At 38.0% G+C, this 67,073-nt stretch overlaps 3 protein-coding genes across 5 annotated transcripts; 2 read left to right on the top strand and 1 right to left on the bottom strand.

The window, feature by feature from the left end:
* The first annotated feature begins 11,797 nt into the window (after positions 1–11,797).
* LOC149925500 (uncharacterized) lies at positions 11,798–24,791 on the top strand. Its single transcript, XM_090161241.1, has 4 exons — positions 11,798–12,097; positions 21,887–22,182; positions 23,164–23,319; positions 23,399–24,791. Exons 1-4 carry the CDS (start codon positions 11,884–11,886, stop codon positions 23,708–23,710), a joined length of 978 nt encoding a protein of 325 aa, XP_090017367.1. The 5' UTR covers positions 11,798–11,883; the 3' UTR covers positions 23,711–24,791.
* Positions 24,792–27,531: 2,740 nt separating this feature from the next.
* LOC149925499 (sugar transporter SWEET1-like) lies at positions 27,532–29,514 on the top strand. Of its 3 annotated transcripts, none has more exons than XM_090161073.1 (7): positions 27,532–27,738; positions 27,868–27,945; positions 28,131–28,254; positions 28,315–28,476; positions 28,549–28,668; positions 28,746–28,829; positions 28,894–29,243. In XM_090161073.1, exons 1-7 carry the CDS (start codon positions 27,671–27,673, stop codon positions 28,915–28,917), a joined length of 660 nt encoding a protein of 219 aa, XP_090017199.1. In that variant the 5' UTR covers positions 27,532–27,670; the 3' UTR covers positions 28,918–29,243. The 3 variants fall into 3 exon arrangements, with proteins under 3 accessions (XP_090017199.1, XP_090017200.1, XP_090017198.1); XM_090161074.1 differs by lacking the exon at positions 28,894–29,243 and adding an exon at positions 29,287–29,514 and having other exon boundaries at positions 27,536–27,738; positions 28,131–28,259; positions 28,320–28,476; XM_090161072.1 differs by having other exon boundaries at positions 27,537–27,738; positions 28,131–28,259; positions 28,320–28,476; positions 28,894–29,240.
* A 32-nt stretch (positions 29,515–29,546) lies between these two features.
* Positions 29,547–30,846, bottom strand: LOC149925498 (mitochondrial protein C2orf69). The gene is made up of 3 exons (XM_090161071.1): positions 30,654–30,846; positions 30,398–30,585; positions 29,547–30,337 (listed from the first exon to the last, which is right to left on the bottom strand). The coding sequence occupies exons 2-3, from the start codon at positions 30,533–30,535 to the stop codon at positions 29,630–29,632; spliced, it is 846 nt and encodes a 281-aa protein (XP_090017197.1). The 5' UTR covers positions 30,536–30,585; positions 30,654–30,846; the 3' UTR covers positions 29,547–29,629.
* Between the last annotated feature and the right edge of the window lie 36,227 nt (positions 30,847–67,073).

The raw sequence follows: 67,073 nt of genomic DNA, 5'->3' as shown, positions 1-67,073 counted from the left end.
TGGGCAAGGAGTTGGTAGTCGCTTTGGAAGAAGTTCGTGGACATGATCGGATGATATTGTCGAGCGACTTATCTTATTCCAGATAGTGCAACATTTCGATATGGCCATATTGTACCTTTTCTTGTAGTTGACGTCATTTAACGCTTTCTCGGCATCCGTTGTCGCGACCAAATTTAAAGAGTGCGCGAAGCACTTGTAGTGTTTGGGTAGGCTGGAGTCTTGAATGCTATCCCATTCCAATGAAACATCTGGAAAGATCTGTACGTCTACTTTTTCTTGATAATGGTCATAAAGGAACCAAAGCTCGTCGTTGGGAATATCGTCAGGAACGCTGAAAACCCGAAACGCTTTTCCGAAATTCGACGCATTATCCGTCACGGTTCCTACTAATTTTGGAACACTCAACCCGAAGTTGGAGTAAACGACAAATAACATCGAAGCGATTTCGACGAAAGTGTGCTTGAATTTCATTCTTTGACAGGCGAGTCTATGTAGTGTCCCGTAATTCCCATGAATGATTTATGGTTCGAGCTCCAAATATCATAGGTTGTGCAAACGTAATTGACTTCAGAAAGTTGAACTCTCAAATCATATTCCATCGATTGTCGTTTCTCGGAGAGTCTTCCCTTGAAACAGGTACCATAAGGTAGTTCTATACCACCTGATAAAAGTTTAACCATTCGTCGGAATGAAGGCTTTTCCACTGTATACACTGGCCGCATTTCGGATATAATGTAATCCATCACGACCTCGTCCACCTATTGAAAACAGATTTCCGATATCAAAGACATGCCGTAATTGGGCTTATTTACAAATTACGTTACCCAAAAAACGACACTTTAGACATATTCACCCCTCCTCAAAGAGCTCCCTTCCTAAACTTCATTTATATTCAGACAACTAAACTTACTATTAGAAATTTATACTTTACTTTATTTTTAATTACGTTCGGACGTAAAATCAAGTAACATTCAACCTCTCTCCTAGTAACATTTAGTAACCCTAGCTGCTAGGGCTACTAAAATGTTACTAGGAGAGAGGCTCAAAGATGAGTTTGAAGTCACTTCTTTACGTCCCTTGACTTCAAACTCATTTGTGGCGGGAAATCGCGGATGAATATATTGGTTAAAACCAAGTATGCTGATCAGTGGCGTAACTAAGGACCAGCAGAGCCCGCAACCGCGGGGTCGGGCGGCGCATGACAAACTAGGGGTCCTTTCGTTTTAAGGAGGGGTCCATCGAAGAAGGCCAGGGGGGGTGAATCAGAACAATTGAAAACGCTGTGAGGTTCGAGGGGGGGGGGGTGCAAATCATGTTAACCTGGAAAGAAATGTTTTTATAAACGGCCCTTTGATATCCTGCGGGGGGGGGGCAAAATTGGTCGTTACGCCACTGATCCTGATTTCAAATTCACTTCTCTTTATTTACTTCTGATATGACCAACTTCATAACATTTTACACACAACATTTAACTTTAAGCATTTATTGTCGTCGCAAGATGGGTACTAAACAAATATCGCGAGTACCTAAAGTCAGTAATTAGTTTTCTATATTTCGCACTTAAGCTCTATAAGGTGTTAACAATCTGCTATATTGTTATTCTGTCTTGGCTATTAAATTTAGAGAAATTCTAACAATAGTTTACCCACGGAAAAAATACAGTATATTTAACCATTATCTAGGCTATAAAAGCGAACAGTCTTTTTTTGTTGATATTTACACGCGGTCTGCAGCTGCCAGAAAAATAGCACACAACATGACGACGCTTATAAAAGCGGGCTATGTACGTTAATTTTCTTTACTGAAATGTATTATAAAAATTCAACTTCCGTGTACTACACGTCTGAAAACAGTATAACAAACAAACTTTTACTATAGAGTAATATCACCCCGTAGCTTTGGCCGTGGTCGCCATTTTTAGAGCGTTTTTTTCTCTATGGGAAAAAGCATTGGTGACGTCGCGCTGATATTAATATTGTAAATGCTACGTTAACCGATTAATTTGGCCTAACGGTATGTTAACGCGCTAGTTTCCCTCGAGAGCAGAACCGAACTGACAAGGGAACTGCTAAGAGAGATTGGTTGATTAAGCGCCATGGACAAACATATTATGGGCACTTACTGTCCTGAAATAAGGCGCAAAACCGCTTGTTGAGGCTAGGGCGCAGGGCGCAATCGCCCTGTCGTCGTTTAGATAAACCGAAGGGAAAATAAGTTGTCCTCAGGGTAGAGTCCAGCGCCGACACGCCGTCGCTGTTCTGAAAGCCGTTTTGACGCCAATGGACGCCGCCGGCCATTTACGGCAATGTATTTAGAATAGAGACGCAGCGCTGACGCCATATCGATACTTAAGCATTAGCTTATCGACGCAGACTAATTACTTCGGCGTCGGGGTCACCTCAGGGTCACTAAACCTTATAAAATCCACGAATGGTTACCAAGATTCTACATAAAAAAGGCTGAATGCTTACCTCATCTTTAGTAGGAGGATAGTTTAAAACACGCTTGGAACTTGCAGCTTTATCAGTAGAGTCTGCACCCCTCTTTTTAGCAGCTGTTTTTCTTGGAGTTCTCCTATAACCATTGGGTGTTTTCTCTAGAATTATAAATTAACGCCTTGAGTCTGACTTTGAGAGAACTTCGGGCATGTGTGGCGCGTGTAATAAAGCTACAATTACAACTTACTCTAACATGCTTGAGCGGGTTACCAGTAGACGTTCTATTCGTTTTCAAAACCTTATCACCAGGGCACTTCAAACATCGTACACTTATCGACGTACTAGTCTCTGCTACCGGAAGAAAAAACTCTCCGTCCAGGAGATACGGCACTGATTTAGTCTCGCTTTCCGTTGTTACAACGATTTTATTATATCTCCAGCATTAGCTGTCGCCTCTTCAACATAACTGTCGTCGTCAGACATTATAGATCAAACTGCAGCAGCCGAGCTGCGAACGAAAACTATACTTGAAATCAATTCAACGCGATTACGCAGTAAAGTTTTAAAAATAAACTTTGTACCTTTAAAATATCTATATAATATTTTACAAAACGAACCGAGTAAAAAAAAAGATATAGGCAAAAGACTTTCGCAGAGTCAGTTACAAAAAAGAAAGTTAGATACTACATTAAAATAATCTAGAAAAAAATAGTTTACAGAGGGAATAGTTACCGTTACATTTGAAATTTTACTCGGTTTTTTTTAATATATAATTTTTTTTAATCAGGTAGTACTCGTATTTAAAAAATGGATCTATTATCTAAAAATAAATACCTAAAAACGTATCTAGATACATCGGTATTTAGATATTTGTACCTATCGCTTAACACTGTCTAAAAATGTCTAAAAAGCTTTATAGAGTTTTATGGTTTTATAGAATGCCTATGGTGCACTAATACCCACAGTGCCATGGGTGGACTCTCTTGACCTAAATCAAGGCCCAGTATTCCTCTTTCCCCTACACCACCTTTTAATACTGTAAGTAGTATTACGGTGCATGGGTATACAAATCCACAAGTGCCTGTTTTCTATGTTTCGAAAAAAATCTACGACGGTGCCCCCCCCCCCCCCCAAATATTTGTCTGGAGCCGCCCCTGAATTAAAACGTAATAACTTAATTACTTTTAACTTAAATTTTAAGTTATTTTAGTCACTAAACAAGAGGCTGTTCTACACTTAAATATTAATTTTATAAGTTAAAATACAAAATTAAAAGAGTTCAGCTTGAAATAGCGTGAAAGTAGACAATGGACACTGTAGTCCTCCCCCTTAAGCTTTTATACCGCTCTGAAGAGGGAGTATTGAACACCTGGCTAGCTCATTTGAATCAACGTTAAATTAAAATTATAGTTTTAATTAATACTCGCCGCTATTGCTTCCTTGTACTCGTGAATATGAACCTCCTCATAAATTTTCAACATTATACTTTACCGTTATCATAAGCAATTACAAAACCATAAGTAACATAATAGCAATAAGTATGATACTTCCTAATGCTAATTTTCTAACCGAACCTTTTTCGGCACTGATACTCTCTTCAAGCTATGATTTGGACTCGCGACTTACCGTTTTGGATGACTACGTTTTGATTCAAATTGAAGCCTAATATCGGAGAGCACGTTCTGGAGTCGCGATGGGCTTTGGCTTTGTTTCGAAGCCCGTGTGCGAATCATGCGTGATAGAAAACATGAGCTCGTAGCGCCGAGAAAAACGTTTTTAATTTTTATCATTTTAGCCTAATATTCCCCCTATCTATTGGAAACCAGATATTTCGGCTTAGCGGAAATCTCGCATATTTTAGACACTAAAGGGCTCTGTGCTGAGAAAACCTCTTGATTACGCAATAACTATGAAAACCAGTTTGGTTGTAAATCTCGTTAATTGTCATACTCATTGTTATTATGTTACCTATGATAAAACCCTTAAGTCATGTCACCGGGTCATTTCGTAATCGGATTAAAACCTCTGCTAGGTTAGTCGAAACCCCGCTCAGTGCCGAATTAACTCATGGCAGGGCCCCTAGACTGTGATCCGCTTTGGGCAGTAAGCTGTCGTAAGCTTGGAGCATCCAATGTAGTCTCGTATTTGGACCAAACTCCAAAGGGTTATTGTATCTTGGAGCTTCTTGGAGCACGATTCTTCAGCGAAAGCATCTTCCACGCATTCTACGAAGTCCATGACGAAGCTACAAAAAGCTAAATTTGTATTCTCATGAGACTATAGTTGCTGTAACTTCGTTGAATTGACCAACAAATGACACGCTCTTCGATTTTGTCACAGTAGTTATCGCGAAACCAGGGTTTATAGGATTGAATGGTTCACCAGCTTCATCATCGAACAATAGGTAGAGTTTAGAGTAGCTACTAGAAGGCACTGACATAGGTAACCATAAAAATATTTAAAAAAACGCGGGATCGATCTACTTTGGATTATAAACCAAAGAAGATCGGTTATGGTTTCTATCGGACATCTTGTCAACGTAGATCGAAGTGTATTGGGTATGATGCTAAGAACATCATCTGGACCAACTGTGCTAGCCAGATCGCTCCTAACACACTTGTTTCCAATAGATGCACTAATTGGAAAATCACTTACAGGCCGATCGAGTAACGCTCATATAGGGAAATTGCCAAAGCCTGCGCTAGATAGAGTGAAAATAGATGCAATTATTGGTATGTATTTAATCCTTTTTTGCGTGCGAAATTCTATTAGTTATTTATTGGCTGATATTTAAATAAGGTAATATTCTTTTGGGGTGGAATTTTTTTTAATTTTATTTGTGGTTACGTGGGTTTGGTTTTTGTGTAAACGTTAGGTTAGCAACTTGGGTGTTGAAAACTTGCTCGGACACCGACTAAACTTACTGTACACTTCTTATTCTGAGATTCTCTAAAAATAACGTGTTTTTTTAGGATACACTATGATAAGATACCCCTCAGCAACGAGAAGAGGAGTAATGGAAACATTATCCAATAAAATTAAGGAGTGTAATGCTAGACACATCTCATCATTCAACAAGGGCTAAATATGTTGGCATTATCATTTATTGATTAAATTTGTAGACCAGCATTGTAAATTTTGGTGGTTGTTTCGTGGTCATTAAAACCTAATGAAATAATTTTAGAAATGGTTATTTTAATTATATCATAAGACTATCATGATTATATTTATAAGTAAATTAAGTATAATTTTTACATAAATCTTCGGTTTACGCAGTCAGCCAACTACCAGTGAGAGACAGTAAACCGAAGATTTATGTAGTCGGCCTTCAACTTCTTAATAGAAACTTTATAGAAAATGTATTTTAAGTGCTACTATGTTTCTAAAGAAAACATTAGAATGTTTATAGAAACCACTAATATAAAACTAAAAAACAACTCCACTTTAAAATAAAGTATTCTTAAAATGCTTATAAAAACACTCAAAATGTTTATAGAAAATATTTCAAATGTGTTTCAGAATTATTCTATATGATCTTTAAAGTCATATGGAAGTTTCTACAGAAATTCTAGAAAAATTATCCATTTTCCAAAAACATTCAATAGCAACCTTCTATAAATATTTTATAGAAATTGCTTAAGACTACTCTATGAAATTTTTATAGATCAATTCTATAAAATACCTCATAGAAATATTTTGTAAGGGTAGTAGCATTTGGGCATTTTGTATTTCAGACGACAGTAAACTAAACGTAATTGGTTATAAATTGCGTTAAACTACGCGAAAAGGTAGAAAGGCCCACAATAGAAAGGGGGCAAAAAGCTGAGCCCTAACAAATTTAATGTTTATGATAAACTGACGTAATTCTCGGACCAATAGGTCTTCGAGAATAAAATTAAAACGCAAAACTCGGAACAAATGGATCTTCGATATCCAATTAAAATGGAATTAAAATAGCCAGAATTTCCAGCAGTAGACCGGTTTCGCCCTATTTTGAGCTCATCAGTACCGCGCAGGGAATCTAGCTTATGACTAGCTTAACCGAAAAGATATGGTAATTCTAAACGTTTAAAAATTCAAAACGCGTTGCGGAGCAACGGAAAGCCAACGCGTTTTGATCAAGCGCGAGCGGGAGGGCGTAGCTTTAGTTATAATTCTGAACACACGATGGCGATGATCTTACTAACCACCGGTCTTGCGGGAAAGCATACCCTTATTGTACATAGGGCAAATTGCGTGAAGCTGGCGAACCATTCTATTCTATAAACCCTGGCGAAACCTTGAATTAAATTGAAAATTCGGTATTTAACTAAGCCAACGGAATGGTTTTGAATTAAGGAGCGTAATATCAAAATAAAACCACATGACCCGTGAAAAAGAGAGTAAAATTTAAAGAGATAGTGTTAGCTTGGACATAAGATAGATTTTCATGTCCAGAATTCTAAAATTTAAATGTTATGGCACTTAAAACAAATATTTACTTTTAATAACTTCGCCGCAATTTTACCCATTGATGACTATTGTTGTCGAGAGAAAGAAATTCTACATTGGGTGGTTTCTTTTCGCTTGTTCGGACTCGGGTAAGACGAGTCATTTTACTCCGATTCTGTGGTGGTGAATAGTTTGAGTCAGAGTAAAAACGTTTTTCCAAAATGGCTGCCGGTGGCCTTTTCAGCAGATAAATTCTGGCTAGCAGACGACAAAATACGATTTTCTCCTTTACACCTCCTTTTCAGAAGGATTAAAAAGAGTAGCCCTAATACTCCGGAACAAGAGAATGGTTTATGGGCCGGAGTAATTATCGTCCCCGGGGATGTTAATTATTCGTCAAACGTTTTGATCAAGTAATTTATATTTCTGTATTATCCGATTAATTTTTTGAGAAATTTGTAAAATTAATCGGAAAAACGACGTTTTTTTCGATAAAAAGCTCAAATTTTACGAAAAATACATGTTTTTTAATCATTTTCCGAAATATTAACCGGTAAATTTCTTTGTTTGCATTTTTTTCCGAAAAAAATCAATTTAAAAATGGATAATGATTAACCGTTACCGACCTCTAAACCGGCGGATACAACGTTTTAGGTTAAAAATAGCATACTTTTAGTCCGGCAACAGGCGAAAAAAAACCACCTGTAATCGTTTGTCTTGAAAATAAGGTATTGATTTCTGTTTATTGGAAATTAAATTCCTTATACGTAAAACAATTATATAATTTTATTAATGGTAGAATTTCGATAACGATGTCGTATTAGCCTTCTCCATAAGGGTTAAAATGATTTTTGAAAATCCCAAAGTTAGGCTTAAGATATTAGGCTCGTGAAATTGTTTACCTACTATTTTCTTTCTGAGCTCGCTCTAAAGCAACCACTCTAAACATCTATACCCAAATGACGTCAATAAAAGGCACCCAAGAAATGCAGGGAAGCCTACCCTTCCATTTTTAATCTTCCCTTTCCTATAGTGAATATTTTTTTTCAAGTAAAATCGTCATTACCATTATTATTATCATTACCTATTGATATATATCATTCCAAAAACTAATACACCAAGAAAATTCTAACACTATCTCTTTAATATCTTACGATGAACGATACAAAATAAAAATAAAGACTATACGAAAGAGGCAGCTCCATAAGCTTATAGGATAGTACATATTAATTAGTTATGGAGTTGCATTTGGAACTAATTTTAACAGAGTACTAAAAATACAAATAGTGAAATGGCCAAGGTAAAAACCCAATTTGTAATGAAATGGCGCGAAGCAAACAAATGACAAGCATTAGAATCGAGTGAAAAGGGGTCGAATAGGACCATAGCTTCGTTTTAAGGGCTGCCTCAGAATTGGAGAATCCGCAGGATTCCTTCAAACCCTTCGGTAGACCTCCTGACAAAATATTTATCAACGACAGTTCGTCTTGAGTCCGAGGGCATTTCAGCAAATCCATAGTACCGACTATACACTGAACGTAGTCGCTGGTGTATCTTTGGAAATAAGTGAAATTAGTTCTTGTAAAAGAAAGTTGTCCGCCGGTTTTCGCCGAAACGAATCCCCAACTACATCGAAACAACATTTCCTTCGCTAAGCTTCGGTCGCAGGACGGGGAACGAGGAATTCGGCTCAGAACGAGAGGGACCAAAGCCGAGTTGGACGGGTGAAGGTGCTCTAAAGTCCAGTTGGAGCGCCGTCGAAGCCACGGATTGGAACGCTTATTTCCGACAGGGAACTCGCACTTGCCATCATTCCAGTTTTGTGGCTTCGTTCTCAGCGCGTTGGTGACGCCTTTGTAAAGAAGCGTATAGTTAATTATCGTTGACATGTTGAAATTAAATTAAAAAGTATGATCGTTACCAAATGGAACTACGAGGACTAAGAGATGGAGGAACAAATTCATTTTTAGGATTAGCAGAGGTCGATCAACGCAACTTGAACTGGGATAAGTAACCGGGAAATGGAGCGCTTCCTTTGGAAAATCTTATATTTATCGATATTAGGCTTAACAATCACGCGCTAAAATATTTTCACGCGCGTAACCTTATGCCCATAGAAATGCAGTGTTATTTATTAGTAACGGGAGAAGGATCTGGTGGAAGGGAAATAGGATGATCTTCGTCGGGAGAAGGATCTTGTGGATGGGAAATAGAATGACCTTCGTCGGAAGTAGGATCTGGTGGATGGGAAACAGGATGACCTTCGTCGGGAGAAGGATCTGGTGGAAGGGAAATAGGATGACCTTCGTCGGGATAAGGATCTGGTGGATGGGAAATAGGATGACCCTCGTCGGGAGTAGGATCTTGTGGATGGGAAATAGGATGACCTTCGTCGGAAGTAGGATCTGGTGGATGGGAAATAGGATGACCTTCGTCGGTAGTATGATCTTGTGGATGGGTAATAGGATGACCTTCGTCGGGAGTATGATCTGGTTGATAGGAAATAGGATGACCTTCGTCGGGAGTATGATCTTATGGATTTGAAATAGGATGACCTTCGTCGGAAGTAGGATCTGGTGGATGGGAAATAGGATGACCTTCGTCGGAAGTAGGATCTGGTGGATGGGGAATAGGATGACCTTCGTCGGAAGTATGATCTGGTGGATGGGAAATAGGATGACCTTCGTCGGGAGTATGATCTGGTGGATGGGAAATTTTATGACCTTCGTCGGGAGTATGCTCTGGTGGATGGGAAATAGGATGACCTTCGTCGGGAGCAGGGTCTGGTGGATAGGAAATAGGATGACCTTCGTTAGGAGTAGTTGTTAGTGAATGTTCAAGCATTTGGTTGAACCGTTGAACATTCGAGGCTTGCCAGGGGCGGCAAACATTTGGTTGAACAACAACAGCAGCGCGTACGTAAGTTCGATTGGTCATATGGATTTGATGGGTAAGAATTTTTTTGGTATTGTTTGGCTAATACACGCCCACTCCTTATTTTTCTCTCAACAGATGGCGAGGCTGTTTTCTTTAGCTCTTTATTTTTATGACTCCATCGATTTTCGCGCACTCGGTTATCGGTGAAGGGCAGCGCTAGGCACATCTACCTCCACAGCGTCGACAACTGGAGCCGACTTCGAGAAGAATAGAGAGACAAGAAAGGTCCCCGGTAAATCAAATTATCTACAGGAGAGATTTTCTCAAAGACGTCCTAGACACAACCATTACCTCGAGGTTCGACGAAAGGCGAGCACAATAGAGCGACTCGTTATTCGCTCAGCCGCCAGGTGACGCGAGTTTATAGTATGATGGGATTGGAGAAAATCTAGGTAGAAAGCTTATGACTGTGTACGCATTCGCGTTTTGTTTGAATTCTAATTGTTTGACGATAGCTTCCTAAACTTTAAAATTATTCACCGAAGTTTAAATTCTGAAATCAATATTTCATTAACGGGAAATAACCTTCGAACTGTTATATTAAAACAAGTAGACCACGGGCGTTATTTTATTCAGCTTTTGTTAAATAGAACATCCACGTCACATTATTTAATGTTTGGTACCGATCAGAGCAAATGTCGATGTTATTTACGGGTAAAAGCGCAGTCACTTTGGATAGTCGAAACTTAAATAAAAATCCATACGAATGGCGTAGTACATTGTTATAATTTAAAATTGAAGTTTTGTCAAGAATGATTTCATATGTACCTGAATATAGCAACTAACGTAGCAACGGTTTCAATTTAATTTACTTCGGATTACGATATCTTCATTATTTTCCAGGGTCTATGAAAATCTCGAATTGATTACTAATCCTAGTTTAACGTCGTGTTTTGTTAATTTGGGTTAGGTTAGGTTTATATTATTGTTAATGTTAGTTTAGATTAGGTTTAGGTTAATGTTAGTTTATATTAGGTTTAGGTTAATGTTAGTTTAGATTAGGTTTAGGTTAATGTTAGTTTAGATTAGGTTCAGGTTAATTTTAGTTCAGATTTGGTTTAGGTTAATATTAGGTTACTATTAAGTGAAGCTTATGTTAGACTTAATTTTGGTTAGGTTAGGTTTAAGTTAAAGGCAGGTTTATATTAGTGTTGGGTTATTTTTAAGTTAATATTAGGTTTAGGTTCATGTTAGATTAGGTTTAAGTTAAGGTTATGTTAGGCTCAGGTTAGGTTAGGTTTAAGTTAAGGTTATGTTAGGCTCAGGTTAGGTTAGGTTTAAGTTAAGGTTATGTTAGGCTCAGGTTAGGTTATGTTTAAGCTAAAGGTAAGTTAGGTTAGTGGTAGGGTATTTTTAGGTTAGATTAGGTTTAGGTTAACGTTAGGCTAGGTTTAAGTTAAGGTTACGTTAGGCTTAGGTTAAGTTAGGTTTAAGTTAAGGTTACGTTAGGCTTAGGTTAAGTTAGGTTTAAGTTAAGGTTACGTTAGGCTTAGGTTAAGTTAGGTTTAAGTTCAACGTCGTTTAGTATAGTTTTGGGTTAATGTAAGGCTGCGCTAGTAAAAAGTTAAAACTAGGTTTAACTTAAGGTTAGGTTAGGTCATTTTAGGCTTAGGTTAAGGTTAGGTGTGTTTTAAGGTACGGTTACGTTCGGTTAGGTTAGGTTTTATGAATTATAAAATATTTTGTTTGGAAGTTTATTTTGGGTTACTAGACGATGTTTGACTAATGATAATTGGGGACTGTGCTACGTTTAGTTGCCTTTTAAATTTTAATGTTTGTTTACACAAATTTATAAAGTAAAATTGTGCCGCGACATCCTGAATTTCGTTACATTATTTTAGTAAGCGTTTCACGCGCCTTTTTGGATAAATTTCCATTTAAAAGCAAACTCCTCTGGATGACGCGCTCTATTGCGGCGGCGACCTGGTGGCGAGTTCGAGAAGGTCTCGATCTCTCTTCATCGTCGCTCGCTTCGGAGTCGAGAGAGCGCTCAGAGATCCTTCGTCCGGCCGCAAAGAGGTAAGAGCCGATCCCGGCGACTTCTCATAAATCTGGTCGAGATTTCGATTCTCCGACCATGGCTACCAGTAAGATGGGCGTGCCGGGGTACAGCGTAGACATTGACCCGAACGCTGAACCCCTGGACTACGTCGTCCGGCGGATGGAGGGCAAAGAGATACCTAAAGCGCTGGCTGTCTGGAAAGAAACTGGACTCGTCGAAGGGACGCATTCCATGGAGACTTGGTACGGCGTTGATCCTCACGGATTCTACGTTGCCGTTGATAGGAAAGGTAAATCTCCTTACAATCATCCCCCATTTTTAAAGAGAAGTTTGATTAACTCAATTTGCAAATTTGGTTTTGGAATTCTAAAAGAACCACTTTAATTTTACTAGATGGAGATTTATTTTAATTTAGGCTTTTTTACGTTTTATACCTGTTGCTTTTCGTATTTGACGTTATACGCGAATATTCTAAAATAAATATATTTAAATTCGCTAAGAGCTTAAGTTATTCAACTTTTGTAAAAGTTTGCAAAAATATTTTTTGGAAAGATTTTATATTTAGGGTTTCTAGAAATGATCATCTAGCGAATAAATGATAAATGCTGTTTATTTATTCCTCGAAGAGAGAAACCTAGTTTCACTCATACCGGCCCCCGCCTCCCGTATTCGCGGTATCGCCGTAACCTAGGCAACCACCCGAAGTTCATCCTCGATTGTTGTATCGTTCTTTTACTCCTTCGCTCCCGGGAGCGGCGCTAACAAGCTAGCAAGTACGAGACCTATCCATACATGGCGAAGAGAAAGAGAGAGTGAGCAACGGACACTTGATTTTGGGTTGACATTGGCTCTCCTCCTTTCCCATTGGACCTGGGGCGTGATTCTACTCTTATCGTTAGCTACTTAACGAAAATAATTTTTCGTTAGCTAATATAATTTCAATGGAGCCAACGAAAATTTTCTTTCGTTAACTCCTAACGATAAGAGTAGAATCACGCCCCAGGAAGGCCGTTGAATATTTGCCCGCTTTAGTAACTCAAGAAGAGGATGAACATCGGGAGAAAAACCAGTTAATAACTGAGTCCAGCAACGTTCAACCTTGAGTCCGGTTTTTTACTGTAGGGTTTTCTGAGTTTCCGGTTTTTTACTGTACGGGTTTTCGAGTTCCCGGTTTCTTACTATACGGTTTTTGGCATTTCCCTATTCTTAATTAACGTTTTTTTTTCGCATTTCCGTTTTCTTACTAGACGGTTTTTCGAGTTTCGGTTTCTTACTATGCGGTTTTTGGCATTTCCGTTTTCTTAACAGACGGTTTTTCGAGTTCCCGGTTTCTTACTATACGCTTTTTGGCGTTTCCCTTTTCTTACTACATGGTTTTTTAAGTTTCCGGTTTCTTACTATACGGCTTTTCAAGTTTCCACTTTCTTACTATACGGGTTTGGCGTTTCCCTTTTCTTACCATACGGTTTCTCGCGATTCTGGTTTCTCACTATACGTTATTTCAAGTTTCCGCTTTCTTACTACACGGTTTTTCGCGTTTCCGTTTTCTTACTATACGGTTTTTGGCATTTACTTTTTCTTACTAGACGGTTTTTTGAGTTTCCGGTTTCTTACTATACGGTTTTTCAAGTTTCCAGTTTCTTACTATACGGGTTTGGCATTTGCCTTTTCTTACCATACGGTTTCTCACGTTTCTGGTTTCTTACTATACGTTATTTCACGTTTCCGGTTTCTTACTACACGGTTTTTCGCGTTTCCGTTTTTTTACTATGCGGTTTTTAACGTTTCTAGTTTCTTACTATACGGTTTGTCGCGTTTCCGTTTTCTTACTATGCGGTTTTTCACGTTTCCGTTTTCTTACTATGCGATTTTCCCATTTCCGGTTTCTTACCATACGATTTTCGGGTTTCTGGTTTCTTACAATACGATTTTTGGGATTTGTGGTTTCTTACTATACGATTTTTCAAGTTTCTGGTTTCTTACCATACGATTTTCGGGTTTCTGGTTTCTTACAATACGATTTTTGGGATTTGTGGTTTCTTACTATACGATTTTTCAAGTTTCCGGTTTCTTACTTTACGGTTTTTCGTGTTTCTGGTTTCTTACTATACTGTAACGAAATAATGTTGTTCAGATCATGTATATTTAAATGTTGAGATAATATGGTGTATTATATTTCGTATTAGTAATAAAGAGTTGATACGCGGGGCCGCTAGGGTGATATCCGCTGGGGAATCCCGCGAAAGCAGGGGGCTCTGCCGGTGTTTCCCAAGGAGTGGCAATCCCGGCGTTGACGTCATAGGGGCCCTATAAATAGGGTTGACCGTCGACATTCGTGGAGAGTTCGGACGAGCTCCTTACTGGACCCACTCTATTCGAAAACCTAGTTATAGGGCATGTTGTCTGGCCTAGGCGAGTAGATAGAGAAGTGGAAGGGTGAGGGACTCTTCCCGAATAAGTCAACGTCGGCCCGAGTATCGACACATTAAAGAGAAGATCCAAGTCGTCATTTCTTAACGTTGCACGTGGTGGAGGCGCCGGGCACGAGACATCGAACCTCCCGCTGAAAGAAACGAGAAGGACCGCTGCTCGCCCATGAGTCCCGCATATCCGGAGCTGATCCTGATCGACGTACCTAAAAATAAGAGCCTACCGTCATCTGCAGCATTTGCTCCATTGTCAGATCCACGCCTACGACAACAACCCTCGACCGATAGAAGTCGGAAAAGAAGAATTAGACGTTTAAAGAGGAAAGCTAGTCAACCCAGCATCCCGAATTCCGCCGGCAGCCGTAGTGCGGAAATCGCCAAGGGAATCACGACCCTCGAGCGAAAACATCACAAGATCTCGAGAAAATTACGGAAGAAGAAGGTAGAGATTGAAGCTAAACTACAAGTATCATCGTCCGAGAGTAGTATCGTCGCACTGACCGAAAAGAGGCAAGCCGTAGAAAAAAAAAATTCCAACGAAAAACGCCTAGTGTTTTATTATAAACAACAACAGCACGCGATATATCACAAGCCGCCTGGTTGGAGGGCACCCCGAATACCGGCAAGGCAACGTTCCAGTCACGACACGCTACCCATAGATCCTGTCATTGAAAGCGGTTTCTCAAAGGTCTTTTCCCTTTTCGAGTAAAAACCTGGACGAAAAAGAAGCAAGGCTCCTTCGAAGCGCCGGACCCATCGACACTCCCCCTGGTTTAGACGGGAAAAGAAAGAAGACCGAAGGGAAAACGACTATGGCCGAAGCAGCACTAAAAGCCATTCAGGATGCACTGACCAACCTTCAGCGTCCTTCTTCAACTTTAGGCCCACCCGTCTTTCGCGGAGGACTGGACGAAGATGTAGGGGAGTGGCTCACGTGGTACGAACATGTAAGCAAGCTCAACGGCTGGTCCGACGAAAAGAAAGTACAACATTTATGCGTAACTTTAGACGGGGATGCCAAACGTTGGTATGGATTACAGCTGCCCAATGCCCTTAATCGGACGTGGACTCAATGGAAGGACCTAGTCTTTAAAGCGTTCTCCAATCAAAGTTACCACGAGCTCTCTCACATTCGATTAAATCAAAGAATACAGCTACCTGAAGAAGGCTATGAGAAATATTATTACGACACTCTACAGCTCTGCTCCCGCGTCGATCCTGCTATGACCGAACAGGATAAACTCCGTCACCTGATGAAAGAACTGCGGCCCGACATTATTGAAAAGATGATGCTGATGAATCCTACTTCGACAACGATTTTTTGGAGAAGCTCCAACGTCTGAGTCGCGCTTCGCTCATGGCCGTCCAGCCGTCAAGCCAATACAACCCCTTCACAGCCTTCATTGGAAGTACGGCCATCACGCACGTAACGACGGCTTTCGGAAATCACATTCAAAGGCCAGAAATACCGCAACCATCGCTCACCATGCGCACATTAGAGACGGACCAGTCATTTTTGTCTTCAGCTGCCAAAGCAACGTCCGCTGTTCCACCTAAGGGATTGACTGAGGTCTTAGCAAGTATGGCATTAACCCTAAGCAGGATCGAGTCGTCCCTTCACCAAGGGAGTCCCTTTCCTTCCAGACGCGGCAGAAACGACCACGGACAACCAATCTGCTATGGCTGCAATAGAACAGGTCACATACGCCGCAATTGCCCTTCGAACAAATCTGACACCCGGAGATATCAAGGTAGCCGTTATCCAGAAGCACGGACTCCATCACCAGGTACCCCGACAAACTATCGACATCCGGAGGAGCATTACGTAGACTCGAGAGCTTCACGATTCCAGCCGGCTAACAATGAGTTTCGAGAACGCCCTGACAACCACCTAGTGAACCCAGCTGAGGGCACCCGACAAGACGTGTACCGTCACCGATCTCAGTCACCAGCCCGACCGCAGCGTTCGGGAAACCCTTTTTCGAGGGCTTAGAAGGTCGGCCTGGGGAAGAAATTAGACCAGCATTTCAAGCCACGTACCTGTCCTACCCTGACCTCGTATCTGTTCCTGCCGTTGTAAAAAAGAAAAACAAAAATGTAAATTTTATCATAGACTCTGGATCCACAATAAACGTTGTATCTGAAAATTTTGCATCATTGTACGACTTTAAGCCAACGCCTACAGAAGCCACAATAGTAAAAACGATCAATGGGGGACTCGTACACTCTTCTGGAGTTTTAGAGTTTGACGCCAACATTTTGGGGAAAGATTATAAAATCAGGGCGCACTTTATCCGGGGATTCCCTTACGAAGTTCTCTGCGGGATCCCTTTTTGTAAAGGAAGAGTCGCTATGGATTTTATAAACCAACGGTTAAGAATAGGAGACGACGAAATCCCTATGAACATCGACAAGCCCCAGCGGGGTGACTCGGGTGGAAAAAGAAAGACCTACTTGACCGAAAACGTAACCGTCCCGGCGAGAAGCGAGATGTTACTCCCAGTTGGAATTCAGCGAGATGGTGTAAATTATATCGAACCTATAAGCACATTGAAGCAACCGTTAAAAATAGCGAGATGCCTTATTAACGTTGAAAATAACGTAGGGTTCTTAAGGGTAGCGAATACGACTACTAAACCGCTTCTGCTACACAAAAACACGAAAATCGCCCACGCACTACCTATTGGAGACGTACAGATAGTAGTTACGCTCCCGCTTCCAGAATTCAGTGCCCTTTGGACAACCTCGACATCAATGAAGAACTAGCACCTACCGAAAGGGAGTCGCTTAATCGGCTTATAACTGAGTTCTCAAATATCTTCGCCGAGTGCCAATAGTTAAGCACCGAATAGGTACCGGAGAACACCTCCCGATTCACCAACACCCTTACCGTCACTCCGAGTTCGAACGACGGATCATACGAGAGCAGATCGAGGAGATGCTGGACCAAGGGATTATCAGCGAATCCGAGTCCCCATGGTCTTCACCGGTGGTCCTGGTACGAAAAAAGGATTCTGGTTGGCGTTTCTGCGTTGATTTTAGGAAAGTGAACTCTCTAACGAAGAAGGACGTACATCCACTTCCGAGAATCGACGATATTCTGGGCACTTTAAGGGGCTCAAAATACTTTACCACCTTAGATCTCACCTCGGGATATTGGCAGGTCGAACTCGAAGAAGAGGATAAAGAAAAAACCGCGTTTATTAGCGCTTCGGGGCTTTACCAGTTCAACGTACTCCCGTTCGGCTTATGTAACGCGGGAGCCACATTTCAGAGGATGATCAACAAAGTTCTCGCGGGAACTTTATGGAAAACGTGTTTAGCTTACTTGGACGATATTATTATCTTTTCGAAGACTTTTCCAGAGCACCTAACACACGTCCGCCAAATATTCGAACTCTTAAAAACAGCTAATCTCCGATTGAAACCAAGCAAGTGTCATTTCGCAAAGACATCTATAAACTACTTAGGACACATCGTAGACGGAGAAAGTGTCAGACCCGATCCCGAGAAAACTGCCCTGGTTGAGAATTTTCCATTACCGAGGAACAAACGTGAAGTACAGAGTTTCCTAGGACTCTGTAATTACTACAGAAAATTTGTTAAGAATTTCGCCCGGATCTCCAAGCCCTTGACAGAGTTGACAAAGAAGGACTCCCCGTTTGTGTGGGGCGCGACTACGCAATCCGCTTTCGAACAACTAAAAGGAAATCTGATAACTACTCCCATTTTGCGGCATTTCGACCCTAGTCTGCCAATAGAGATTCACACAGACGCCTGCGATTATGGTATCGCTGGGGTTCTTTCGCAACGTCACGACGGTGTCGAACATCCCGTGGCTTACGTCGGGCGCCATCTTAACGTTCACGAAAGGAACTACTCCGTCGCTGAAAAAGAATGCCTGGCGGTGGTTTACGCTTGTCAACAATTCCGACCGTATATATTCGGAACCTCATTCAAAGTTTTTACCGACCAAGTCAGCCTCACGTGGTTGGTCAACGTAAAGCACACTCACGGAAGACTTATCCGATGCTCCCTCCTTTTACAAGAATTCAACCCGACGATCGAATACAGACCAGGGAGAGCGAATGGAAACGCTGATGCTCTTTCTAGGCTACCAGTTGACGACACCCGTCGGCAAAGTTACGAAGAAAAGGAAGTTTTCGACGACATCCCCGAATACACGCGGAAAACCCCATCCCCGGAAAGTGCAGTCACAAAACAGCTTCTTGGGAAGGAATATTCTAAACGGCAAATTGAAGAAAAAGTAGTGTTCCTGGCTTTTAACGGTGACCCGGAACCACTATCGGTCAAAGAAGGGATCGACGTTTTTGAATTGCAGAGAAAAGATCCATTTTGTGAACAAATCAGGAAACATTTGGAAAACCCCGAAGAAAAAGTCACCCGCCAAGTTAAACGAACGGCGCGCGCATTCGTTTTACGCGAAGGAAACCTTTATAGACAGATCCGGGGAGCCACAGACTTCCACTCGGCTCTCGTCATACCTAAGTCACTCCGAAGAGAGGTGATGTATTCTTGCCACGACGACCCAACGGCGGGACACCTCGGATTAAGCAGGACTTGGGAAAAAGTCAGATCAAGATTTTTCTGGCCCAAAATGTTTGCTTCCGTAACCAACTACGTATTATCCTGCACAGACTGCCAATCGAGGAAACCGCCAGTAGGCCACGGGAAGGGTACACTGCAGCCTATTCCGCCGGCGCAAGCACCTTTTGAACGAGTAGGGATTGATTTTCTCGGACCCTTCAAAGAATCTAACGAAGGCAATAAATACGTTCTAGTATTAACCGACTACCATACCAAATGGGTGGAATGTGTCGCCACGAAAGACGCGACGGCCCGGTCCGCGGCAAAAGCCTTCATCGAACAAGTTGTATCGCGACACGGAGCACCCCGAGTGGTAGTAAGCGACAGAGGAACTCACTTTCTAGCGGAACTCGTAGAATCGATGCTGAAATTACTGACGACGGAACACGTCCGAACCACGGCGTACCATCCACAGACGAACGGACTATGTGAGCGTTTTAACAAAACACTCGCGGATATGCTAAGTCAATACGTATCTACGAACCAAAGGGATTGGGATGTGATACTGCCATACGTCTGCTTCGCGTATAACTCATCTAAGCACGACACTACCGGGTATTCGCCCTTTTTCTTACTTCATGGGAGCGAGGCCGTATTACCTATCGACGTTACGCTTGACCTACCTAACGGTATCGGACAAAATTATCGACAAAATCTAGAACTGGTAAAACAAATCGTTCTGGAGAGGGAAAGAAATTCACAGCCAAAAAACAAAGAGCGATACGACCAAAACCGAAGAGATCACGTTTTCCTTCCTGGGACTTTCGTTTATGTAAAGACGCCCACAAGGAAGACCGCAAAAACGGAAAAACTATTACACCAGTACCACGGACCTTTTAGGGTCATCGAAAAGCTCTCAGACGTCAACTACCGAATCGAATCCCGCGGCAGACGGAGACAAGACACGGTACATAGCTCCCGAATGAAACCATATATCGAGAGGAATGAGGAACTTTTCGACGACGACCCGGAGAACGACGACGACCCGGAGAACGACGACGACCCGGAGAACGACGTCATCAACGACATTACAGAGGGGAACTACAGCTTCAAGGGAGACGACATCGTGAAGCCTTCCGCTCCTCGGGAGCCGAATTTCGAATTGCGTGGCAAGCGTCCAACCACGATAAAGAACACGACAAACGTCAAAGAAAACGGTAACGAACTTTCGAAACGCGTTCGGTTCGCGGAGAAGGACTCTATTAGAATAATTCCGACAGCTGGCGCAAGCGATTCGACTAACGTTAGAAAGAGTGAACGTGTGCGACGTCAACGCGTTATAGACGGTGCGGTGATTTACTAACGCAAAGGTGATTATTTCTCGCGTATGAATTCGCGATTATTGTACAAAAAGACAATCGGGACGATTGACCATTTGTTGGGGAGCTGTGTAACGAAATAATGTTGTTCAGATCATGTATATTTAAATGTTGAGATAATATGGTATATTATATTTCGTATTAGTAATACAGAGTTGCAAATATTGTGGAACTGTCCTGTACATTTAAAATTTTAAAGAAATGAATAAAAACCACTATTGCAATAGTGGTTTTTATTCATTTCTTTAAAAATAAAGAGTTGATACGCGGGGCCGCTAGGGTGATATCCGGTGGGTAATCCCGCGAAAGCAGGGGGCTCCGCCGGTGTTTCCCAAGGAGTGGCAATCCCGGCGTTGACGTCATAGGGGCCCTATAAATAGGGTTGACCGTCGACATTCGTGGAGAGTTCGGACGAGCTCCTTACTGGACCCACTCTATTCGAAAACCTAGTGATAGGGCATGTTGTCTGGCCTAGGCGAGTAGATAGAGAAGTGGAAAGGTGAGGGACTCTTCCCGAATAAGTCCACGTCGGCCCGAGTATCGACACATTAAAGAGAAAATCCAAGTCGTCATTTCTTAACGTTGCAATACGGTTTTTGCCATTTCCTTTTTCTTACGTAACGGTTTTTTCACATTTCCTTTTTCTTACTTATCGGTTTTTGGCGATTCCGGTTCTTTATTGTAGGGTTTTTCGCATTTCAACTTTCTTACTGTACGGTTTTTCGCGATTCTGGTTTCGACGTACCATTGCTGAACAAGGTCTTAGGCCGGTGCCATTTCGGAAAATTGGCAAAGGCCTTAGAAAAGTGTTCAGCAAGATTCTACGTCACGTTGAGCAACGGTCTAGACTAGAACCTTGGTGTAACGCAATCCCAATTGCAAAGGCTTAAGCGAGCTATATGTATTAAAAGTACTTTTTTCTTGAACTGAGAGCAAATTTAAAAAAATAGCACTAAAGAAATAGCATTCAGTAATGATTTCCAGTTTGTTTTAAACGCTATTTCTTGTATATTTGAAGACATTTACCTTGCAAAATACGTTTATTCCCAAAACTCCGACCTTAAATTCCTCAATACGTTCTACGCTCTTGAGAACACAGCCAACTGGCGCAGTCACTAGATGTCAGGGCAATCTCGTGAGAGTCAGTTTGCTCCATTGAAGTTTCCTATCTATATACGAAGTTATTTTACCTATGGTCTAGACGAAAATATTTTTCCAGAAAACTGTTTCTTCTCCTTTGAGTATTACTGAACGCATCCAATCGCCGTAATCACAATTTCAAAAAATGTAAAATATGGTTTCTTACTTTCTTTACGCTGTCTTGGGATTTCGTAGTCATTTAACTCCGATTATGTTGTGTCGAATAGTAGTGGTAAAAACAAACCCCACAAAATGGCTGCCTGGGTCATTTTAGCAGATAAATTCTGGATAAGCGGATGATTTAATTAGCTTACTCTTTCTACTCCCCCTTTTAAGGAGGAGACAAAGAGTAACCCTGTTACTCCGCAACCAGGCAATAGTTGATGGGCCAGAATAAATTTCATCTGCGGAACAAACGAATGAAACGTTTTAGGGTTAAAAGAGTACACTTTTAGTTCTAGAACAGACGAAAAGAATCCACCAAGAAAATGGCGAACAATAATTTCTTTTCTGTAATCGTTTTTTTTAAGAAATAGTTTTATTTTTTTCGTTGTTACTGAACGCAACCCTCGTATTTTTAAGGTCATTTCCTGGGTGTTTGTAGCGGGATTATCTTGAAGGCTGACCTGTGTTTCATGGGTCTGTACGCCGTCCTGCAGGAGTACCGCGGTCGAGGCGTTGGCAAACAAATCTGGCGAGCTGTCATGGACCACATCGGAAAACGGAACGTCGGGCTCAACGCAGTTCCCGAACTCTTCGCAACATATCGAGACATTGCCGGCTTCAGCCAAGTCACCGACTGGACCATCGTTCTCTACGACGGAATCCCCTCCAATTACGATTCCATTCCTCGAGAGGACGACGTCGACGGAGAAAAGGTGACGTAATTAGCGAAAGCGGGACAATTCCTATACTTTCCAATGACGCTACTGTGTTAGAGCGCGTAGCAGGCTCGACTAGGGGGCGACGCAAACACTCTCTGGTTTGTTCTTTCGTATTTTGTAGTAAAACCCAGCTAGCCTTCGTCAGGTCTTCCTTAGTTCTTGAAGATCTCACCAGGCGTCACTATTTCGAATTTTGAACTTTGGTAATCAGCTAAGATAATAATAATAATATTCAGCTAAGCTAATTCACAAGGAACCACACAGGCCTAAGTCAACTAGTGACTAGTTAAGCCATTTACCGCTGGCCGGGTGGTGGCAAGCCTTTTAAGCCACGCGAGCCAACAGCTCCCTACACTTACTATTACCATAAAAAACATAATAAACATAAGTATGGCACATAACGAATTCGGATAATGATAGTCTGTCGTGAAGTGATTCCGAAACTGGTCCCTTCCTACTGTTGGTTTGATGGCGAGAAATATGAAAAAACTAACTCCTGAAATGGAGCCAGCGTTTATAATAGTTATTTTTATATTCCGATTCAATAATTCATCATTTTTTTTCCAAAAGTAAGTGTTATTTACACTTTTGAAAGCATTTTAATTTTCAATAGGCCTTGGCTGGTCCTTCGAACCGTCAGCGATTTTCCCATTACTCCAATTACTACTAACAGTTCGCGGAGAATTGTCAGTCCGTCGGTACGTAATGGTTTATGTAGTCATTGGCGAAAAAGACTATCCTTTAAAAATTTTTACTTGGTGAATAGGAAGTGTCATTATGTTTATTATGTTACTTATTCTATTACCTTTAACCTCAGCAAGCTTACAAATTAAACGTGGAATTGGTGGTTCCCAGTTATCACCCAGTGCCACAAACTGGGATTGAATCCGGCTTCTCCGGCTGCAAGCCGAGAGAGCAAACCACTTCGCCATCCCACTACTAATTACGTGTCTTTTGGGAATGGTTATCCCGCAGACTAAGGTCGTGGAATTCGAAGATCGAATGCTAGACGCCCTGATCAAGTACGACTCTGGCATTCACAATTACCGTCGGGAGCGAGCTGTCACTTTGAGCTGCAGGGAAGAAGATTGTCTCACTGTGGTCGCTATTGGTTCAGATCAATCCGACCAGGTACGTCTTATTCGCGTTTATGGCGTATCCAGCCGCTGATTTTGAAATGTACGTAATTCGAGGTCGTTTTCCGTTGCAGGAGGTAATTGTTCGGGGTTACGGATCCATTCGCAAATGCGTCCAGCCTTCGACGTTGGTGGGCCCAATTTACGCCGACAAAGCCGCAGTGGCCGAGATGTTAGTGGCTCAATTAGTTCGATCGTTCCCCGCTGCCCTCGAACAAGGCGTGACGATAGCGCCACTCAGCGTGAACCCATCGGGTGCCAAGTTGGCCGAAAAATTGGGACTAGCGAGGCATTTGGATTGCCCACGTTGCTACAAACATAAGTTAGTTGATGCCGATTTTCCTAGAATATACAGTCCACACTCTCTCAATTTTAGCACTTTTTGACATTTTGTTCAGTCGCGTTGCAAAAATTAGACACTTAATTTTCCTTGGGTCGAGAATTTATTTTTAGTCCATGGAAACGTTTTTGGACCAAAATGTAAAAGTCAATATGAAATATGTTTCCTTAAATGGTGGCTTAGTGAAATAAATAAATAAATCTAATAATTTTTTTAATTGGTGGATTAAATTTAAATTCTCAAGGAAATGTTGATTATTAGGCGAAAATAATTATCGTAAAGCAGTAAAGATATTATCGAAGATGACGTCAGAGTGTAACCCGAATAATTTGTAAGTGTTATTTTGTTCCATCAGCCAATCCAATAAGAGAGTTTCAATAATATCTGACGCACGTGCAGTTCGGCGAAGAAGCCGAATGGTACTTTGACGTCATAGCCTAATCGGTGCGGTTTTTGAAACCCGCTTACCGGAAACATGGATTAATTAACTAATTAGTTAATTTATCCATGCCGGAAGAAGCGGACGAATTTATATAGCAGACTACAATTCAAACCAATCTGACGTGTTTCTTTCCTATTTACACCGAAAACTATCCTTACGTGTTACGTCCCCTTTAGTTCGCCATTGAAACCTCGATAGGTAGCGGCTGAAGAAGACGCAATTAGTCTTTTCTCATCGATATTCGTAAATTTGACTTTATAAATATTGATACTTGCATTTTAATATAATTTTTGTATCGTTGCTTAAATTTGGTAGGTTTATTTACGTTCTTATGACTTTTAAATTTGTCTGTAGCAGACGCTAGATCATAGGCTCTACCTCGGAGAAGCTAGCACCGTTACGCCACCTAGACTCGTTTCCGTCGCGAATTAGTATAGTGTAGCCAATAATTTGGAAAAAAATTTAAATTCTAAACTTTTCGTCCCTGTTGTAAGCGAATAATTTTCGTCCACTACTGTATTTTGGTTGATGACGTGAAGCACAAAACGTTTCGGAAATATTAATTTTTTTAAAAACCACTTTTAATTGAAACGCGAACAGAAATTGACATAATGTTGATAGCTTGTTTAAATAGTATTTAAATATTATAACATAGTCTATAATAAGTACGTTGGTAAATAATTGTTGGATGAGTACTGGTATATTAATAATTTTGTAAAAAAAGTTTAAAAACTTTTAATATTGTGCTCTCTGGGTAATTAAATGAAATGCGATATTGTGATTGTTATTTAAAAAAAGGTTTTGTATTTATTTCGACGAGTTTACGATTGAAAAATGAAAATATAGTAGACTGTTTCAGCAAATTATTATTTAACGTGTTGTTGAAAATATCTATTGTACTAACATCTACGTTGAAGTTGAATATAAGGTTTATGCTATCGCGAATGGGTTAGAGTGTGCAATAACTGGTGGCTTTACTGGGTGTTTGTAATATTTTAGCTCGTTAATGAATAAGGTGATTGATAAATCGTCGTAATGGGTTTTTCATATGGTAAAGTTACTCTTAAAGGGCAACGCAAGTGGTCATGCAGGGGGGGAACTATGTTTTCTTCAACAAGCCGTAAGTAGGTTTTCCAAGGATGATTTTATACAGCGCGAAAGCCTTATTCTCCTTGGTGTAGCCACGTGGCGCAAATACGCTCTCATTCACGAATTTTTCGATTTTCTTCGCTGAGTTAGCTCGCAATCAACGAATCCAGGAATTTAGGCCTAGCTTAATTTATTTATTATGGAGAAAAGAACTGGGTTAGTTTCCGAGAGTTGGACTTTGATATTTTCGATTTAACAATGTTTTGGAATAAAATTATTTGTGAATTGAATATTTTTAATAATGGAAGTTGAAACATTAGGCCTTGGACGCGGTAAATCTCTGCCGCTAGCCTCACATTGGATTAAGAAATTTCAACACCACACACACTCCTATATCCCGTCTCCCTTAAAAATTTCCCTATCATTATACCCCGACAGAATATTTATCTTTTTTTATTACATTTATTTTGTAGAAGTTTAGGATCCGATTTGTTGGTAAGCACGGAGACTTCACTTTCCTCGGCCATTTTCGCGACTAAAGAATGCATGGATTTTGCGTAAAAACCGCGAGAGGCGCATTTATACAAAATAAATTCGGCAAATATGGTTCTGCTTTTTTTACAGAGGGAAAGGCTATGGCAGATAGCGCATGCGCAGTCGTTCTTTTTATCTATAAGATAATTTACCCCCCTGCATGGTCACTTGCGTTGCCCTTTAAGTTGTTAATGCTTAGTCCGCTAATTATGATTGAGATATTGTTCTTAGTGAAGAGGGTGATTGAGAAAATACCTTTTAGGTTGATTAAAGGGATCCATCACTCACAATAGGGGGAGGCATAGGGGTAACTTAAAATCCAGACTTGCATTGTGCTTCAAAACCAGTTTTTTGTGTGACCCCTATGCCTTCCCCTGTTGTGAGTGAGGGCTTATAAAGTTACTATACAGGTTTTTTTTAAATTTGTTCAAAATTTAACTTTAACATGCCAGGTGTACCTAACACATATGGTGGATTGTGTGTACACTAATGTTCCTAACATCTTGTTCTTTCTACTGCCAAAGCTCTTATAATAATTCAGGCAGCAAGATACTCAGAGATAATGTCAAAAGTAAATATTGAGATAAAGTCTAATAGTGTCTTCAGATTTTACCTTCCACTATGCTTGACATCCTTTTTAAAGAGCTATCGATCACGTGTTTTTTCCCACCAATAGAAAAGCACTTTATTCGACATATTTTCCCCTCGAAAAGTAGTGCATTCCGGGGAATTTTGAGATACATTGTTTCGGTCCTCGCTTTCGACGTCTCGAATCGTCCGCTTCTGTTACAGAAACGCTAGCCTAGTATTTCACTTCGCGCTCGGTTTTGTTTGGCCCTCGTTTAAAGATTTTAATTAAGTGATTAGTTTAATACAGTGAATTAAAATTCCACGTAAGCAACCTTTGCCGCCGATTTTAGTTTTAAACGTCCCGAAAGTTTAATCTACACAGTGTAATTTTTATTTGAGGGATGAATTTGAAATGAGAGCAAAGTCTTCAATCAGTAAACAAATCCAAACCGAAATTTTAGGTGTTATGTTTCCTTCCTCTGTTGTATTTTAATCATAGTTAGTATTTGCTAAAGATTTCCATCCATCAACAACGACTCGCAAATAGCTTTATAGGTTACATCCATTTCGAAAAAATCATCTTCATAATCCTTCAACAATGCTTCAATTGACGGCTTTTAAAATCCATTTTGCGCGTGAAAATACCTCTACATGTTATGGTCAAAAAAGCACGCAAAGAAGGCTGTGTGCCCAAGACATGTACCTGTAGTGTCACGCGCTAAAACGTCATTTCAAAACCCCTCAATACTTAACCAGTGGCTAGCGCGATATCACGTCATATTAGACTTACTAAAAGCACTGATTTAAGTTACATGTGTATCTATTTTAAAAAGTCGTATTATTGTTTTTAAAATGTCGTATTTTAGGTTCAATCATATATCTACTTTATATATACTTTATTTTGGAAAATAAATTATCAAATTATCGCAAGCGAAAGTTTAATATCCGCGTATTTTAAAGCGAACTATTTTTAGCGCGGCGGAGTACATCGATACACTAAATGTTCCTGAAAAGTGGCGAGGGGGAAGGCATCACTAAAGCCAATAATTTTTTACCCCTCAAATAAGATGTCGCAGGTTGAGGCGATAGTATTAGACTTTATCTCAATATTTACTTTTGATTATATTATATAACGTAGTGCTGCTCTTTCCGGTCCTTTTCCATTGAATAGTTTCGATGACAGTCCAAAGATGGCGCAAGCTTCTTCATACATGCGTAGCGTTATTCATTAGGGGGTTTCGTTTCCATACATATGATATAAACGTCTGCAACAAATTATCGATGTCGTGTGGTTGTGCCACGCGTCTTTTTTTACTTTCATGGTATTGAGTTTATTATTAGTTATCTTACATATGCCTTAATATTTGTCAAATGGATTTAAAGTTTATAATAGGGAATTTAGCTACCGTACTTACTGTAGCAAGTTTCTTCTCCGGCGCGTAAGTTTGTTATTAATTGGTAAAGTTCTTGCAATAATTTGGAATTTGAAAAACTGAGCTTCATTCAGTTCCCAGAATTAGTTATCATGCTACGAGTATATGTAGTTTAACTCTAATTAAACGTTTCAGACTCGTTTGTTTGAAAATTTCAAAAAAAGGAACAACAGGGGATATATCAGCATTCCCATTTATTGCCGGATCACTTTGGTAAGCTTTACTAAGTGCATCTTGTTTGATCATCGTCACTTGTTTTGTAACTACTTATAAAGTAACGTAGCCTTCGTGGCATAATATGATCCATTATAGTAGTCCCAAAACTAAGTTTCAGCGCTGATAGGAAAAATAGTTCATTTAAATCTTAAATCGCAAGTAGTAATGTAAACTTTTTACAGCTGTTCAATTTGGTTGCGATATGGCATGTACATTAATGACAGCTCTCTAATAGCTGTTAATGCAATTGGGACTGTCCTACAGTTCTGTTATATTTTGTGCTATTACCTTTATTGCATAAATAAGGTTAGGTGCCACTATTACCAAAATTATCCCACAAATATTAAATATATAATACTTTTCCAGGAAAGTTTGCATCGCTTATTATTTGTGACGGGTATAGTCGTTTCGTCTCTGGCATTCTATCTTATTTACGTTCCAAAAAGCTTCGAAGAAGCCAAGTTTACTTGTGGGGTTCTGGCCTGTGGAGCGGGCATAATATTTTCTGCATCTCCTCTGGCTTCAGCTGTAAGTTTTCCCTGATTATATTTCAATGGGTCACAGCCTACTTACATTTATTTTACACCCCTGAAATTAAAGGCGCAAGTCATAAAAACAAAAAGTTCCGACTCTCTACCACTTCCAATAATTGCATCTTCACTAGTCGTTGGCTTCCTTTGGTTCGTGTATGGAATCTTATTGGATGATGCGTTTGTCAAAGTAAACGTTTCATTTATTAACACTTAACGAAAATTCAAAATAGCATGAATATTAAAACTTGGTTTTGACCCTATCAGGTGCCAAATTGCCTTGGCATTGCCTTATCGTCTCTGCAACTATCGTTGTTTTTTATTTACCCCTCTAAGAAATTTCGAAGCGATGTAAGTAACAATTTCTCCTCACTTACGCCTATGCTTCCATTAATTAGTTATATTGTTTATATAGCAATCTCAACTATTAAAAAAGTAGCGTCTGCTAAGCCAAATACCAAAAAACATATGAAATTTTATTGTATAAAGAGTTAAAAATGCACTATTTTCTTATAAAGAAGCAAAAGAAGTCAATATATTCTGTGATAAATTTGATAAGGGCCATTTGCATAGTCATTTTTATAATATCAATTGGTATTTTTAAGACGGTTGTTGCTTTCCATTTTCATAGTTCTTAGGTTATTTGGTAAATTATTTTGTTAAGTGTATATATTATTTATTCATTAATTGAAGTTAATAATTCTTCAATGTAAATTTGTCATACATGTAAATGAAATAAATACCTGTACAAATTTGGTTTTAAAAAAAATGAATTGTTTTTTAAAATAATTTATTAATTGTTTTTCAGTAGGTAAAATGGAGAAATGACGGAAGTTTCACAATAGCTTTATCATTTAACTGGCTCATAACCAAAGAAATTAAGAATATGAATAATCCCTGTAAGGTAATTTTAAAATTTTAAAAGTTGTACTGTTACAAATGAGTTTATCAACTGTTGCCATAATCAAAATGATCAAAACTTGATCTATATATATGAAATATTTTATCCAAGTTAAAATATATTGTATATTTTGATGAAAATTAAGAATTGACGTAACATTTAGTTGATTCAATAAAATCTTTTAAAGTTTTGTTACTATGACATCTCTGTTATTAAATCAGAAAAAATAAACAATGAATTACACTTTCAATCAAGGTTCAAATGCTTCCAACACTTTAAAATGATATTCAAGGGCAGCAGGTTCATTTTCAAAATGCATTTTTCGTATTATATTCACACCTTGTTTTTTCAAATTATCACGGAAAATTTTTTCTTCTTTACCAACCCACGGTCTTGCTGTTCTTTCCATTTGGTAAGGAGAAACGTGAATGCGAACGTTAATTTTTGTTGTCGCAAAACATTTAAGGATCGATTTATCAGTGATCCATGTATTGGAACCACCAGAATGCCCTCCGTCCAACCAGTAAATACTGTCTAAATCGGTTGCGAACCTTTTCAGTTCTAGGCTTAATTCATCATTTTCAGATTCCAGTTGTTTAAAAGCGTATAAGATCTGATTAAGTACTATGCAGCCTTTACTAAAACCAATTAAAATGACTTTCTTTTTAAAGTTGGGAATTTGACTAGAGGAACTTGCAATCACAGTTTGAGCATTTTCTAGAAGAAGCTTCAAATGATCTAAGGAGTCTGTTGATAATTCATGCTTAGGAGAACCAATTTCATCACCAGAAACAAAGTTATCAAAGCAGCTGAACGTTTTCAATGGCATTCGTGAAGGGCGAATGCAATAAATTTCATAGTTTGGAAATTTTTGGCTTAGCAGATTTGTAGTTATTTCCAGGTTCCAACTCAGGTAGTGTTTGTTGTCGCGGTGAGCTGCCATATTTTCAGGGTAATCCTACGAAGAATGTAAAACTTATTAGTTATTGTAATTTTGGAAATATTAGCTTATACACACCTGAACATCACCGCCAAAGTAAACCACTTGTCCTTCATTGTCATTTAATGATGGGTGGAAAATAATATCATTAAATTTATTTTGAAGTCCTTCAATACAGCCCAGTCTTTTCAATAATTTACCACCAGAAATTGCCATATCACAATATTTCTAAAACTTTTATCAGGACCCTTTTTAGAAAGATCTTGCTGTAAAAATAAAGAAATATCATTCCAAGAATCTAGGCGGCTATGCAAGAAGGTAGTTTGATTCTTACAATAAAGTTCGCAATCTTGTACCTTTGTCAATACTCGACTGTCGTCTGCTTCAATTTTAGATTAGGCTCTTCCAAATTCCGAAATGTAGGTATATGCATTTTGTTTGTATAATTCTTAGTGTTCTTATAGTTAATTTTAATAAAAATACATCCTTTTCATCGTGACTATTCGACGTAAACGGTTTTTAAATTGAAGTTTCAAAAACCATATATCGGGGCACTGCCTTCTAAATACTAGGGGCCTGCCTAAAAAGAATTAATAGAATAAATCAAATATGCTGGAGACGCTGATTGTGCCAGGTAGGACGATACTTATTCTAACTGCGAGAATGCTCGTTCTTTTTGACTGCTAGCTACGAAATTAATCATTAAACCATGATTATGATTAAACCAAGCTCCATGATTAAACTAAAACCTAAAATGTACTTCCAAAAAGGAAAATAAAATAATAAAATGTATATATGCAATTTGGTCGTTTATTATAATCTAGGCCATTTCTTTGTGTTTATATCGCGGGAATCTAGACTAATTTCTTTTTATTTGAACCTATAATAACGATAATAATTCTGATAATGATGATAACTATAATTTAAACTAAATTTAATTTTTCTAGAGTGTAAAAATGTCAAAAATAAATAAACCAACGCCATTCGAAAAACACGTCAGAATAATTACTGAAACGCGATTGAAACTTATTCTATCACGTTTTCCTTACTTCCGTTTCGAATACCGGAATTATGTTTACGCCATCACGAAGAGCGTGAAGAGGGGTATATTTCGTGGTAGTTTCGTTAATTTCCACGCCGCCGTTTTAAAAATATAGCGTATTTATTCTATTTATTCATTGAGTCTTTTGGGTGGGATTTTTGTCGTATATGCGTTTTTCCGATCCACTAGATGGCGATATGGTCTCGAAGAACGGATAAGTTATGCTATACCGGTGGCGGTTTATTTGAATTATTTTTCAATATCTAATCGAACCTTATTGAAAAGGAACTAGATTATTATTATTCGTATTATTTGAGACGGTTTCTACGTGTATTCGAGGCTCATAGTGAAGTAAAGTAAAACCAAGAATGTATTTATTTATACCTAGGGAGAATGTCTATGTCGAGACTGTTTTTAGCCTTTCTCTCAATCCACCCGTTGGTCCCACCAGTACGCTCCTCCGCTTAAAATAAAACGAATAATCCCGGTATTTCATTGGCTGCTTAAAATTTACGTCACCTAACGCGATGGTAATCAAACGCCGGTGACGTTTTGTCTTTCCCCCCGCGCGAGAAACGCGTTCAACGTGCCCGGCGATTGTCGCAACATTCTTCCTAAATATAAATAAATACATTCTTGGTAAAACCATGAACTTTAGAGTATTTCTTAGAACATTGAATCAAAGGCATTGCTATTCCTTGATTTATTCTTTTTCGGATTTTTGAGACGTGACCAAAGCAAAATCACGTAACCTCCATAGATTGTTATTTTTTATACACGGCTTTTAGGGGCATGGTTATTCTGGGAAATAAAAAATCTTAAAAATTCTTGGTAAAACACATTTATCCTTAGTTTTTTACGATGCAGACTCCTTTCAACCCGTGAGTGGGTGCCATTTAATGATGAAATAGTCTGTAGTCAAAAGGCTTTGCGGCATGTGGCGAATATGTTTGTCCAAATGGCAAATAGATCTATTTAGTCCTTAGCCTTGTGTAAGCAGTGGCGTAAATAGGGCCCCCGCAACACCGCGGTGCGGGGGGGCGGAGTTCCAGGGGGCCCCTTTTTAGTTCGTTTTATAACCTTGCTTTTGTTCTATCAGGGCACGAGCTTTTCAGTCCGTAGGAAAATAATTTCGGTCATCATTTCCGATAAATCGAGGATAAGTATAAATGTAGAAAGTCAAGAAACTTCATTGGCAGAGTTTCTTAAAAACGTGTGCAGGGGTGGCGAAATGGGGTACGCAACTGCGTACGGGCGCAAAGATTTCTGGAGGCGCAAATTTTCTAGTTCCAAATTTCAGAAATATCGGAAATAATTTCGGGTTTTTGTAAAAAATATTTTTTCACCGGTAGGTGCTAGAAAAAACGTTTCGATGAGAAACTTGTTGAGTGCTGTCGAAAATGTTCAAAGAAATTGGTTTCATTGGAAAAGAGCACTGTTTCACGAAAATATGAGCTGATGAAAAAAACAAGCTGTCCATAGGGGCCAATAGCCTTCGTATTTTTGTACGTAAATGAAGGAAATCGCGTTAAAAGATTAAATTCTTTAAAAAAAGTACATGAAATTTACAAAAACCTAAAAACGTATCAGTAGGCCAACTACGCACAAAGGTCAAGTTTTCAATTAGTATTTAATATGAAAAATTTGTTTCCAACCATTCTCTAACGTTTATTGAGTCTAATCAACATGCCACTAAATTATTCTCGTGATCTGCGTGCTTTTATGGTGAAGCCAATCGTAACGCGTAAAGGGTTAGTGAATTGTTCACCGTTCGATATCCAGATAGAAGACCAAGCCACAACACCGTTCTTGAAGCTGTTCGTGACTTTCAGACATTCGGAAACGTCAATCCCAGATTTCGTGGACCAGGTCGTCCAGACATCAACATGGAAGACACCGTTCTAGCCTATTTTGTTGCGTATCCTCGAGCAAGCGTCGGAGGTACAAGCGACGATCTCGGGTTATCGACGAATTACGTGTTGACCACTCTTCACAATCATAACTTCCATCCGTATGGGGTGACCCTCCACCAAGCTCTTCACGAAGGAGATATTTAACGTAGATTTGATTTCTGAGAACCCATCATTACATTACATCAATCAAATGCTGGTGACCGATGAGTGTTCCTTTGGGAGAGATGGGCTTTTCAACCATCAAAACGCCCACATGTGGTGTGACGAAAATCCTCACTGGGGCTTTCCTCACCATCATCAACAACAACTCCGACTGAATGTTTAGGCGGGTTTGCTTACAGACAGATGAGGTACGAACATGACGTCGCACCACCCCACGTACCTAGATGTGTAGTGGAGCATCTTAACAACGAGTTCCCTCAGAGTTGGGTTGGCAGGAACGGTCACGTTCGTTGGCCTGCGAGGTCTCCGGACCTAACTCCGATGGACTTTTTCTTGTGGGGGTTCATCAAAGCTTAAGTTTACGAAACGCCCGTTGAGAATATCGAAGATTTGCGTCACCGAATCATTGAAACCCTTGTCACTCCTGATATGATCAGACGCTCGTTTCAAAACATGCTTCATTGTGCCCAAACAAGTATCGCGGCAAAAGGAGGTATCATAGAACCTCACTTGTAAAATTCTTATGTTTATTCGTATTAAATGTTCAATTAAATCTTTCAGACATTTCTTTCATTTACGTACAAAAATGCGAAGGCTATTGGTCCCTATGGATAGTTTATTTTCGTGAAAAAGTGTTCTTTTCCAATGAAACCAAGTTCGTTGAACATTTTCGACCGCACTCTACAACTTTTTTCATTGAAACTAAGTTTCTAGGTAAAATATGTTGGAAGAATATAATTTGAACCCCTTTAATTTTATTCTCTATACAGAAAATTCAAACACGTGCAAACAATTTTATTCTGTTTAACTACATAGCCAGTAAGTCCTGCCCTGAGTTACATTTTCATAGCTAGGGGGCATCTACGAATCAAATTTCGGGGCGGTTTTCGCTTTTCGGGAAGGTTGGGAGAAAAGGAAAAGTGGTGGAAGCATAGCTTTAAAAGTGCTAAATCCCCAAAACCCTCCTTAAATACGCCATTGTTTATTAGTAGTAAACTAAAGTCTCGCAAAAAGAGTTACATAAGGGAGTTTAAAGCACCATATTTATAGTGTATCAACTAATTTCACCTTTTTCCCACCAGACTTAATAGAAGCTAAGGGTAATTGGCGCTAGTTAAAGGGAATAGAACCTCCAACGCGTTCTTTATGGAAGACCCCATCAATTTCCTGTATTCCCTTCACAATCAGCGATTATCAGCGCCGCAGGTGTGAAAAGCCATGGGAGGCAGCGGACAATATTGGAACCCTCGGAGGGTGACAGAAATACCAGAGGTTATATTCCCTTTAAGTTTAAAACCAGACTACCAGTTATCGCACGTTTTAGCAAACAATTTTGCGATTTACTTTATACTCCCTTAATTTGAGGTTAAAAATTTTATTAATTTGGTTAATTTAGAAAATTGAGGGTTGATCTATGTTCTATTTTCTATATAAATTACACCTAAATCTAATGGAACGATCGAGCTATAGAAGTTTAATTGACCCGTAGGGCGGGGGAGTAGTTTCCATATTTTTGGGTCTCAACCCTCTGGGATTTTTAGTAGTTGTAACTTTCTGACAAACATATTTTCGGTTTCCATGGCAAATCGAATGGGTAGTGCCACTTCTTCTTTTGGGAAATTTGATATATCATATAGGTCTACATAACCCCCGACTTTGAACAAAATCGGAAATAAACACCTCAGCTGGTACTCTCCTTTGTGAGTAACTTAAAATTACCATTAAAAAGAACAAAACCAACAAGACGAACACTGCAGGTAGTTGGTTTTCTACTACGGGGGCTTTGGAATCTTAGGTAAAGAGTAGGAAATAAGCGTCTTATCAGAAGTAAATAAAAACATTTTAGGAGTATGTGTGGGGAGGTGAACATGAATGGCTACATAGTTTTGTATTTGTAAATTCGCCCTCCAAAAACGAGTATTCTTCAAAATGCGAATAAATATTTCTAAGAAATACAAATTTTATTAAAAAAAAGTTATTTAATTAACAGGAATATTAATGAAATTATTAATATGTGTTATGAGTCCACCTGGCTCCTGGCCCGCGTCTATGTGAGCTTTCGCTCCGACCACGACCACCACGACCTCCGCGACCTCCTCTCCTTCCTCCTCTTTGGACCAGATGCTGTGTCTGTAATGATAAAGATATTTTAAACGAGCCTTCAGTAATTTTAAAATAGAAGTAGAAGTCTATTGTGATTTGAAGAGAATGATTATAGTCTTCTGATAGATATAATTTCTATTTACCCCCGATTTTCGGTGGTAAATAGCCTGTATCTATTTACCACCGAAAATCGGGGGTAAATAGCGCAACCGCGCGGCCATTGCTATTTGCCACCGACACGAACCGAGCCCCAACTTTCGGTGGCAAATAGTCTCACCAATGATGGAGGCTATTTTCCACCCTAAATATGAAGTTTTTTCGTTTCGGTGGTAAAAAGCCTTCGCCGCGCGTACCGCGCTATTTGCCCCCGAAAGTCGAGCTTACATTTTAATGCTAAATACAGAAATCCGCTTTAATAATACGATTATTATTAATTTCAGTTTATTATATATGTATGGTTTTTTAATTTCTGGCTACTAGTAGCGTCTGTTTATAAGGAAATTAAAGTAGGGGTCGTCTCTAAAGAAAAACATGCTTCATGCTCTTTTTAAATATAAAAAAACAGGGACCTTGTTTCTATAATACGCGAGATTTTTAAAGGTTTATCATTAGAAAGTGTCCGTTTTTCAGGGGCTGTTCATATAGAGCAAAAGGTTACCATATCTTTTTGATAAAATTATCTTTTATCAGCTTATTTTATTTTGAAATAAATGTTTTGAAGGTGGGAATTCGTCATTTTCTTATCTAGTCAAGTTGGGGTACTTTTTAAAGACTTAGTTGTTGCTGTTGGTAGTATCTGTTATCCATAAGAAAGGGTTTGATCGAAATCTGAAAATTGATAATCAAAAATTTAACCGATCAAATCTTGATTAAAATTCGATGAACGGCTTGGATCGTCGATTTAAAAAAACACATATTTTGAGTACTACGATATGTATTATTTTTAATCAATTATCGATTAATTAACATTATTCAATATTCATTTTAGCTTATTCAAATGTTTCTTGAATAATAAGATTGGGGCGCTTAAATAAATGATCAATTAGGGGTCGTCTATAAAGATTTCTTAATTTGTACTGGTATTCGAAATATTATATTTCCGAGCTTACGTAAGCGTTTATTTGGCTTTATTCGGATTGCGGTCTTATTTCACGATACACACAGGGGTTTTCCATACAAACCGAAAAGGTAAAATATACCTATTTTCTTTAATTGTCTGCCAGTTGGTCATTTTAGGTAATACAGTAACAATATCTATAATATATTTCTCAGTTTGTCCTGTATGTTTGTATGATTGTATGGATGGATGTAAGTGTCTGTCCCTTTAATAACTTGAACACGCTGCTAGGTAGCATGCTTAAATTTTCACCACGTTCCCGACTTTCTTTTTCCAAATCAACGCCAATCTTATGAACTTGCTGTCACCTTCTGTGCCCCCAAGTGACTTTCTTGCGACTAAAGTATTGCTTAGGTTAGGTGAGGTGATAGTTGATAGATCATAGGTACGGTGATTGGTAAAAGGTAATTGATGAGGTACAGGTGATAGCAAAAGTAAGTATGAGAAGCGGCCCTCCTCTAGCTTTTGGAGAGGCGTCTAATTTTCAAATTTGTTCATTCAGGGATTATCAATAGCAAATAACGTTTCATTGGATGTTTATAGCAAGATAGATAGAGCCAAACTAAATAGAACTACTTTCTTATTTTAAATTTTCATTTTGAAACTGGTTTTACTGGTGTCCAATGACGTCTTGCAGAAGCCAAAGATAGAAAAGTCCACTTATCCTATTTAAGTCTGGTGAAGTGAAAGCTGATAAGTGTGAAGTGATAGGTGATAGGTGTGAGGTGATAGTCGAAGTGATATCTAATAGGTGTAAGGTAATTGGTGTGAGGTATGTGATAAGTGATAGGTGTGAGGTTATAGGTTATAGGTGTGAGGTGATAGTTGAAGTGATATCTAATATTTGTAAGGTAATTGGTGTGAGGTATGTGATAAGTGATAGGTGTGAGGTTATAGGTTATAGGTGTAAGGTAATTGGTGTGAGGTAGGTGATAGGTGTGAGGTAGGTGATAGGTGTGAGGTTATAGGTAAGGTGAAGTGATATATGAGGTAAGGTGATAGATTAGTAGGTGATAGGTAAGGTGATAGGTGATAGGTAAGGTGTTAGGTTTGAGGTAATAGGTGATATTAGGGGATAGGTGAAGTGTGATGTGATAGGTGAGCTAAGGTGATATGTATCAGGTTATAGGTAATACGTGAGCGTTAGTGAGGTGAAATGAGGTGAGGTAATAAGTGATAGGTGATATTGTGAGGTGATTGGATGTGAGGTGATGTGATAGTGAGGTTTTTTTAGATGTTAAATAGGTATGTTTTTTTTATCTAAAGCGTTTATTTTTTTTTGCCCTATAAATAACCATTTTAGTTTTTATTCCATACTCCCCCCACAGCCCGGACGACCCTTAAGGGGCCCCTTTTTCATTCTCTAGCCAACGGCCCCAAAAGGAGCAGTACCGACATTTTCCCATTACGCGAAACTCTCGACGGGCGAAAGCTGTAAAAAAGGCGTGTCTTTTATAAAGAAGGCTATTTTACTAGGGTAGGAATCAAGCGCGGAAGGCCACGGCAGTGGCGTAGCTAGCATGGGTGACACCCGGGGCGTATCACATGGTGTGCTACTTACTAGTCTCTAGTTTGTGTAAGTTTTATTTTTTCACGGTCGGGTGTCCCCCCATAATCACGCCCAAACGGGTGGCACCCGGGGTGGACCGCCCCCCCCTCCTAGGAAAAAACCTATACCCTAAATATTTCCTTCCGTCTAATAATAGTCCACCCATATTGTGTTTTTACCTGGAAAATTCTATATGATTTTTGGGGTGTTGAATCCGAATCTGAGGTTTCCTAATAAAATTTCGTTACACAACATTGACAAAAAATTAAAAACGTAAAAAACCCATTTGCAAATTGGCATTTTTAGGCTTAGAAATGGTGAAAGTAGGACCTTGCGCATCTTCCATTTGCGATTAGAAACCGAATATTTTCCAGATTTGCTCTTCGTTTCGTAATTTAACAAATTGCAACGAAGACTTGGAAATGTTTCACAATTCCAGTCAATACTATTTTGAGAAAATTTAAGTTTCGAAATTTGTTTAAACATTTTATTTATTTTGAGAAAATTTAAGTTTCGAAATTTGTCCCAAAAACCGCCCATATCTTAGCTTGATTTTTGCTATATTAAAGAAATGGTTTTATCATAGATAAACATCAATAGTTTCCGAACCAACAGAGATCGCAACGATTTGGCACCGTTATTACATTATATGACATCTTGTCAAGCCACAGTGGAAAGATATACCGTTTACGCAATTGGCTCGCAACGTTTGGAGAAAAATCCAGTCCAAGATGGTTGATTTTGTGCATTTTGAGATGGTTTTCGTTCCGATCTTTATTAATATGCGGGACATCGCCATCCAAAAAATACTACGTGATATGAATAGCTTAATCTATCCAATGTAAAGTCAAAATGGTCCAAGACTCAATAGGAAGCTAATTTGGCCGCTAGGGGTCGCAAGAAAAAATATTTAGATTTGACAAATCCAGGTATTGTAAATAAACGATATATATAAAAATATTTATTATATGCACTTTCTGGATATTTGGCCAAAAAATCCAGCGTTGACATAGAACCAGGCATACCGGTTATAGCCACCTGGTTATCCAGAATTTTTTAGCTTTAAAAAAAAAATACAATATGAATATTTTAGTAAATTAATAGTTTTTATTTAGAAATTTAGTTTATTTTTTGTTTGATATTTAGAAACTGGTTTACTTTTACCAGTTTTTCGGTAGGTTTAAAGTTCCAAAGTCCGCAGCCTCGCTTCTGTTGGTGCGTCATACACAAAATCTAGGGGGAATTTCCCGAGGAAATCAAAATAATTCAGTTATTTTATATAGTGATTTCGCTTTATTTGTTATGCTCCTTATTTACGACAATAACGGCAGACAATTTCTACTTACATATGTAAAAGGCACTGTTTATATTTTAACCGGTTATACAGAAAAAAACCAGTTATAGCCAATTAAAAAAGCCGGCTTTTTTCGAATCCTGAAAAAAAAACGGGCTTTTGGAACACTGCGTATTTTAGGTATTTAATGAAATTGTTATAAATGTAACACAGGGCTGTCCAGAGTGAAAGCTCAAATTCAGAGGCCCAGTGAAAACACGCCAAAAACGGGTTAAGGGGCCCCTATGGCACTGTTCTTTGCCAGCACCTATATCCTATACTTTTAGCTACAAGGGCCCAAGCCTAAGGGGGTAGTTACTGAAATCGATTAACTTATTTCCGAAATCATGGGCTATCACGCAGAATTTAAAAATATTTTGAGAAAAATCCAGAATTCACCGGTAATCATAAGAATTCTTTGGTAATAAAAAATAATTTACCAACAATCACAGGAAAACAATAGTACTCTAGAAAATTTCGGAAATAATAACATTTTAGGACTCATTTGTAACGACACATTTTCCAAAATAAACACCGATAATGATTTTCGAAATCAGATATTTGTAAAATAGTAGTATTTAGTAATAGTCATCAAAATTATCACAGTATTTCTGGATTAAATAGAAACTGCCAGATGCTTTTCTTATCGCCACTGGAAGTGCCATCTGCGTAAAATATTTACAATTACCTAATATTTAGGTCATTCTAACTGAATGACGGGCCGCGGCTCGAAACTAGAGGCTTGCGCCGCCGCTAAACGCCGCCGCCGCCGATAATTTTGAACCCGCCGATCGCGCCACCGCCGATTGCTCGAAAATCGGCGCACGCCGCCGCCGCCGCCGCCGATACAAAGAACGGCGCGCCGCCGTTTCTTTTTTTTTCTTTATACACTTTTTTTGTTATATTAAGCTTGGTTTTCATTTACGCGAAAATAACTACATTTGAACACGACGTTGAACATCAAATTTTGGTTTTCCGATTTCGGTCGACGCAGAGTAATAGCATTTTCACTTAGCGTCAATAGATTCCAGCATTGCTATCTTGGCTATAGAGTCACTTATATAACCAAGGCTTATCCACATTTTAATTATCTTTAAATTTGAATGTTGCTTGGTTTATCGATATGTTTTCTAAAATTGCATTATAATAATCAGTGGCGGACTGGGTCTAATGTTTTTTGGTTGCTAGGAGACTAAGGGTCCCAGCTTTAACAACTATAACGCTACTATGTTTACGGAGGCCCACTTCATGAACGGTCCATGGGATCCACGCCATCGGGCAGGTTACCTCTATGGCCAATCCGAGACTGATAATAATTTTTTAGTGGAAATTCAATAAATTAAGCATTTGATATACTGCATTTTAGACGTCCAATACGTTTATAAAATCACATCATAGTATCTTAAATTATATTTAAATGGAAAATAACATATCAAAATAGCAATATGTATGTTCACCGTGCGATGATAACCTTTGGCAGCAAAAATGATATTATTCGTAACTCGGATTTATTTCTGATTGGAAGGCTCAGAGAGTCAGTGGCGTAGCCAGAATTTCGTCAAAGGGGGTCCAAGAATGTTAATATTAAGAGGGTTGTCGAGAAGGGAGTGTCAATTAAGTATAATCAAGGTAGGCCCAGGGGGTTGACATTGAACTATCCTTGTCTACGCCACTGCAGAGCGTTATCGCGGAGCACGACCAAAAAAATAAAAAGCCAATATCGAGCCTTCATCCGAATTTCGACACGGCATAACTGCAAATTATTTTGGATGTCGTTTGACGTCAGGCCAGTGGCCTACCTCGGAAGGACCATGGACTAATTAATGTACTTCGCACGTTAAAACATTAAAACAAACGTTTTACAAATTGAGCCAAACCCACGTGTTTTCCAGCTGCTGAGCTACATTTGTATTTTCCCTCCCCTCACCCCTTTTCCTTCTTCCCCGGTTATCATTAGTTAGTTAGTTCCTAACTCCGTGGCCAGAGCACACATTTAACAATCGCCCGAAACAAATATTCGGGAACGGGGCGTCCCTCTGCGAAGTACATTAATTAGTCCATGGAAGGACTAGTACGAGTTGGTATTTGCCCGTGCCCTTCTGGTCACGTGTTTTTTAAACTGTCGCTACAAGAAATAGCTCTAAAATTTATACAAACGTCGGCGTACGCCGCCGCCGCCGGTCATTTTGTCCACGCCGAAGATGCCGCCGCCGTAGGTCTAAACGCCGGCGTGTATTTTGGGTCAAACGCCGCCGCCGCCGCCCCATATCAGATCGGCGCAGGCCTCTACTCGAAACGTCTGGACAATTTTTTTAATAAAAATATTAAATTACTTTTATCCTTTGTTCACCGGTTATTTCTTCGTAAACCTATTTATTTTATTCCACCTAAAATGTGCTTTGGAGAGAAAACGTAGTTGGCACCAAGCTATAGACCACGACTGTAATGAAATTACATATCTTGACCCGTTGCAAAACTAGGGATTTTTCAGGGCCCGTTACCCAACTAGATAATTTAGTAAGTATGATTTGGCCCACTATTGCCAACAGGCAAACCGTAAAAGAAAATAATATTAAAATAAGTACATTATCCTTTTCTGCCTGTATACATAACCGTTAAATAAAACGACAATGCGAACAAAACCAAATAAATGCTTACGTTAGCTAGGAAATATAACATTTGAAAGGTGATACAAATACAAAGTAAGAACTCTTTATAGACGACCCATAATTGATCATTTAATTAACAAAAACTTGAGTAAGCTAAAATGAATAACGTTTATTAATTGAAAATTATTTGATATATTTATATAGTAACATTTCATTATATATGAACAACCCCTACATTTCTAGATAAATACCCGTACGCAAAATGTTTTTTTTTTTAAATCGACTGACGAAGCCATGATGAAAAGTTTACTTAAAATGACCAACGGCAGATAATAAAAGAAAATTATGTTAAAATAGGTAAATTTTACCTTTTTGGTTTGTATGGAAAACCCTTGTGTATCGTGAAAAAAGACCGCAATCCGAACAAAGCCAAATAAACGCTTACGTAAGCTCGGAAATATAATTTTTCGAATACAAGTACAAAGTAAGAAATCTTTATAGACGATCCCTAATTAATCACTGAATTAAGCGCCCAAATCTGATAGTTCAAGATACACTTGAATAAGCTAAAATGAATAATGTTAATTAATTGATAGTTGATTAAAAATAATACATATAATAACATTTCGTTCTATATGAACAACCCCTACATTTCTAGATAAATACTCGTACGCAAAATGTGTTTTATTAAATCGAAGAACCAAGCCGTGATGAAAAATTTATAATATTAACCAAAGTTAGTTTTTGATCATCAATTGGTCATATTTCGATCCAACCCTTTCTTAAGGATAACAGATAGTACCAACAGCGACAACTAAATCTTTAAAGATTACCCCAACTTGACTACATAAGAAAATGGAGAATTTCCACCTTCAAAACACTTATTTCAAAATAAAATAAGCTGATATAGATAATTTTATCAAAAATTTATTGTAACCTTTTAGTCTCTATGAACAGCTCCTGAATAACGGACAATGTCGAATGATAAACATTTAAAAATCTCGCGTATTACAGAAATGATGTCCCTGTTTGTTTATATTTAAAAAGAGCATGAAGCATGTTTTTCTTTAGAGACGACCCCTACTTTCATTTCCTTATAAACCGACGCTACTAGTAGCCAGAAATTAAAAAACCATACATATATAATAAACTGAAATTAATAATAATCGTATTATTAAAGCGGATTTCTGTATTTAGCATTAAAATGTAAGCTCGACTTTCGGGGGCAAATAGCGCGGTACGCGCGGCGAAGGCTTTTTACCACCGAAAGGAAAAAACTTCATATTTAGGGTGGAAAATAGCCTCCATCATTGGTGAGACTATATTTGCCACCGAAAGTCGGGGCTCGGTTCGTGTCGGTGGCAAATAGCAATGGCCGCGCGGTTGCACTATTTACCCCCGATTTTCGGTGGTAAATAGATACAGGCTATTTACCACCGAATAACTGCCAACTTTGATGGCCGTTGACCGTACGGTTTATATATAAAATTCCCGAAATTGATTTCATTGTTTTGATGAAACTCATAAAAGAGTTTCTATTACTATTTCGGAAATAAAAGGGTTTATTTTCTTAAAACGTTTCGTTATATACCTTTAATTTAGGCGGTTGGTTTCGGGAGAGTGAAAGAGGAGAGGACATAGAAGCTTTAACTTTTCGAACGTTATCTGAATTTGACTGAAGTTTTCTTGATAAAAATTATTTCTAAAAAAGTCATCGGTTTGCTAACTCAACCTGTATGGGAGCCCTTGAGCAGGCGCTTAAGCGCCCCCAAAACGGAAATTCTGGCGACGCCACTGCTCCCCACTCGTTAAAGGGGTTTCCGCCGATTATTTCGCGTACCATGATAGGCTTGCCACCAACCTCCAAGTCTGTTTAACCAGCTCACCTTAAATAGCATTAAAGGTCGCTAGCTGACTTGGGCCTGTGGTGGTACCATGGTATTAGCCCAGCTTTTTATTATTATTAAAACTTCATTTCAAATTTAACTTTTACACGCATCAGCGGGAATTGGGTGTTTTTTTTTCATGAGACAGACAATTTAACGTTTTAGTCTAAATATTATGATAAAATATCCAGCTCCTGATCCGTATATTTACCACTCAAGATATTTTAGAGAACCGATTAAAATTTTCAAATCGTTGTAGATCAGACTGCAATTTCATAAAATGCCATAGTCCACTGGTTGTGAAACTGAAATTCCTTTTCTATCGTAACATATTTAGCTCGAAATCCTTTCCTTACAACCCAGCTTTTTCGAAAATATTTAGAAGTCCAAACATTAATTTCATTATTTAAAACACACGTTTCTTTATTTGTTATTAAGTAGCTAAGTATTTCCCTCAGAAAATACCCTATTGGTATTTCTTTGACAATAAACCATAACGACTATTTTAGGACTGACTTTTATGATAGTATTGTCAGGAATACATGTATTTCTGGTATTGTGCTTTGTAATTTTTGTACAAATTTCGCATCAATCATCTTCAGTTTTTCCATTTATTAGAAAAGTTATCCGTTCCGACAGAGTTCGTTGACTACCATCTAGTTTTATCGTGAAAACTCCCGAAAACACCGTTTCGTAGTCGCGAGTGAGACAACGGCTAGTTACATCGTCTGTAATTTCCATTCGCAGAAATAACTGGTAAAATTCTAAGGGGTCGCGTTGGGCCGCAAAGGTCAATGAGTTCGCCTTGTACTCCATTCTACCCAAAATTCTTGTCACTTCTACTTCACCAACAGCGACTGGCGTTTTGCAACAAATCTCCGACAAGAAACTTTTGAAAGCTTCATTGTGGATATTTTCTACCGGAGTTAAATTTACCTCCACAGCGGCTTGAATAGTAGAAGATAGTCAACAGTTTTGAAACCTGTTCATCCGAATTACATTTTGACGTTTTTCGTTTTTCGTGTTCGGTAAATGCGTACAATCCAAATTATCCACCAGATATACGTTTTTGCACATCGTGCACTCAGCGCAGTCACGTTCTACAGAAGATTCGTGACATATACAATTAAATGGGTTCCGCTTCTTACTGGGGATTTCTGGTTTAACATATTTCCAGGAGACATGACTAGGAGTTGACAGCGGTTGCCGCGGTGAATGGACCCCGGCATCGTGAACACAAAATCCGTTTTTCCCAATAACCCCCTCTTTCTACCCACCCCTCGAATTTTCTCTCTGCCGTTCCCTTTTTTCTCGGCCGTCGCATGAGATACTTTACTATCAACATTGCGCCCTCTGGGAGACGCGGTGGAAGCTCTCGTAAGTCAGTGGCGGCTCTACAACCCAGTCAGCGGTAGTTCCCACAATACTCGCTAGAGAACGCCACTAAAATATTTCATCTTGGGTCCGTCTCCGAGACTGGAGATACCACGGATTGGGGGGGGGGGGGGGTAAAAGTTAGACAAGGGAAAGACACGTTTTTCGTTAACAGCGCGCGTTGGGAAAAGCGCCCGGCTGTGAACTCCTCCTGATATTTCCTACTTAATTTGGTTAAAGGTCTTTTACAGGGAATTTCGTTTGCTGGATAAGAAACATTTACCACTTTGTTCTCGTCGGTTACGTTAACGAGATTGCTCGAATATAGAGTGGAATTTACACTGCTTGAAATTTCCACCTTACGCGGTACTATTGCATTTTCTATTTGAGAACGTAATCCAACTTCAGATGTATCTCCCCAAAGAAGCCTCGTCTTTCATATAACGATTATAGTATCTTCGTCCGGCTTGTTTTATCGCGTTTTTAGAAACATTCAACTCCTTAAAGGGAATATAACCTGCAAAGCAATCTTTATGGAAGACCCCTTCAATTTTTAAAATTCCCCTGTATAGTGGCGCCAAACATTTTTAAAGCCAAAGGCATGAGTGGCCAGAGCTGCAAACGTTGGTGTTCCACACCAAATACCTGAGGTTATATTCCCTTTAACAATATTGTTCCAAAAAATTAAGACTTTTCAATTGTTTCTGGTCACGACTCTCAAAGTCTCGTTCCAAGATTTTAGTCACGGTAAAAACAATATCTTTGTTTGTTATCGTACAGTAATCTTTTAACTTCTTAATCTGAATACCATTTTCAAATTATAAGGGCTATTATTTAGCGAAACCTAAAAACCTCTCTAATGAACCTTTAGGTATAGAGGCTGTAATTTTGTGAAACCCACAAAAGCCTCACGGATAAGTTTGTGCTAATTAAAGAGGCAAAAATAAACTCTAAATTAATAAAACTTATAATTAATTTAGCTTTTTTCAAATATTTTTAAAACGCCCTATTTAACCGAACAACCAAAACAAAGCTTAAGGAAAAAACTTAAGCGACGTAAATAGCGCGGTTTATCCCATTTAATATGGGCGCTTTAAACAGTAGAAAATCAAAGCAGTTGGAAATAAAAATTCGTGACTTTAAAAATAACTCGGCAGCTGGCACTTTATGACTAAGCGTTCCCTGCACCTATACACTCTTTTTCGCGGTCTTTTCGACCCCTCTTTTTGGCCGCCCGCTAGGCGGCCATTACCTGGAACCACCGGTGGGGGGTCTAGGCTCAGGTCTTTGGTCCCCGGATATGGAGAATGGGGGTTAAGGGGGTAAACTCAACATGGACGCGCCCAGCAAAATTCCAAAAAAAAGAGTATATCCATCGTGAGCGTGAGAAAATAGGCGAAAATGTAGATGAAGGTCATATGAAAATATCGAAAACCGGTAAAGTGCAATAAAATATTAAGAACTTTTGTATTTGGTCAATAAAAAGTAAAACATGTCTGAAAGGGGCCTACGTATTACTGACTCCGAAACGCAAATAATTGATTCTAGTTCTACTAAAGTTGAGCAAATTGCAGGGAAGAATAATTTTAATTTTGACGTTTTTGAATATTAAAATGTTGATACAGAATGTCAATCTGAAAAATCCGGCGACGAAGAAGTTTATCTGACAACATCAGGCATGGAGACGAAGATGATTTTAAGCGCTGTAAAAAAAAATAATATTTTAGATGGAGTTATTTATTATCTTCATTGTTCTAATATTGAGGGCGGAGATGCGTTAAAATAAGACGACATACTTAGTGGTAAGATAAAGCGGAAACAAAATGGAATATTAGAGATCAAAGATTTTCCTTTGATTAAAAGATACCAATTAATAAAACTTTGTCTTAATAGCAAAAACGTCGGGGTCTTGAACGTGCGGGGGCGGATATGTAGAGTTTCCATTTTGTCACTTTAAAGTAAGCTTTAGTATTGGCGATGAATAAATTTGATGGCGAATTTATATTCGAGGAACATTTTCCTGAAAATATAGGTTTGAATGTTTTTTATAAAAACATTCGATCTTACTTTCTCTCGGGCTATTCTATTAATTTTTGGCATTTCTTGCAAACGTAATACGTTTTGAAAATTTTATATTCTTTTAAACCTTCGCACTTAACGTGAAACCATCTACGACAAGAAACGCGGAACATTTGGCGATCGGGAAAACTACCGGTACATGTCACATCTAATTCGCGAGTTTCCCATGCCTGTGTATTTGTAGCGTTGAGCCACCCGCTTATTTCAAAATCGGTATCGCTTTGTACTACGGAGCACATCAAGTTTGAGCCTTTTCTAATCGACTCGACGTCGGGCAGACATTTACTCTTTGATAACGATCGCGTCTTATTGGCGTAGTCTTTTTTGTTACTGTATTCCTTTGCCAACAAATACAACCATTTGCGATCTTGCGAGCTACTTATCTTTAGGTTTCGTGTTTTTTGGCCCGTTAGGATGCAATAAAGGTAGAGTTGTCCGTATAAAGCGCAGTCGTATCCATTAGGCTGCTTCTCGCAATCTGTACTCTTAATACACTTCCATTCTTCCGGCTCAAATGGTAGATTCGCAGTCTGATAGCACATGTGTACTATCGTACGAAGGGTTCGGAAGTGCAAATCCGTAGGAGAATAGTCGCCCAATGGGTCTAAAACAAGGGGTCGGACATTTGGCAAAATCCCGTACAAAATTTGGAAAAAAATCCACAAATCCAAAATCCAAGAATTTTGCTCCCATAGACTTTGTATGACAAATCCACAATAAAAAAATCCTGGATTTTTAAAAAATCCAAAATCCCGTACACAAAACAGGTAAATGTCCGACCCCTCGGTCTAAAATGTAAATCTTCTGGCTTTTGAAATGGGCGAGTCCCAGTAACATACGCATCTGTTTCTCGAATGGTTTGTCTGGAATTACGGTGGCAATTATATCTTTATTAAAGCCTTGGTTAATACGAAGGTAACCGGCTACACGCTGGAGGAAATTGGAAGAACTCTGATCTACGAAAAGCTCCTTGTAAACGTTTTCGTACAAGGTTGTAAATAATGGCAAGACGTTATCCGTCTTTTTGAGCTTTCGAATTAGGACTGGCATTGATAAGTTTATCAGAATCGAGGATATCCACGCTCCGTCTTTCAAGCATTTAAACGTTTCGCTTTCGTAATTCGTTTTGGAAACTGTTTCAAAGGGAACGTTTTCCAGACGACAATCGAAGTTCTTTATTACTTCCATCGTCATTTCTTTTCCTACTGAAGCTTCGATTCACTCCGTTACTACGAGTGGCGCGCTTTCAATATTCTTTATAGAATGGCCTTGAGCTATTTCCGTGTTGGAGCATTTCTCGCTTAGATCAAGTTTATCTTTTCCGCTATCAATCAAATCTTTGACATTCACATCGAAGAACCTAAGCTCCTCCATTTCATTGGTTGTAAGATCAAATAACGCGAAAGCTTGGGTCCGTGAAAGTTGGGGATTTTTTCTCCACTCATTTTCGATGTGGAGATTAATTCAGTCTTTCAACACTATTTGATGTTTACGAAGGCTGAAAATACTCGCTAACCCATGCTTATTGTTTTTTTAACGATCTCTCATCATCAGTTTGGACTGGGCTTAGTTGCAGTAATTCTTTGCCCGTTGGATTAGATACCACGGGCCATCGACTTCCGGTATTATACCAATGGTTATATTGTTCTTGGGCCCACAAGAAATCTCTGTGATTACGATTTTCCAAGATATCCAATAAATCTTGAGGCAAATAATGCTTTCCCTCAGACGCGAAAGCGTCTCGAATATCTGATTCCAAATGTTTAATTGTTTCAGCGTCTGAAAAGTCAAATTTGGCGCTTCGTATCTCCGTTACGCGTTCTAAATTTAATCCGACAGCGCGAATCATATTTAAGACAACCTTTTTACGATCCTCGTTCTCAATAGCCAAAATGATAGGTTTATTTTAAAAACTGGGTTCGACCTTTTTCTCGCTACGTCCAGATACAAGCGGAATATTTTCAGTCGTCAATAGCATCATGTGATGAAGCCAATTTCTTCCCTTTTCGCTATCAACGTAGCTATATTTTGTTTGGGTACACGGCGTCATTTAATACGCAATAGAGATTGGCCACAACGTATAGTCCGAAATCGTAACCGTTCGGTTGGATAGGGACTTGAGTAGCATACCCGGAGAACAAACCCAATGATCGTTAAGGTTTGACTCTCCCACATCGTCCATATCGTGAGCAGAGTTAGTCTTACTCGAGCGCTTCGCAGGTCTTACGTCTTCACGGACGCATTTTCCCTCATCTGGTGTCTTTCTTTTTTGACTTGTCCGTCTTTCGGTTCCATCAGTTTTTAGGCCGTCAGCTATTTTTGCCTTTTCAATTGGCGTAGACGACTTTCTTTTAATTGGCGCGTTAAAAGTTACAGTTCTCTTCGGAGTATCGGGAATGGACAATTTCGCCAATAAACCATCACTCCGGTCGTTAGATTCTAAGTCCTTCAAAGGCGTCGACTGATGACTTCGTGTGCCAACGATGAAGTCTTGTGACGCTACGTAAGAATCGATGTCCTCGAACCTTCGTTTTCCGTCCGGTTTGGTATTCTTAAAGTTCTTTTTCCCGGAACCTTTCTTTCTCGTTATTGCCGTGAGAGACGGAACGTCCGGAATCTTTTCTGAAAATGCGCTTTTATTTCGAATCATTTCTACAGCCAACACGTGAAAGCAGCGGCTGTTGCCGAAATTGCAACTACAAGACTTTTTCTTGTTACTGGGGTTGTATTTCTGTCCTCCGTTCTGAGCAGTCATGCCAAATTTAGCTCCTTATTGATGAAGAAATTAAAAAATAGAACCTCAGTATTTTTTATAACATGGCTATTTGTAAATCGTGCGGTGAAGATGTTAGTTCTGAAAAAGAAAAGATAATATGTAAAGGCGAATGCGGAAATAATTTTCATGTCCAATGCACTTCGATTAAAACCGAAGAAAATCTCCGCAAATTGGGAAGCAAAAAAGAAACGTGGTTATGCTATGCATGTAAGGAGCAATACAAAACGAAGTCAACTACTGCAAGTAAACTAGATTCAACCGGTGAGCCTTCTTTGTCGTTGATAATGGCTAAAATGAACGAAATGCTAAAAAAATTAGACAAACTAGATCCGATTGAAAAGAAACTTAGTGACTTTGAATCAGCGGTAAATTATTGTAGCGGGAAAATTGGCGACTTCGGCCAAGAGCTACAAGGTTTTCGCCAAGGCTTAGATAAACTACAGAACGAGAGTTCTGCATCTATAGCAAAAAATGCCGCATTAGAGCTTAAAGCATCTTATTTGGAAAATAAAATTAGCATAATTGACCAAAATCAATTGAAAAATAACATTGAAATAATAGGTATTGAGGAAACCAAAAATGAAGATATAAGCGAAGTTGTTTATCTAGTGGCCAGTTTCCTAGAAATAGAATGTGCAGAAAGTGATGTAGTTGATTGTTATAGGCTCCCCAAAGTAAAATTAGGCCAAGATAAGGTTAAACCGAGTAAAATTATCGTTAAATTTGCGAATGAAAAAATACAAAAGGAATGGATGAGAGTTTTTAAAAGTAAAAAGAAAAATGGGTTCACGGCTAAAAACATCCACAAAACCTTGCCAAATGAGTCTGTCTACATCAACGAACAACTAACGGCATTTAATAAAAAATTACTGTATGATGCAAAAATTTACGCAAAAAAGAATGATAACAGATTTGTTTGGATCTCAGCAGGGGAGATCCTTATACGTAAATCTGAAAATTCGAAAGCTATTAAGATAAAAAGCCAAAAAGATCTAATATGAATTCTACTATTTTGTTTGTTTTTTCTTTAATTTGTTAAAATTGTGTTTAACCTGAATGTCTCAGAAAATTATAAATTTAAATATTGCTGATAACCAGATAGGTAAACAACCGATTACTAGTGATATTAATATGTGCAAATCTTTTTTAAATAACAACGGTCTTAAAATACTACAACAAAATATACGAAGTATAAGTAAAATTTTTTATCAACTTTTGTAGTCTTAAGCGAATTAACCCCGGAAATAGATATTATTATTTTAACCGAATGCTGGCTTGTAGATGTCCCGATTGAACTATTCAACATCGATGGTTATAAAACCGTACAGACAACCAAGTTCTATAATAAGTGTGACGGAATTGTTGCATTTGTTAAGGAAGATATTAGCTTTAATGCCAAGGAAGTAAACATTGGCCCTGCAAACTGTCTTAGAATCGATTTAGTTAATGAAGATATAGATAAATCTTTGGATACTATTGCCACTCGAATTTTGGCCGTGTATAGGTCACCAAACTCTGACCCTGAAGATTTCTTAAAAGATTTGGAAGTGGAATTACAGCACTATAATTATAATTGTAATGTGATAATGGGTGACCTTAACTTAAACATTTTAGATACTAAACCGGACTCAGTAAGTGAAGACTATATATATTTGATGGTGTCTAACGAATTTCTTTCGCGCGTTTCTAATTATACTAGATTTACGGTGCAAACCAATTCGTGCCTTGATCATTTTTTCGTGAAATTCAAGAATTCATTCCTAGTAAATGATGCTGAAACATTAATATTTGATACACATATAACTGATCATTGCTTGCTAATTTTAAATTTTAAATTAAAACACGCAAAACATCGTGAGTATCAGAGTTATAAACATAATACAATAAATAAGATTGATTACGACAAATTATCTACCGTTATAATGTTTGAAACATGGTGTGACGTATTAAGTTCAAATAATTTAGATAACGCCACGAATAATTTTATTTCTACGCTGCAGTTTTATATTAATTTATCTAGGAAAAAAATTGACATTTTAGTTGATAATTCTAACACTTCAAAAAAATTTAAACCTTTGAAACCCTGAATTTAATATCAATATCGAGGGTAAAACAGTGGATTCAAAAAATGAAACTCATGCGGTGGCGGACGGTTTTAACAAATATTTTACAAAAATAGGAGATAAAGTGGCCCAGAAAATAATAGATTTGAATCATCAGAAAGTTAATTTTTCTGGAGTTACTCGAAACCAAAGAAGTATTTTCCTTAATCCCGTTACGGAAATAGAAATATTCAACCTTATAAAAGGCTTAAAAAATTCCGCTCCCGGAAGTGATGGCATAAATGCTAGAACTTTAAAATCAATTAGTAGGTACATTGTTCATCCTCTGGCTCATGTAATTAATTTAAGCTTCGAGCTTGGTATTTTTCCTGATGCCTTAAAAAATGCACTTATTGTTCCCATATTTAAAGCGGGTGAAAAAAATAAATTATCTAATTACAGACCAATTTCTCTGTTAACTCATACTTAAAAACTTTTTGAGAAAGCAATGAAAAAAAGACTTGTTAATTTTCTAGAGGAAACTAGTATGTTGTCAAATAATCAATATGGCTTTCAGTCGAATAAGAGTACTAACGATGCCCTATATAACTTCACTAATTATGTCCATCAAGCTCTCGATAAAAATCAAAAGGTTATTGCTGTTTTCTTGGACTTCGCAAAGGCATTTGATACCATCAGCCACCATATATTGATACAAAAACTTGATAATTGTGGAATTAGGGGTTTGCCTTTAAAATGGTTCGAAAGTTATGTTCAAAATAGAAAATCAAGAGTTAAAATAAACGAAGTTTTAAGTAAGCCTTTAAAAGTTACCTGTGGTGTACCCCAAGGTACAGTGCTGGGTCCCATATTGTTCCTCATTTATGTTAATGATTTATGTAATGCAAATGTATCAGATTATTTAACCGCCTTCGCTGACGACACAGCCCTTGTTTTTGCTGCCAACACTTGGAGTGATGTTTTGGATAAATCTAAAAATGGTTTAGCTCGCACATATATTACCTCTTAAATGCTAACTTACTAAGTTTAAACGCGGAAAAAACTAAGTTTATCACTTTTGGATATCGTAAGACTAACGAATTAATTGATGATCTGATATTACATTGTAACGATATTTGTATCAGTAATAATAACTTATGTTCAAATTGTTCAAAAATTGAAAATGTCAAAAGTATTAAGTAACTTGGAATTAATATTGATTTTGATTTAAAGTGGACTAGTCATACCCAATAATCTATGTAAAAGCCTCAGATACCTTTTGTATAACTTCAGATTACTGCGTAACATACTTGACCTGCGATTTTTGCGAATGGTGTACCATGCTCTTGTACGATCTATGATTAATTATGGTATTATAGCTTGGGGCTCTGCCACAAAAAATGTCCTTAGTCCACTTGTTAAAGTCCAAAATAAACTTGTAAAAACGTGTATAAATGTTCCATACCGGTTTCATAACAATATTGCATATTCTACCTTTAAGGTTATGACTGTGAAACAATTATTCGTTAAAAACATCATAACAAACGTTTTCAAATTGAAAAATAATGATCCATGTTTAATTAAAAGTTGTAGGAGCACAAGCCTTCCATATACTATGAATTTTACACTCCCTAAAATTTTAAAAACTAAAATTCAAAAACAGGCTAAATACTTGGGATAAAAACTTTTTAATTACTTACCTTTAAGATTAAAAATAGAAGTTAATTTTTTCCGATTTAAAAAAGAATTAAATCAATGGATTATTGACCATGATCGGGAAATTAGTAATTGTTTAGAAAACTAATTATTATTTCACCTTAAATATTGTAATAAGTGTTACTAATTTTGTACTCAGAATGGTTGATATATTGTTGTATTTGATACCAACCCCCGCTGCCCACACGCGTTTTCGCATATACAGTGGGTTGAAAGCAATTATTTGAAGATAAATTTTGTACTTGTAAAAATATCTTGCTTTACATAAATAAATAATAATAATAATAATAATAATAATAATAATAACAGCGTGGTATTCGTTCTTACTGGGATCTCTGACCACATAAACCATCGGATTGGTAACGAGTGTGACTAAATTTTGTCTAAGACAAACTGAAGCCAACAATTTCTGGAACCATCTACCCGTGTTTCTCTCCGTTATGGGATCCGAAGAATTCGGTACCACTACCACGTTTTATTTTGCTGTTATAGCTCTCGCTGGGGTTATTCGTCGGTGGCGTTTTACGAAAGATCGCGAACCTTTGGTGGCATACGGAAATCGCCCTCGTTTGCAAATCAACCTTCAAGTGATTGTCAAAATATTTCACGAATTCCGCTGGCCAAGTCGGATAATATTCTCCGTATTTTTAATCAAAGTCCTTTTGCGTTTCGCATTCTAGTAACGCGCAAAAATGATCGAGGAGAATCTTCTTATTATTTCTCGTGGTTTTTGCTTGATCTAGCCACCGCTCGACGTTTTTCTTCAAGTGATTGTGGCAAACAATTAAATTAGTTTTACCCATTTGAGAAGCGCCCATTATGGCGTGGGTGATAGCCGTTTCTCTATCCGAAACAATGGGGCAGCTCGATCCAAATTCGTCCAATTTCAGTTCTTTCGCCACGTAATCACGCCAAAAGCGCTCGTGGACTTCCAGAGACTTGATTTGGTGTATCAGAAAAAAAATCTGGACAATGGGATGTTCGACGAGCATCGTGTTTATCATAACAACGATGGTTACGAAAAAGTTACCCAATTTAAAGGTAGCATCGCAATAAATATCCTTTTCCGTTTCTTCCTCGTCATTTGAAATCTCTAGTAGACGATTGGCTAACGTCACGGCTTCGGGTGGCCAAATACGATAGTTAAATCGTTCGTAAAATCTATCTGATGAATGAAATCGCTAAATACCGTCCTTTTTAACATTATCACCACCACCATAGGGTCGTTACGGATCTTTTTCTTCCGATCGATTAGGTACTTAGCGTTTCGAACTTGTTTGCGATTTCGAACATTAACCATCGGTCGCAACGCGGCAATATCGTCGTGGACTGCTTCGTTTTTAATGTTCGTCAAGTCCCTTTCAGCCGCCATTTGAACTTTCTTGTAAGTTCTAGCGGACGATTTTGAGACGTTATCTTTCACATTTTGAAACGTCGAGGGAACAGCGCGGACGTAGTCGTGTCGTATCTCATCTGGGCGACAATTGCCACGCGGCCTTGGAACCCAACCAGTTTCGTCGCCAATGTAGTGAATAACCGCGGTAAATACGCCTGGAGGATTTTGCAAAGTGAATATCTGTCTCTTGAATCTCGAAGAATAGTCTTCATCCTTCGGACCAATTTTTATTAATTGGTAAAGCTTAATCAAAGGCTCATCTTTTAGTTTAAAGGTTCCAGATCTTTTCCACTTCATCTTATCACAAAGTATGTCTTCTCGTTTTGACGGATCCGTCGTTGAGACCACGTAAACGTCTCCGCCCTTAATATTAGAACAATGAAGGGAATAAATACATCCCTCAAAGGTATTCTCTTTCACCGCGGTTAAAATCTCGTGGGCGTTTTTGTTCGTTAGTTTGGACACGTTGGTCATATAAGGCACCACACTTTTGTCGCTTTTACTATTAGTCCCGGCGTCGGCATGGCTATTATCGTCTTCAACAACGGAATTATTATTGTTATTCAAAATAACATCATCATCGGTACTAATTAAACCGCCTTCGTCTTCGGATTCATTTTCAATTATCGAAATATCCTTCTCTTCATTTTCTGAATTAAAAAATTGGCTTTCTGAATCAAAAGCATTATTATCAGAATAGTCGGAAATTCGAATTATTCCGCGATGAATCACGTTCATCTTTGTCAGAACTCGTATCAGAATTATGAGTTTCAGACATGTTTTCTTTATTTATTAAAAGGTTTGTTAAGATATCTGTTACAAATTATGTAACGCTCAGATTCAATGTTTTTTTTTCAGTCCAATGCTGGCGTAAATCACGCAACTAGGACCTAACTGGTATTATTGTTACGAAACCCGTAACTCCCAGAATTATATTGTATTATTTGTCCAAATTATGCGTAAACCACGCAATTAGGACTGGTTAGCTGGGATTAGTCACAAAACCTGTAACGCCCAGAATTAGATTGTATTATTTGTCCAAATTATGCGTAAACCACGCAATTAGGACTGGTTAGCTGGGATTAGTCACAAAACCTGTAACGCCCAGAATTAGATTGTATTATTTGTCCAAATTATGCGTAAACCACGCAATTAGGACTGGTTAGCTGGGATTAGTCACAAAACCTGTAACGCCCAGAATTAGATTGTATATTTTAGTCCTACGTTTGTGCAAACACGGCCAACTTTGATTTCTCGCGCATCTCTCGCGCTACAGCGGCCATCTCATTCGTTGACGTTTCTGTGTTAACCTATGAGCAAAAGATGTGTATGACGTCAGCGCCCCTAGCGGATTATTATTTTTAGTATAGTTTTTACATTGGGGACAATATAACCACCGAGCGTGGCGCTGAACTCCTACACATTATAGTACAGTTTATAGGGGGAAAATCCTTGCTCGCGGAATTTCGACGAATGTGTTGGCCGTAGTAGCGCGAACAGCGCGTGATCAAAGTTGGCCGTGGTGCAAACCACACAATTATGACTATTAACTAGTGTAGGATTAAAATTATTCAACAGTATCAGGATATATAGTTTCCACAAATATGTATGGGAAATCAACTAAATTAAAACTTAAATTAATTCTTCAGAATAACACAGTAAACTTACAGATCGAGAAGTCAACAAATTTTGGCCTAATCTTTAGTCCAAAATTTTAATACAGCCGATCGAACTCTAAACAAAGAGTGAAGATTTTTGGCGCAAAATTATTGGAAATCCTTTTCACAATCCGCTAGATGGTGAAACCTGACCGCTAAAATTCAAGGACAAGCTCTCTCAAAATAACGTCCGATTTTCAATTTTGTATTATCAGTTAGGTCACGGCCAACTTTGATCTCTCGCGCTACAGCGGCCATCTCATTCGTTGACGTTCCTGTGTTAACTTATGAGCAAAAGATGTGGATGACGTGAGCGCCCCTAGCGGATTATTATTTTTAGAATAGTTTTTACATTGAAGCCAATATAAAAACCGAGCGGCGCGCTGAACTCCTACACGTTATAGTACAGTTTATAGGTGGAAAATCCTTGCTCGCGGAATTTCGACGAATGTGTTGGCCGCTGGATAGCGCGAGCAGCGCATGATCAAAGTTAGCCGTGTTTAGGTATAACCTAAACTTAGAGCAATGTCAAGTCAAAACGAACATTGAAATACTTTCACATTTAAATTTCTTTATAACGAAAAACGTTTTTTCTGGTCGGTTAAGCGAGAAATCAGGTGTACAAATTCTATCAAATTGATTACCTGATTTCCAGAAATCCAGGTTATCACCGGGTAATCAAATATTTTTTTAGAAATAATTCATAAAACACTTAGTATTTTCTAGAATTCATTTGTAACCACGCCTTTCCCAAAATAATTAACGGTAAATCATCATTAAACATTAACGCGCGAGAAATTCCGGATGTTTTCAAAATTCGCAAGTGATTCAAATTCGTAAGAAGTTGTAAATGTAAATGACGTAATTTACATCACATTACGCGAACAAAGTTTCAGTAAAGAAGATACCTTCATGGAATACTTATGAATAATTATTTTACATATATGGTGGAGTGAAATCTATTCACCTGACCTAAACCCCACTACCAACTTTATACATTGAGTCCGATCAAAAGAGTAACCCGAAATTGGCTGTTAACTGTTGAATGATATACCAAATGTATTCACATCTTTGCTTTGGTCGTAGTTATGAACTTCGTTGTCAAATAAAAACTAGATGCCACGTATATTTGAGTACCCACAATCCCCCTTAAGTACATCTTGCGTATTAAAGTTGAATTTGAAAGTTTTTAATCGATGAACTTAATAAGCGCAGTATAGCAACCTAAGAGGAATTTTTACGAAAGGGAGCTCTTTTCCAAACCACCCTCTTCGTGAAGAACAATATCTCAATCACCATATCCTAAAAATAATTAGCGTACTAAGCAAGAGCAAACTGAGAGCAAATTGACCATAAATAGAAACTTATTACAACACTGTATCAGTCACCTTATCCATTAAAGGGCAACGCAAGTGGTTATGCAGGGGGGGGGGGGAACTATGTTTTCTTCAACAAGCCGTAAGTAGGTTTTCTAAGGACGATTTTATACAGCGCGAAAGCCTTATTCTCCTTGGTGTAGCCATGTGGCGCAATTTCGCTCTCATTCGCGAATTTTTCGATTTTCTTCGCTGAGTTAGCTCGCAATCAACGAACCCAGAAATTTAGGCCTAGCTGAATTTATTTATTATGGAGAAAAGAACTGGGTTAGTTTCCGAGAGTTGGACTTTGATATTTTAGATTTAACAATGTTTTGGAATAAAATTATTTGTGAATTGAACATTAGGCCTTGGACGCGGTAAATCTCTGCCGCTAGCCTCACATTGGATTAAGAAAATTCAACACCACACACACTCCTATATCCCGTCTCCCTTAACAATTTCCCTATCATTATACCCCGACAGAATATTTATCTTTTCTTATTACATTTATTTTGTAGAAGTTTAGGATCCGATTTGTCGGTAAGCACGGAGACTTCCCTTTCCTCGGCCATTTTCGCGACTAAAGAATGCATGGATTTTGCGTAAAAACCGCGAGAGGCGCATTTATACAAAATAAATTCGGCAAATATGGTTCTGCTTTTTTTACAGAGGAAAGGCTATGGCAGATAGCGCATGCGCTGTCGTTCTTTTTATATATAAGATAATTTACCCCCCTGCATGGTCACTTGCGTTGCCTTTTAACTAGGAACTATATATTTCAACTTGATAAGCTTCATTACAAAAAAATATGAATTCAATTATAAGCCTCACCACTAATCGGTCAAACCCTCTAACCATTAAAACCTTCGGATACTAACACACTTCAAATATGAAAACGGTGTCAAAGTAAAATTTTAACGCTTTTGTCAATCCTCCATTAAAAGAACAAGCACCTCAAATAAGAGCACTATAATAAGATATATTATATTTTTCTGGTGAAGGAGCCTGCAAAGGTACATGTTCCCAACGAATAACATTAGCAGTGTACTTCTTACAAAAGAGAGAACATTTATTCATTTTAAACCAGCTTTATGTAATTTATCTGCTTTCATAATTCAACAGCTTTATTCTCCGCAAAGAATTTAGACCCCAGGAATGGAAACTGCAACTCTATCTAGTATAATTTGCTTGTCTCTAGCCTCCAAAGGCAAACCTACGTTGACAGGCTTATTTCCGGTTCTATTGATTCGCCTAGCCGGAAGCTCTAAAGCCAACTCGAGAGCCGAGACATTAACGGTTTTTCTTTCGATTCCTTTGTCTATATTTTTTATTCTCCGTCTACTCTTGGAGAGAGAGCCACACACAAAAAACTTGCCGTTAAAAATACAGCAATTTTAGTTTTAAAATTACAGTAAGCTGTGGTAAAATAATTTTAACAACAACGCGCATTAAAATTAACATCTTTACGCTGTTTTTTTAGGAAACAGTCATTTGATGTAAATATATTTATTCATGCTGTTCATAAAACGGTCACCGGATTAATAAAAACGGCAATGCACAATTTCCCCGGATTGATCATTAGTGAACGTAATATTTACAATTCTTTACTGTGGTTTTTAGTAAACAGTGTAGGTTGTAAAATGAACAACATAATATCGAAAAAACACTTTGTTGTTAAATTATTTATTCTTGCTGTTTTTAAAATTAAGAGTTTGTTATAAAAACGCTAAGATTGTCATTTGCAGATTGACTACAAACCGTTATTAATTTTACAATTATTTGCTGTTTTTGCACAAAAACCGTATAAATGTGGAAATTAACTGCGTATTGAACGAGGAATTGAAGTAGAGAAAACATAAACTGGTGTATGATTTGATAAACCATCATATCTATTACCATATAAAAATGGATCCAAGCATAGGGATTGGTGACACAATATGCTAAGCGCTAGTGGCGTAAACAAGGGGGGTTTCCGGGTCCAGACCCTCCTGGTGCCTACCTTTGACTGTAATAAATTCCCAACCTTCTTAATATTCCCATACTTGAACCCCTTCCCCCCAACCTTGACGAATTTCTGGATACGCCACTGCTAAGCGTCCATAGAAAAATTGGTTAAAAAAGGGCGCCGCTATTTCTGGCACCTGTTGATGGGTTTTTAGCAAATTCGTCTGCTAAGTCAGCGAACAACTGGATTACTGTCTGCTAAAAGCCCGACTTTGCAGACGAATATCCATGAAGTTTGGCGGCTTAGCAGACGAATTTTCTTTGACCGATTTATGTGCACTGTAGTAATCGAAATGTTTTGGGAAATTGTTTGTAATGAGCTAAAAGTTTAACACGTTACTATTTCTCGTTAAAAGTTACTATTACTACGACGAATTTAAATTTATGCTTTTCTGTTAGTTTGTCTATCGGAAACCTTGATTGGTTTTTCTTAATTTATTTGCAACGAAGTGAGTTGAAAAAAGTTTAATTTAACATGATTTTACATCGTTTTATTTTCATTAATGTGGTGAAAGATATACATATTTAAAACAAAAAATGCTATAAAGGATATTAAAGAACATTTAAAAAAATTAGAATATATTAATTCGGATAAAAGGGTTTCCATGGGGTCGCGGTAAATAGGGATGGTTTGGTTTTTTTAAAAATATTTGTACGCCATAGAGAATCCTTTTCTTTTCAGTCGGCAGGGGCGCACTCAAGATATTTTCAGGAGGGGGTCCTTTTTTTCTGTAGGGGGCCCCATGAGATAAAATAATTTTTGACTGCTTTAGTTCTACCATAAGTCTATAATAGTTTACATAAGTGTGTCAGGTAAACGAAATAATTACTGAGAGATAGATGTAGAGTGACGTAGATTTGACGTCATACCTGAAAGCTCCTCTATTGAGAAAAATACACAAATTAAAAATTAATCACGCGCTCGAGCGCGCGACGGTATCCCTCGACAAAGCTCCAGGCACGCCCTCACCATGACGAGGAGGCAAAGAGCGCGTATTAGTCTTAAGTGACTTAATCTGAAGTCCACCTAAAATGTGTGGTCATTCTCGAACTAACTTAAGAAAACTTTTATAGACTTATGGTTCTAATGATAAGCAAAAAACGTTTTATGAGGGCTTCGGTTCTCCTTATTTTCTTCTTCGTCCTGGAGGCGCCCTCTGGGTGCGCCACCGTCAGTCGGTGTTGAAAAATTGACAACACTTTCTCTCCCTTGAAGATTTTCTTTAGACCTTTCCATGTTGAAATTAGACAATGGGTTTACTTTGTAGTGGGGTTGAAGGGACTCTCTTCCAGGTGACCTGGCTGGTCTGATGTTGTTCGGAGGTTAAGTCTCGTGGTGCAATTGACCTTCGAGTATTGTTTTTGCGAACTTGGCGACGAGAAGTTGGCAAGAGGAATGAATGTAACAGCATGGTGTGACAATGAGATAAAATTTTTAGTTAAACTCTATGACTGGTAAATTACTTAAAGAGGTTATTAACGTACAATTTTGTTTGATTGCTGATGTTGGGCACTGCTGAAGAGTCCCAACAAGGACAAAATCAGTCTAGTGTTGGTAAATCGGGCTTATTTATTTAAAATTCATATCGTCAACAACTCTGAAGCCTATAGGTCTGAGTTCTTCGTGTTTTCTTTTAAACTCGAGGGCCTATTTGGTCGGAGTATCGCTTTTAATTCTCCAAATTTGTTATGGTCTGGTTTGTTTAACCCCTTTTATTTATAACTAGCTAAAGAGCGCGACCGGAGAGTATATTTGTTACATCAGATTCTGTGGTCACACATTGAAAACGACGCGGACGGTTTCGACCAGTGTCACACTTATTTGTTACTTCTGGTTATACCTTGTACGTAACGCAGACACGTTCGATCAGTGTCCCACAAATTATGATTTACTAATGGTCATTCGCTGAAACGACGCGTAATGTTCCGATAAGGTCAGGCGTTTTGTTCCCGCGGTCAAAAACTACGAAGGTTAACAATTTCAAGACGCCTGTAAAACGTGATGGCAGGTCAAATGCTGCAGGCCAAATTTCGTGTGAATTAGAACATTTCTTGGACGTGCATAAACAACAAGAAACTAACAAACAAGCACGCAAACAATTTTATTTATATAGATAGAAGTTGGACTTCTATACCATTTCAAGCATTAAATATGATTTCTATTTGTAAATTGTTAAATATAAAACGCCAGTTAAATTGCTATTTAAATATTTCACAAAATAATTGATTTAAATCACCTATTAGGCCTTATACTGCAATGTTTTTACGAAAATATACCAAATATATTTGTGTATTAATGATAAATTATGAGCAAACCAATTGAAAAAGAATTTCCTCTCGGCCGCCACGGGGTTTCAAGAAATGACCCTTATCTTTGACCGTTTTTTTTTCTTCTAAAGCTCCAAAAGATACAAACGCAGCTTTTACCAGTTTCCTTTCATTAACGGTATTAATAGGCGTTTTCAACGCTTTTGTGATTCTTTGCTTAGAAGGAAAGATGGTTATGAAAAATTTGGCCACTAGTTACTTTTTCTCTCTCGCGTTTGGCCGTTCCGAACTTATTTGAGACATCAAGGACTAAAAAGAAGGTAAGAGTGAATGTTTTAGAATATTTTAATTAATTTAAGTATTTTTGAGGCATTATTTCATGTATTTTTCACATACGCTTTATTTGAATGTAACCTATTCTAAATTCACGTTCATACGTACACCTCTTCAAATCGCTGCAAAGCGCTTTGTTACTGGTTTTAAATACATTCACACTCGCCAGAAACCGATCAGTGACATTAAGCATAGTCTAAAAACACATGATAATTTTTCTCTATGAGGCCTATATTCGACGGTTTTTCTTAGCGTATAGTTAATATTTAAAGTTCAGTTATCAATTATACGCTTTAAAAAACATTAAAGATAATCGTCAAACAGTATCAAGTGGCTCTAGACGTTGCTATTGAAACTTCTAGAGTGTTTGCTTAATCTCTCTATTAGACAGTTTCAGCAAACCCATTTCTAGGCGTTTACGCGAACGTCTACCAATCGCCGGGAGTAGTGGCTCACTCCTGTAATCCCAGGCGTCCGGGAGGCAAAGTTTGTGGATGGCCGTGTGAGGACGACCACCAATCCCCCAACGGGTGGTCGGCATACTTCCGCCACGGGTGTCCCCACCCCTGTCCCCACGTATCCCCCCGTTGGCGTGGCCGTTACACATATCTCGCCCTGATTAATCAGATGGTGTCTTCGCCGGGCTCGCGGTCTTCTCAGACTCAAATCAGCCCTTTCTTCTTTGAATAAAAAAAAACGTCTCCAGAACGTTGCGGACGTTCGCGTTAACGCCTAAAATGGGTTTGCTGAAACTGTCTATTAACGTTTTATATACGCCTGTTAATAAATTCACGACAAAAATAATTTAACACTTCTTTAATCAGGAAAAGATCTATACTGACTGCCCAAATGTTCATGTTAACAATGGATGGATAGGTTTTGAATAACCACATAAAGTGTGAAAACATTATTGAAGCTATAGGAGCTTTGTTTGGAATCTATTTTATGGCCAACATTGCGTACCCCCCTGGGTGTAAATGCACTCTGGAATTTCTTCAAAGGTAAACGATCTATTTCTATTCAACACTTTATATTTGAACCACTAAATAATTGTAATTGTTATTTTAGATATGCAGCCAAAATAAATCCTCAAAAATCAACAACTTGCCAAAAGCCTTCCGCCGTGCACCCTAAGGTTTTGACATTAATTAAAAAGCTAGCAAATTGGAAACTCTCAAATGATAGGTAACTTTTTTTGTTTTTTTTTTGTTTTTTTTCGGTCCTTCACGTGTCATGTGCCAAAATTAATTTTCCCTTTAAACCAAGTAACTTAATTTTTTTTCTATGATATTTCAAATCTCCAATTTTTGAGCGTTTGTTTTGAGAATTTACGTCTATTAGTACACATTTCTGTTGTGTACTAAAAGTTCAAGTTCTTCAAGTTCAAGTTCAAGTTCGTTTATTGTTAATTATTTGATTTTACATTGTTGAGAGTTGCAAGGGCCAAGTCAACAGTGACTTATAGCCCTTTTTGTAAAGTTTTTAAAATTTTTTTTGTACAATTTAACACTTTAGTAAAATAGAATACATTTGTAGCGAAAATATTTTGGAATGCATAATTTAGATAAAAAAAATTTCAACAAAACACAAAAACAAAATTTATAATAAAGAAATATAATACTGATTTGTAAACTTTTTAAAAAGATATTTTTGCACAAAAACAGAAAAAAAAAAACATTAGATGTTATATTTTTCATTAGAAAGAACCAACAAATCACTAACAACAATAATCCGTTACACTTTAATAGGATATTAAATAAAGAAATGAAGTTAGATTTAGCTAGAACAGGCATTGTCGCACTCGAGTATGTGTTTTCTTAGTTTGTTTTTTAATAATGCGACCGACGAAATGTCTTTAATTAACTCATACAATTGGTTGAACTGCTTTACACCAAAATAAAAAACCGACAAGATTTTCTTTTCCGTGTGACATTGAGGGAGTTTTAAAAAATATATAATTCTTGTTTTGGTTATAATATTGTTTAAAGGGAATAAATTGATACAGTTATTCTTAATGTTTTTAAAAATAAATAATATACAGGAATACCTATACATTTGATCGATGTTTAGCAGTTTACTTTTATAGTATAATTCTTTAGTGGGGTGTCGCCAATCGGCTTTGTAAATATTGCGTATCGCACGTTTTTGCAGTTTTAAAACTTGATATAAATTGTTTTTGGTGGTATTGCCCCATGCTACTATTCCGTACATTAAGTAAGAGTGAAAGAAGCTAAAATATATTTGGAATAATATGGTTCTTGGAAATATATCCTTATATTTGAAAATTAAATAGGAAGAGCTTGCTAGTTTATTACACATTTGTTTGATATGTTCGTTCCAATTAACAACAGGTCCCCAATATAAGTAAAATCAGGCAGTAGCGTAATTTAAATGGCAAGAAATTAATACGTAAATTTATAATTAAGACGGAAGTCAGTGGTTGTGCTTCGGGAAAAAATCAAGAGATGGCGATGTCTTGGCTGGTGTTGTCACTTGTCCGAAAAGAGTTTTATTTCAATTCCACGTGATTTGATTAGATTCATTGTACTGTTAAAGTTGAGAGCGCATTTTTATGAAACGTCATTGCGCTGAGATTTTAGCTCATGCAATAAAACGATATAGCGCGTTACATTAAAATTTATTTTTAATTAAGTCGCTCACCAAGATAATTTAGCGACTTCCCATGCCAGTTAGCCGAAATACTAAAAACAATACGGTTTTAATTTAATATAAAATTAGTTCCTTGAGATAGCGGTGCCGTTTTCAATCGTGAACTAGATTCATGTCAAATCTATCGAAAGCAGTTTAAAATTTAAAAGGACTTCGGTAAAACATGTATAATTAAAAAATCGAATACGAATCGTCAATCATTGACCAGTTAAGGATCATAACAAAATGTTGCAAAAAAACGCAGTTTAATATCTTTGTTATTATAGAATTTGAGAGTGTCGTAAGAACATCTTATTTCTATGGTTATAGCAGACTTGCGCCTTAAGCATCATATCTAATAGATACATAGTTATTGGCAAATACTGCGGTTATATATGACTGGTATTTAGCGAATAATTATCTTCTTTCTATTGTTTTTATAACCCTTCAGGTAGGCCTATTAATTTTCTCATTTGCCCTTATTTTCTTTATATTATTTTCAATCAAATGCACTTGTGTTATTTGTTTTTATTCAATTGCATTTATGTTTTTTTTTTGTTATTTTAGTGACATTTCTGGAAGCACTATGGAATAACCTTGTATTCTCTCGACGTTAGTTGAAAATAAAACAAATTGATCGCAAATTTAAATTTAAAATTTTTTTCACTGACTACTTGCAGCTTACAATAATTATTTTGATACATAGTGAAAAGATGACAAATTACTGGATTACTACTATATCAAATAGTTCGATATATAATAGATCTTTCTATAAAATAGCCTACGCTTGCTGAACTTATTTTTATGTTACTCATTCGTCATGAAATACGTAATAGTTCTGTTCAGTTTATACTAAAAAACTTTAAGAACTCTCGAATTTACACTGATGTCCAGGGCTTTTTGTAGTGAAACGTTATTCATACGTCACCCGTGACGTAGCAGCAAAGTCAAAACAAGAAGGCCAACGTTACTTAATAAAAAGGCCTATTTAGCAATGTTGTTACTGTTAAATTAGGAGCAGGTATATTAAAGGTATCACATTTTTGCGGTTTCAAAAACGGCTAATAATACTGCTAAACTAACCGCTGGAATTGTGAAGGTTAGAAATAGGTCTAAGCTGTTTAATAATCGGCTGATGCTGCCATTAAAACAGCCGAATTTTGTTTGATAAACAGCCTATGTTGCCATAAAAACAGCCGAATTTTGTTTGATAAACGGCCTATGTTGCTATAAAAACAGCCGAACGCTGTTCGATAAACGGCCGATGTTGCTATAAAAACAGCAGAACGCTGTTTGATAAACGGCAGATGTTGCTATAAAACAGCAGAACGCTGTTTGATAAACGGCTGAAGTTACTTAAAAAACCACAGTAGAATTATCAAAAGTA

The sequence above is a fragment of the Leiobunum rupestre genome, chromosome 10, assembly GCF_980474605.1.
Source record: "Leiobunum rupestre chromosome 10, qqLeiRupe1.1.hap1, whole genome shotgun sequence".
NCBI lineage: Eukaryota > Metazoa > Arthropoda > Arachnida > Opiliones > Sclerosomatidae > Leiobunum > Leiobunum rupestre.
This window is presented reverse-complemented; position numbering and strand designations above follow the sequence as displayed.

Bases quoted from the DNA above. Each gene is read 5' to 3' on its own strand.
- LOC149925500 (XM_090161241.1), top strand. From the start codon at position 11,884: ATGGCTACCAGTAAGATGGGCGTGCCGGGGTACAGCGTAGACATTGAC. The intron at 12,098-21,886 runs GTAAATCTCCTT...CGTATTTTTAAG, and splicing joins CGTTGCCGTTGATAGGAAAG to GTCATTTCCTGGGTGTTTGT. The intron at 23,320-23,398 runs GTACGTCTTATT...TTTCCGTTGCAG, and splicing joins GTTCAGATCAATCCGACCAG to GAGGTAATTGTTCGGGGTTA.
- LOC149925499 (XM_090161073.1), top strand. From the start codon at position 27,671: ATGGATTTAAAGTTTATAATAGGGAATTTAGCTACCGTACTTACTGTA. The intron at 27,739-27,867 runs GTAAGTTTGTTA...TAAACGTTTCAG, and splicing joins GCAAGTTTCTTCTCCGGCGC to ACTCGTTTGTTTGAAAATTT. The intron at 28,669-28,745 runs GTAAACGTTTCA...TGACCCTATCAG, and splicing joins TGGATGATGCGTTTGTCAAA to GTGCCAAATTGCCTTGGCAT.
- LOC149925498 (XM_090161071.1), bottom strand. From the start codon at position 30,535: ATGGCAATTTCTGGTGGTAAATTATTGAAAAGACTGGGCTGTATTGAA. The intron at 30,338-30,397 runs GTGTGTATAAGC...CATTCTTCGTAG, and splicing joins ACTTTGGCGGTGATGTTCAG to GATTACCCTGAAAATATGGC.